General features: G+C 45.4%; 1 protein-coding gene and 2 long non-coding RNA genes across 4 annotated transcripts; all 3 read right to left on the bottom strand.

Annotated features, from left to right (window-relative positions):
- Nucleotides 1–19,135: 19,135 nt before the first annotated feature.
- Nucleotides 19,136–21,467, bottom strand: LOC144097735 (hepatocyte growth factor receptor-like). Its single transcript, XM_077630373.1, is given in 7 exon segments — nucleotides 19,136–19,877; nucleotides 19,880–19,902; nucleotides 19,997–20,133; nucleotides 20,236–20,398; nucleotides 20,479–20,588; nucleotides 21,096–21,286; nucleotides 21,443–21,467. Coding segments are annotated over 7 exon segments (825 nt in total). The 3' UTR covers nucleotides 19,136–19,701.
- Nucleotides 21,468–26,443: 4,976 nt separating this feature from the next.
- Nucleotides 26,444–34,705, bottom strand: LOC144099227 (uncharacterized). Its single transcript, XR_013307352.1, has 4 exons — nucleotides 34,418–34,705; nucleotides 33,343–33,605; nucleotides 32,165–32,320; nucleotides 26,444–29,657 (listed from the first exon to the last, which is right to left on the bottom strand). It is a non-coding gene; the product is annotated as an uncharacterized LOC144099227 (long non-coding RNA).
- A 358-nt stretch (nucleotides 34,706–35,063) lies between these two features.
- LOC144097155 (uncharacterized) lies at nucleotides 35,064–44,641 on the bottom strand. Of its 2 annotated transcripts, XR_013306923.1 has the most exons (5): nucleotides 44,525–44,641; nucleotides 43,588–43,758; nucleotides 40,530–40,689; nucleotides 37,999–38,131; nucleotides 35,064–36,168 (listed from the first exon to the last, which is right to left on the bottom strand). It is a non-coding gene; the product is annotated as an uncharacterized LOC144097155 (long non-coding RNA). The 2 variants fall into 2 exon arrangements; XR_013306924.1 differs by lacking the exons at nucleotides 35,064–36,168; nucleotides 37,999–38,131; nucleotides 40,530–40,689 and adding an exon at nucleotides 41,444–41,494.
- Nucleotides 44,642–72,089: the final 27,448 nt, after the last annotated feature.

Below are 72,089 nucleotides of genomic sequence, written 5' to 3' on the forward strand. Positions count from 1 at the left end.
CAGATATGCGAATCCTAGAACGCAGTGGATCCCCCTTGTCTGACCCTTCTTGTCCACATTCGGTAGCCGAAATCAAAGAAGCAACAGATTGGCTCTAAGCCAAAAGAAACTATTTTAGGGCAGGCAGTTGCTGCTGCCCGGATTTCTCAAACATAGGGGTGTTAACAGTTCTCCATTGGAACTGTCGGTCACTTCTCTCAGCTTCAACAGACTTATTGTACCTTATATCTCAACATAATCCAGAAATAATTATTTTACATGAAACTTGGCTTACATCTGAAAAACACTTCCATTTCAAAATTATTCTTCATTTCGACAAGATCGTCAGTCAAGAGGAGGAGGCTTACTGATACTAGTTTTTTCTAAATATTGTCACAGGGCTAAGATTACTTTTCAGTTTGGTTTCCCAGGCTGCCTGCCGAGCAGTGCAGCGCCAGATTGCACGAACCTAGAAAAAATTAGGGGAAGAAAGAACCTCGAATTCTACTGGAACTTGCATGGGTGACCTCTATGGGGCAGCGACCGAAAGAGAATTTTTCGGGATGAGGACATTCGGTGAAGTGAGCACAGTGATCTCCACACCAGCCGCATAGAAGAGGGTCTTCACGACTTCGCATGCACTGTGAACAGCGGCCATATACTCTACATGAGCCAACAGGAATCCGTATGACCTGCGCACGGAGAGACAATAGCGGTGCGTCCTGCAACGTGCACACAAAAAGGGTTAAATATTTCGTCGAAAGTGCGTCTGACGCTCTTAAGAAGTGAATCTGATTTGTCCTCAAAGGCACTTGGAACCGACACGTAACAGCTCTAGCCGGATCTTCTTCCCTGTGGAAGCCACGGTGGTGCAACCATATTTTTTACTTTTTTCGAAGAGACAGTGTATATAAATGTATACTGGAGCAAAATGTTTGTACTCTAGGAGATGTTTAAAATGAACGCTCATTGCGCAACTGTATCGCAGTATTGTCTTAACTTGTCAAAATTTTCAGCTAATTGTTCGAATTTTGATATTTTATTAGCCTTGCCAAAAAGATTCCTACAGCTTGACGTTATAACACCCTCTTTAGACAGCTAGTAGGCGGTGGTTGTTTGAAACGAACAGCCACAAAGGTGATTAACAAAAGGCCTGGCTCTGGGTGCAGCGGCATTTATTACACTACGGACCATTATCTCTGAGGAATGACAAACTATATGTGAATATAAAGAAAAAAAAGATAAAAGGCCGACAGCTATGAACAATAGAGTTTCTAAATATTACCAGGAGAAAAAGCTGGCGCCACTGTGCGTGTGAGTTTCTTAAAGAACACTTTATGCACTTCTGGAATGCCGGGAAGACAAGATTTCGTACTTTTCTTGCCTGGTGTTAGCTCTAAAACATAACTGAACTGCAGCAATTAAATTTTTCCCAAAATTCGTATTGCAAAAAAAAAAGCTTTTTTTCAATAAAAATGTCGTATGGTAAAATCTGGCTACTGCAAACTGGAATAAGTGAACATAAAAGACGATAAGTGTAAAGGAGCACCGAATTTGCGCACAGTGAGAGAGTGCTTTTTGTTCATATCGCCGAGCATAGCTAAAAGTCAAAACCATTTTTGTTGTGGTCAACAAATATTATTTCCAAAAATTGTTACCGCATAAAATCGTACACTTTAGAAGCTTATTCAGATCCGGCGTTGTGAAAAAAAGCTTCTCGCAAAAGAAACTTGTTTGCAGTCACAATGTGCCGGCTTTTACCATGTCCTTGCGGTTCGCATACGGATCTCTCAAAGAAAAACATGAACTGAGAAGGCAACCTGTGGTACCACGAATAATTAAGTGCAGTGCAAGTGCTCACAAGTACAACGTGCGGCGAGCACGTTGTACTTGTGAAGCCGTAGAAGCGGCGGCTGCGTTTTTATGGAGGAAAAACGCTAAGGCGCCCGTGTGCTGTGCGATGTCAGTGCACGTTAATGATCCCCAGGTGGTCGAAATTATTCCGAAGCCCTCCACTACGGCACCTAATTCTTCCTTTTTTCTTTCACTCCCTCTCTTATTCCTTCCCTTACGGCGTGGTTCAGGTGTCCAACGATATATTAGACAGATACTGCGCCATTTCCTTTCCCCAAAAAGCCAATTACTATTATTAAATTAAATACATTGAGAGTATACCAAAATTATACATTAAACAAATTTCACATTAAAATACAATAAAATTTACAACTACTACATTAAAAATATATTCAATTCGGCTTTAAAAAGGCGTATTTCTCGAATTCAGCGGATAATACTGATAAATGTTGTGATCATCAGAAGTAATGGCTGAACGTGGTATAAGCATCGGGAGACAGACAAACAGAAGTGGGCAACATTATGAGGTATCGACTTCATGAGGTCGACCACAACCTCAAAATGACCTCAGCCTCAAGTCGTGAGGTGAGGTGTAGGTGAGGTCGGCGACGGCTCGAAATTTTTGTGAGTGAGGTAAGCAAATTAGACCTCAACCGCACACGTGAGTTTGAGGTTGAGTGAGGTCGCGATTCAGTGAGGTCGAAATTTTGAGGTCGAGATTTTTGCAGTCGCCACGTCTAGCTAAGACGAGTGCCGCTTCCGAAGCGGAGTTGCAGCGCATCACCGCAATGACGCTTGGTGTTGGGTTTCCCCTGTTTGGATAACCGGAGGCCACAGTTCCCCATTAGCGTCCGGTGCTGAGTCGTAATGTCCGTTCGGTCTGCGCCTACAGAAAGACGCACCCCTCTGGTCTTCCCGGAAGGAGTGTTACTGTCACAGCACGGCACTCTCCCTCCCCATTGCCTCGCTGGCATAGCACCCGGCTGGCTACCGGTCGGATCTAACTCCAGGGAGGGCGCAAAGCACGTAACTCACGTTTACCCGCGGTAGCTTTGTCTGATGCGGCCAACAAACAAGTTCCGTCCAACAAGCACGCACAAGATTCGTCGCAGTGCGGATGGCCCCAAGCAAGACTGCTTCGTGTTCATGCTTGTGTCCTGCACTGACGTCATGGCTCTTGCCTTGCAGTCGAATAAAGGGGATCCTGCGGTACATTAATAGCTGACCTAACAGAAACTGGAGTAGTCGACACAGGCGAGAGAATATGATTCAGGTGGTTCCTAACAAGGAGGCCTGCTGATTTGATCAAAAAACCACGAAGCCAGAAAAACCCGTATAACAGTGTCGAAGCTTTTGATCGGTGACTTCCCCTTTCGAATCTCACACTAATTCTGTATATTCGCGTTCCATAATGAAAGCAGATGCAGATATAATTTCGGTTTTTATCCTTCCGAATAACCTCTCTTTGGTCTCCCATTCCTTGTTTTTTCTCGGAAATTCGCTTATTATGCAGAAACCCCGCACTGCATTGCGGTGTCGCAGCGGCGAAAAAATGCTAATCTATAATGAATGTATGGTGATGTGGCAGCTGATTCCTTTTCCTCATTTTTTTAATGAAGATCTGCGAACTGAACTGATTACATGCTCGCGCTGTGCTGCTGAGTCGCTGTTTCAAACCTTTCAATATGTCGTTTAATGGGCACGCTGGTGTTAGCTACTGTTTTTAGTGTGCCATTTTTGTTTGTATGCTTCTAATCATTCTCTTTTTTTACTTTCTCGCATGGGATCAGTAACGTTAGCGGACTGCCTTGCAGACGACCAGGCACTACACGTTATGTTTCCTTTAACTATTTTGCAGAGACCCATCGTTTACCTCAAACGGCTTTGCAGAATGCTCGCGCGGTCCTCGTGGGTAAAAAACGTCGAGGATGCTGGCATACCATTCATTAATTCGGTTTTGAAGGAAAACAAGTGATTGCCTCAAAGCACCTTGTCTCAAACTGGTTGACGAAATGGCACCAATAATTCTGTTGAGGCGTATGAGTAATTAGGCGGTTTTTACCCCTCCGCGGAGGGGGAAGGGCGGTGGGGGGGTGGGGGCTCGGTAAAAGATATCGCTGCGGGGAAATTTGAGCGGAGAGCCATAGTGCTCTTGGTAGAGAGAGCGGTTCACGCTGTCTACTGTAGGCAAGTTATTTAGAGCCGTGTGAATTTATTAGTCGGCAGTAGGTGTTGAGCACCCCCAGGGTTGTGAGCCGGACCGTGGAGGTGGTAACCTGGAGGTCCAGAGCTTGTATAGACTTTGCGAGTAATGACGTCCAACTGCTTTATGTTAGCTGCATTGAGGCGAAGGTACGGCGCCGAGTACAAAATTCGGCTGGTGACGCACGCTTTAGCGAGACGGAGCGCATGGCGTCCGCGCAAGCCGCTGCGCAGATTAGCCACCCTCTACACGCAATGCCTTATGACCGCGAGCGTACCATAACCTTGGAAAAACGCTAACATTATCTTAATTTATAAAAAAGGAAACGCCAAGGACCACAAAAATTACAGTTCGATCAGCTTACTGTCGGTACCATACAAGGTATTTACTGTTATCGCTAATAGAGTCACGGCAACCTTGGACACGGCAACCTTAGCGCATACCGCCGGTTCTCACAGATCATGAATGGCAGTTTACGAATAGCCCTCAAGATAGAAGTGTACAACAGCTGTATCTTGCCGGTGCTCACCTACGGAGAAGAAACGTGGAGGCTAACGAAAATGGTTCAGCTCAAGTTAAGGACTACGCAATAAGCCATGGAAAGAAAAATGACAGGTGTAACGTAAAGAGACCGGAAGCGGGCAGGGTGGGTGAGGGGAAAACGTGTTAATGACTTCCTAGTATAAAATGAAGACGAAGACATGGGCTTGGATAGGGGATGTAATGCGAAGGCAAGATAACCGCTGGTCCTTAAGGGTAACGGAGTGGATTCCAAGAGAAGGCAAGCGTAGCAGGAGGCGGCTGAAAGTTACAGGTGCGGATGAGATTAAAAGCTTACAGTTATAGTGTGGCTGCAGCTGACAAAGGACAGGGTCAATTGGAGAGACATGGGAGAGGAGAAACATTTGCCCTTCAACGGGGGTAGTCAGGCTGATGATGAATATAATGACTTACGAGTATGCAGTCGTAAGCTACCTTTTTACACGACATGCATATAAAGCCCGCTTGTATCCAAACAATACAAGCGAATTAGCGTCCCCTAGGAGAATTATTCACACTCCCAACAGCAGTATTGCAGGTACGCATCACAATTAAAATTTCTAAAATTTTTCATGAAACCGTAACCACTTGGTAAGGCTGCCTACCGGGTTGTGGGCAGCCTGCCACGACTTCTCACAAACAGACAGGCAAAGAAGCAAAAAAAAAGCAAATAAAATTGGAGGAGATTTCCAAGCTTCGCCTGAAGGATATGACGGTATAGCGTTAATTAGTTGATGCCCATATAAGAGGAATTGTACATTCTCAACTTTACATTCATAATTCCCTGGGAGGCCTCATATCACTCCTTGGGCAATGCTGCAGCGGTTAAAGAATGCGCCACTGCCTTGTGATGGCAGGTGCTGCCCCCGGTGGGTCATATCCAAGGCAAAAAGTTGCTCTTCCTAAGCAGCCTGTCGCGGTCATCTATTAATTTTACTGCTACCTGCCATGTAGGCTATTTCGCACGAAATCCGATGGGTAGGTTGTGGTGACCCCAGAAGGTAACGTTATCTATGTCGCCCACCTAGGTTGCTGCTCAGTGGGTGGCTGCCTGGGCCACCCTACGACACCCTATTTATCACTCACAACGCCGACAACGCCGAAGTCAGATTTTCTGCGTAAACGGGGCCTTTAACGCTATCGCTTTCCCCTTAGCGAAAACTAATACGTTTGGAATATACTTCGGGATATTTATATTTTTAAGCATATTTTTTATTCATGAGTGCACTAGAAATATGCCATGAGTAGCTTACTGAAATTTTATGCTTGGTATTCTAAATATATTCTTAATATATGCCAAAAATACGTCTCTTAAAGCATGCGTCGAGCACGTTTAAAATACGTGAAAGAATACGAAAGCTGTTTTAGCATATTTCCAATATATTAGATGTGTCGTTCGTAAATATGAAATTAATGCATTTAAAGTATGAGTTACTTAAAGCGTGTTTCAAACGGGTGAAAAAATATGTATGCCATTTTAGCATCATGTCAATATATTAATAGTGCACTTTCGTAAATATGAAATTAATTCATTCGAAGTATACGTAACCTAAAGCAGATTTCGAGCACCCTTCAAACACCTGAAAAATATGTATGCTGTTTTAGCATCTTGTCAATGTATTAAATGTGTAGTTTCGTAAATAAGAAATTGTTTTGTCTCAAGTATACTTCAGTTTTTCAAACGAGCAGTCCTTTTAAACACACCTGAAGCACACTTCTATCCGCCGCAAAACGATCAAGTGCTCGAAATCGCGTTCCGGGAAATTCCCTTCGCATGTTGGCAATTTATTGAAAGTGTACTTTTGCAAATATGACATTAATTCGTCCAAAGTACATTTCAATCCTCACGAATGAGCTGTTCGCGTAAACGTATTTTGCAGCACACTTCAAACTTCCGTTCAACAGTACATGCTCGAAATCGCGCTTCGGGAAATGACATGCTGGCAATGCATTTAAGGTGTACTTTCGTAAATACGAAATTAATTCGTGCGTAGTATACTTCAACTCTAACATATGGGTAGTCCGCGTCAATATATTTGCAGCACACTTCAAGCTCATGTGGAACAACCAAGTGCTCGAAATCATGTTTCCGGGAACAGTGAAAATTTTTCCTTTTCTCTCGTCCATTCGTTTATTTTAACTTCTAGCAGAAGGGCTATCACCGCTTATTTAATTTACGTGGGGACAGCGTGATAGCATTATACCGGCACTAGCGCCATGCAAGCCTCCAGGACCGAACATGCCAGCGAAAAGGACCCCGACTAGCAACGCCGACGGGCTCCCATTGACGCCCGTGCATTTGCTGGTTGACAGTTCGCCTCCTGACCTATGCCTGACGCAAGTGACGACTAAAAATTCGGTTCTGGATGGACCGCATATTCGAACGCGACCACTCCGACGCTTGTGCGGCAATTTGGGGGCCCACAGTCTGCGCAAAAAGCGCGTCACCCGGCAAGATAATGTCTCTCCTCTCGGGGGGTATATATAAGCCAAGCCAAGTATTAAGCTTGTCGGAGCAGTTCTGTGGTGGCGCGAAGCGCCGAGGGACCAGGCGAGACTACATCGAGGGGGTATCGGGAACGCCCGTTTATTTCGATGACTGTCACTTATATACAGATGAGATGAATGATGGGTAGCGCCCCCTATACATACACAACATATTCCCCCCTCATAACACAACGCAAAGTAAATAACACAACAATGAACTCAAACTATACACGCTCCAGTCTTTCGGTCTCAGGCAGACTCGTCCGCATACCGTACTGGCGGTCTTCTAGTTCATTGCGGTCGAGCGAAGTATTGCTGGTCAGGCAGCTGTGGTGCAGACTCTGTTGATGTGGCCGGTGCATTTCCGGGACGAGGAGCGCTCTTTTCTGTGTCCTCATTTTGCACCACTTTCGATTCATCCATGAAGGTAGCAGGAGGCTCTGGTTTCGCCCTGTCACCTACATGAGTCTCTAGGTCACAGGAAAATCTTCTGGCTGCACCACGTCGCTCTATAACCGTGTCAGCTAATGCTTGTGCACCTTCGTCCCCTCCTTTGGCAATTACCGTCAGCTTCGATGCATTTCATTTAGTGCCATTTGTCAACAGAATGAATGCTTGCCCACTCGCTTCTCTACTTGCAGTGGCAAGGAAAAGTTGTGCTTCGTCTTCGGTCCGCCTTGTTTTCCTTTCGCGAAATCTCCTGGTTCAATGGTGGACGTTCTGGCACCGCGTTTTTCATCTGTATACCTCTTTGTGCGATGCTCCTGCTCTCTGACCCGATGTTTCAACTTTTCTATGGCAACTAGAGGTTCGTAGAAAAATTCCTTTCCTGGAAGGCCAACTACATCCAGTCTTGTCCTCGGTCTTCCATGTAGCATGAACGCCGGTGATGCACCTGTAGCTGCATGCGGGGTGGCCCTATACACACCCAGGTACTCGCAGATTGCCTCCTTCAGCGGCCTCTGTTCAAAAGCCGCGACCTGGATATATTCCTTCAGTACGCGGTTAAGCCGCCCAATCTGCCCATTGCTTTGTGGGTAGTACAATGTTGTAACGCAGTGCTCAATCACTCTGTCCTGCAAAAACTGCTCAAAACCTGTAGACATGAACTGACGCCAACTGTCCGTCACGATGCTTTTCGGGTACCTTTCTATTGCAAACAGTTCCAGGAGTACTTTTATGACAGGCTGTGTAGTTATCCTGGACACGAATGCCACCTCTGGCCACTTGCTGTGGTAATCAATGACAGTTACCGCAAATTTGCACTCTGGAGGTACTCGTTCCATCGGTCCGCCGATGTCAATTCCAAGCTTTTCCCAGGGCTTCTCTGGCCACTTTACTGGTTGCAAAGGAGGCGTCATCGATTTTGCCGATTTATCCGATGCTTTACAATCCACACAGTTCTTAATCAAAGCTTCAACTTCATTGTCCATTCCGGGTCACCAGTACTGTTCCCTCGATCTTTGTTTTGTTCGCACAATGCCTGGATGCGATTCGTGTGCCATCATGACCAATCTGGAAGTGAGTGCCGCAGAGGGTACGACTCGTTCAGCCCGAAACAGTAGGCCATCTACCACTGACAGCTCTCCTTGAATGCGAAAATACAACCTTAGTTTTCCGGCTAAACAGTTCTTTTCCGGCCATCTAGACATAACGTACCCTGCTACCTCGTTTAGCAGCGGATCATTAGCTGTTGCTGCTTGTAGTTCACTCTTTGTTATCATGCTGGAAACTGCAGCGACCACCTCTTCCACAGGTTCGTCCTCAGCCAAACTCAGAGGCAACCGAGAAAGTGCGTCTGCGGCGACATTGGTTTGTCCTTTTGTATATTGCACTGTAAAATTGTATCGCAACAACATTGCACACCAGTGTTCAATACGCAGTATACGTCTTCCAACCCCGTTTGTTGACAGCAGTGCTACCAATGCTTGATGGTCAGTCCGTAACACGAACCTGCGGCCCCACAGATATATATGCCAATGTTCGCATGCCCATAAACATGCCAGTGCCTCTCGTTTCCTGGTAGAGTGCTTGCGTTCTTGTGGATTTAGTGCCCTGGAAGCGAATGCCACTGTGCGCACTTCTCTGTCAACTACCTGCTGCAGCACAGCTCCAAGCCCATATGTAGATGCATCAGCTGTCACCTGTACAGGCAAAGACACGTCGAACATAGCCACTACTCCACATGCTGACAGCATCTTCTTGACCTTAAAAAAACTTTGCTCTGCGTCCTGGTCCCACACGAACTCTTGGCCCTTTCGGAGAAGTCTTCGCAGCGGTTCCACCACTTCTGCATAATGTGGAAGAAAATGGTAGTAATAACCTACGAGCCCAAGGAGTGATTGCAACGCCACTAAATCTGTCGGCACTGCTGCCTTAAGTGTAGCATCCACCTTTCATTTGAGTGGGCCAAGACCACGTGCACTCACATGGTGACCTAGAAATGACAGTTCCTGGGCCGCGAATAGGCATTTATGATTCAGCTGCAGCCCAGCGCAGGTGATCCAGTCCAATACCTCGTGGAGGTTACGGTTATGCTCGTTCTTAGTCTTTCCGAATACTATGATGTCATCTATATAGAACAATACACCCTTGTAGCGTTTCAAAATTTCTTGAATCATTCGCTGAAAGGCGGCTGGTGCTGATGCGAGACCGAAATATACCCTGTAAAACCGAAATAATCCTTCATACATGATAAACGTCGTTATTTCACGACTCTATTCTGCTAATTCCACTTGGTGATAGGCTGAAGCAACGTCTAATTTCGAAAACATTGTTGCTCCACTCAACGCATGCAGCAGTTCTTCCGTGTGTGGTAAAGGAAACCCGTCAACAACCACTGCTTTGTTGGGCTCGCGCAAATCAATACATAAGTGAATACTGCCATCCTTCTTCTGTACAACTACTATAGGAGACACTCATTCTGCAGCATTCTTTTCTATAATGCCGGCTTCCAGCAATCCTGCCAGTTCAGCTGCTACTTTCTCCCGTAAGGTCAGAGCAAGCGTCGCAGTTTCGCCGCTACTGGTTTGACATCTGAGCGCAGCTTCACAGAGTGCACAAAAGTTCTTCACTAGTCCCAACTTATTCGCAAAAAGAAAAGAAAACTCATACAACTCGGGAGGGAGCGACGGGGAGCTGGCCGTGACCTGCAGGCACTCCAGTGCCGAACCATCGATATGCAACTCTAGCTGTTGCACAGCATCCAGTCCCAGCAATGTTATGCCTTGAGGAACAACATAAAAGCGCAGGTAAGTCGAGTTGTTCCCGCGCACAAATCTGGCTACAAAATATCCCACGACCGAAATTTCCTTCTGTGAAAAATATCGCAGTGTTGCAGTACTTGAAACCAAAGGAAACCTGCAGGCGAACTTGGCCCGATAAAGGTGTTCTGGCAAAATAGACACCAATACACTGTAGCGCAGCAAAAGACGAGGACACAAGAGACGAGAGACGAACACCACGAGCGCCTCTCGTCTCTTGTGTCCTCGTCTTTTGCTGTGCTACAGTGTATTGGAACTATGTACCAACAAGCCCAAAAAGCCACGCTACAGAAATAGACACAGACGACACAATATTCACCACCAGTTGCAACTGCTCGCTCTCAATGACGACATCGGCGTCCAGGGACCTTAGTTCCGCTTGTCTGACAGCCAGCACGGTCAGACCATCCTCTTCACAGGAGCCGTCGTTTTGAATTACTTGTCCATTACGCTCCGCCGACTTACTGCAGACCGCTTGAAAATGTCGGATTTTGTGGCATCTGGAACAACGTTTCACTCGCGTTCTGCAATCTTGTGAATTTGCCAGGTGTCTTGTAGAGCCGCAGCGGTAACATTTTCGCACCCGCGGCGTTCTCGAGTCGTCTTCTTGCCCTCCTCCTTTCGAAACATGATGCACCATGGCCGGTTGTAGTGGCCCTTGATCATGGACTTGAGCACCTTCCGCTGCCTGCTCGTACGTTTGCAGAATTTCCATCGCCTCGGTCAACGTAAGTCTTGACCCCTTCACGAACAGTTTCTGTCGAATCTCAGTGCTTCGCACTCCGTTAGCATCCTTGTCCCGTAGAGCAGCCTCCAAGAAATCCCCGAAGTCGCACGTCTTTGCTAACTGTCGGCGCGCACTGACGTATGCTCGTATCGGCTCATTTGGTAACTGTCTCCTTAACGTAAATCGACGTCGCTAGACTAATACGTTCACGGTACTTGAAAAATGATGTTCCAGTAAGCCAAGCCCCTTGGTATAACAATTATCTTCTCTTGCCTTTACCGTGTCCTTTTCTGTGGCTGGCGTTGGCGTCTGTGCTGGCTCCGGGCCCAAAGTGCGGAAAACACGGCGTCCTTCAATCCCAAGGCATTGTAGCAGAATGGCCTTTTTCCGCGGGGGCGGTTGCTTCTCCAGCCCCGTCGCTTGCAGAAAATTGGTGAAATCATCACGCTACTGCTCCCAGGGAATCGTCGCGTCCCCGGGCGTCTCAAGAAAAGGCGATAATGGCGGCAATCCGGCCACTTCCATTTCGTAAGTGACGCCCCTAGGACGAACTGCGGCAGCAGAAAAACCTAGTCAGGCCAAACGCTTCTTTGCTATCTTCGTCGACTGCGCCAGTATGTGTTGGCGCGAAGCGCCGAGGGACCAGGCGAGACTACATCGACGGGGTATCGGGAACGCCCCTTTATTCCGATGACTGTCGCTTATATACAGATGAGATGAATGATGGGTAGCGCCCTTTATACATACAGAACAAGTTCCTTTTTGCTGACGCCATTTTCCGTTGGCATTTCATGCGTGGCGACATCTTTCCCGTTCAGGGCTCGTCACGTGACCTCACAATTGGACAGACGGATAGACTGCTTTATGACAACGCGGTTTCTCTGGGTTTGTCTGCAGAGGTGGGCATCTGACCTCAAAATCTGTACCTCACCTCAAAAAGAATTTGCTGACCTCACTCAACCTCAACCTCATCAGTTGTGGTTCTGGTCTCCTTAGACGCATTCACCTCACTTTTCGTGACGCCACTGCTGACCTCACTCGACCTCACCTCAACCTCAAATTGTGAGGTTGACGTCGGCTGCCCGATCTCAGAAAACAAATGAAATACAAAACAAAAAGCGATTAAAAGGTTTTTCAGTTAAAAACAATTCTGAGCTTCCTGTCAGACAGGAAACCCAAAATGATGTTGCTAATTTTAATAATTAATGTGCACGCAATACGAGAAGCTTATAATCTGGGATGCACCCTACGAGAGAAAATGGCCTGCGGGGAGGGGTGTCCCATACGCGGTTGTTACCAGTACGTCGGTGAGTACTGTCAATATTTGGCAACCTGCTTGGTGTATACTTGTTCGTATTGGAAGACTCGCGCTCATTCACGCACGAACCGGCAAATGACAAACACAGCTCTTCTACACCATCAACCAGAAATTGGGAGAAGGGGGAGGTATTCACGATAACCTTTTCAGGCTTGAGAATAGTTATCGAACATAAGAAACTGGTCGTCGATGTACTTTCCAATGTGACGGTTATGCAGGCGCATATCAGTATATTTCGATTTTCTAGCTCTATCCGGCCTAGTGAGAGTTCTCTTTACAGTCCTCTGTATGTTGCCTTCGAAAACACTTAACAAGCTGCGACTGTAGTGCACACAGACCCGTTGTATTTATGTCTGTGTAGAAGCGAGCGGCTTCTTTTATTGATGCAAAATCATTACATGGTTCACTTTGAAAGTCATATCCACAACAAAGTGTCCGCGAGAAACGGCGCCAAGCGACGTCACGGTCCGACGAGTCACCCGACGAAGATGATGATATCACAGAGTTAATAAATGCTAATTAATACAACTAGGTAACGCTCAGACTAATTTGCATATTATTGATGTCATCATGCGAGTGTGACTTCATACCAGGTCACGTTACAGCGATGCATAGTGCCATCAAACCTAGTCACGTGACGAAACTGTAATATGACATCACATCTACTTACGTGACAACGATGTAATTTCTCGTCATACCAGGCCCCCATACACCCCCTTCCAACCCCATATCAAGATCCATATGGATCCCGTATTACTACACATGCGCGCATAACGCATTACAACGAGTGCCCACAACTCTGTTCACATTCATGACATTCGGATTGTCCAGGACGTAAATGCGCAAGTTCTCATGTATATCATATCGCAAAGATCATGCAACGACACTTGCCTTTGATTCTCAAGATGATGGCGATGATGATGACGCTAGCAATGCATCCTCATGAGCCCGGGGAAGTGTGATATACCGCTACCAAATTAAAGGTTTCCAGAATAATGATTAAATATTGTACATTACCCAGCAACCAAAGTCAATTATTGTGCGGGAAAATAGGAATACCTGCAGCTAATAATTAATGATGACGATGTTGATGTTCCTGGGAGGTCCAGACCCTCCCCCCTTTCCGCCACTTCGCTCCACGTGGCGATGGTATAGGTGTCGAAATCCTGGGAATTCTTGGATGTCTCAATGAACCCGCGGCATTTTGAAAGAAAGGGCTAGATTACGTCTTCGAGAACTGTGACAACTAGTAAAATCACACGGGTCTAAATAACTGGCCCTGAGTAAGCAGCGTGAACCGCTCCCTCTGTCAAGAGCACTATGGCTCTCCGCTAAAATTTCCCCGCAGCGATATCTTTTTCCACGCCCCCCCCCCCCCCCCCCCCCCCGAGGGTAAATACCCGCCTAAGCACCCATACGCTTCAACGGGATTCTGGGTATCATTTCGTCAACTAGTCTGAGACAAGCTGCTTTAAGTCAGTCACTTGTTTTCCTTCAAAATTGAATCAATCGATGGTTCGCCAGCATCCCCGACGTTTTTTACCGACGAGCAGCGCGTGAGCATTTTATGAAGCCGTTTAAGGTGAACGATGGGTCTCTGCAAAACATATACTTAAAGGAAAGGTAACGTCTAGTGCCTGGTCGTCTGCAAGGCAGGCTGCTAACCTAACTGATCCCATACGAGAAAGTAAAAAGAAGAGAATGATTAGAAACATGCAAACAAAAATCGCACACTGAAAACAGAAGCTAACAACAGCGTGCCCCATTAAACGTCATATTAGAAGGTTTGAAACAGCCACTAAGCAGCACAGCGCCAGCATGCGATCAGTTCAGTTCGCACATCTTCATTTAAAAAAAGAGGAAAAGGAATCAGCTGCCACATCACCATACATTCATTATAGTTTTCCATATTTTCGCCGCTGTGGCATCGCTACGCTGTGCGGGGTTTCGGCATAATAAGCGAATTTCCGAGAAGGAACAAGGAACGGGAGACTAAAGAGAGATTATTCGGAAGGGTAACAAAGCGAAATTATATCTGCATCTGCTTGCATTACGGAACGAGAATATACAGCATTAGAGTGAGATTCATAAGGGGAAGTTACCAATCAAAAGCTAATACAGGTTATACACCTGTATAAGCTGTTATACAGGTTGTTTTTGCTTCGTGCTTTTTTAATCAGATCAGCAGGTGTCCTTGTTAGGAACCACCTGAATCATATTCTCTCGCCTGTGCCGACTACTCCTGTTTCTGTTAAGCCAGCTGATAATGTACAGCAGGATCTACTTTATTCGACTGCAAGGCAAGAGCCATGACTTCAGTGCCGCACAGAAGCACGGACACGAAGCAGTCTTGCTTGGGGCCATCCGCACTGCGACGAACGAATTTATTGCATGCTTGTTGGACTGAACTTATATGTTTGCGGCATCGGACAAAGTTGCCGAGGGTAAACGTGAATTACGTGCTTTGCGTGCTCCCGGGAGCTTGAGTCGACCGGTAGCCAGCCGGGTGCTACGCCAGCGAGGCAAGGGGGGGGGAGAGTTCTGTGCTGTGACAGTAACACTCCTTCCGGGAAGAGCAGAGGGGTGCGTCTTCCTGTAGGCTCGGACTGAACGGATATTACGACTCAGCACCGGACGCTAATAGGGAACTGTGGCATCCGGTTGTCCAAACAGGGGAAACCCAACACCAAGCGTCATTGCGGTGATGCGCTGCAACTCCGCTTCGGAAGCGGCACTCGTCGGAGTAAGACGTGGCAACTGCAAAAATCTCGACCTCACAAAATTTCGACCTCACTCAACGTCAAACTCACGTGTGAGGTTGGGGTCTAATTTGCTTACCTCACTCAGAAAATTTCGAGCCGTCGCCGACCTCACCTCGGCCTCACCTCAAAACTTGAGATTGAGGTGATTTTGAGGTTGAGGTCGACCTCTTGAGGTTGCCTACCTCAGTTTGTTTGTCTCCCGATGCTTATGCCACGTTCAGGCATTACTTCTGATGTTCACACCATTTATCCTGTCCACATTTGCTTCGTCCTGATTTATATTCAATATAGGCCTGCCCGGCTACGGCAGAGCACACTGCGCAGATGTATTTGCGTTTGAAAATGTTTTTTCATGAAAGATCGCAGCCGCAATCGACTTAGGTCGTGTAGTTTTGCTATCCAAAGCGCTATTTTTCCCGGTTTTTCTTCAGCTGCTGCTCCTAGCCACACCGTTTCAAGTCAGTGCATATTGGCGCCTGGGAAGTTAAATATACCCGTGACCACCTAAGGTGTGCACCTCTGCCCGTGCGTTGGCGCAATCCAAATTGACCGCAGCGGTGGCCTAGTCGTTTCAGCATCTGCCTCAAATGCGCGAGGTGCTGGGTTCGATCTCCAGGGCCACCGGGTACCCACTGGTGATACAATGGGTATAATCTTCGCCCTGCCTGGTGCTCGGCTTCTTTAGGTTAAAATGCTTGAGAAATGGAACTTTCACCCCACCTTTATTAGACGAAACGAAAGAAACCTTGTTCCATGGGCCTATTTGGCCACAGATGCCCTTGCATCATAAAAATCACTCATCATTGTCATCAGAAATACAAATTTATGAGGCACAGAGATAACGCCCTCTCTTTATGAAACCACTCACGCCTGGAGTCTTGCCCGCTCGATGGGTCACGAGGCCCTTGCGGAGGCCATTTACCCTCCCCTGACCTACGTTAAAGGCACGCCGAGAGCGTTTCGGCAATTTTGCAGATCCGGTGGAGCCACCCAGGCTTGCTGTCCGGTGCACATAGTCTCGCTGCCACCTGCTGCGACGGAGCGGCCTGTATCCTGTTCTCTGCATCCATACGGTGCAACTGCGGCGAGACCAGTCAGCAGTCACCTACGGCTGCTGCTGCCCTGGGGACTGCTGCAGAATCCTGGCCTGCAGTTTTTCCACCGGCCTTCGATTCGCGGGCCTGCGGACACGGTAGTCCGCGGGCCATGTGAGTCGTCCCTGCGGAGACCTTCACGCCGCCTTCGGAACACCACGGAAGACTGTGTGGACGCTGTCGGCGTGACCTTCGCTGCAAGACGTGCCTCAATGACATGAAGACCAGGAGACTCCTCCATAGCATGTACTTTCAGGCGCGTCGGTCTATTTAAGGTTAGGGGGTTGTGGGGACTTGCTCTGCAGCCCCCTGTGTTTGCTTTCCCGCGAGGCACCGTGCAGCAGCAGTCTCACCCCGAGGATGAACGCATTCCCTTGTCAGTTACATTGACTTGCAAGAGAGGGAGCCAGCATCGCTGCGCGGGAGACTGCTGAAGCCCGCGCGCCGGAGATGGGGCGCTTCAGCTTGGATCATCGGCGCGAGCGGACGTGTCGCTCGCAGCTTCGCTCTTCGCCTGCGGGGCGAGAAAGTGACGGGGAGACCCGCTGCCGTACTTTTCCCGTCCGGCCTTTGGAGTATATGTACCTTGCCGTAGCGCGGGCGAACATTCGCTCGGAACCTTGCTGGTGAGTAGGACGACCTTGATTCATTAGCGTACCTTGTTGCTAGCTGGCGGTATTGTTTCTGTAACAATAAATGCCTGTTTGTGTCAGCCAATGTGTCGTTCCTTTGTTTCCTCAGAGCAAGGGCCGCCGTGGTTGTCGTGCGCTCGGTAGCGTACGCGATCACAAGTTGGGGTCCGGGATGCTTTGAACCGTGTCAGCCGCGATTGAGTGTGGAGAACGTATTTATCTCCCCATTCAACCCCACAAGGCCTAAACACACTCACAAGGTAAATGGTCTGCAGTGTCTTCGCAGCGGCCGATTCGTAGCTTGCACTTCAATGTAGAAAAAAAAAAATCGCTGAAGCTTCTAAATTTTTTTGACCGTAATACACCTGTCATGCGGCCAAACTGCAATTTTAATCGAGTGACACTCGCGTTCAGACTCATTCGCAGAGCGTCACACGATTAATTTTACTGAAATAGGTAGCTAAAATCATTGCATTGCAGTAAGTTCAGAGAGCTCACTCCACTCGGCTGAAACATTCTTCAGTTCGAAAGCATTGCACATCAAACATTTAAAGGTTGCTTTGCAGAAAAACTTACCTCTATGTAGAATGCTCGCGTACAAGGCTCTTGATCAGCTGCTTTTTGACAGCTTTTTTAGGCTAAGAGGTTATCGAATTGATCTTATTTGCTTTGCCTCGAACTTCGATAAAATCAGCAATGCTGGCAACAATAGACATCACATGCCATCAATGATATCCAAAGCTGCCCTCACATGCTCTTCCAATTGCTCCTCGCATATCAGCGAAGCACTCCGCTTTCAAAGCATCTGTTGCTGCAGCTTAGATCAAGCACATTCACCGATCCGCGCAAAGACATACAGTAGTTAAATAGGGTTAACATAGCGCGTCGAATAAAGAGTGTAGCGGATATGCATATTCGGCAAGGACGAGTGTGGAAGGTTCTTATGGTTTATATAAAGTTGTAAGACAGCCGAGCGTGAATTAAAACTGCTTTTAAGTGAATTTCGATGACAATGCATGGTTCTCCTCTAATTTATGGCAAGACCCAGTACAGTAACTTGCTTCATACTCACAGTTAAAAACTGGCGTGAATGCAACGGAACGGTCACAGTCGAGGAGAGGCCTAATGTTATCAAAAAAATTCTTTCGCTTCACCCGATCACTGAAGGCACACACGCTGATAAAGCTCCCCGATCAGCCGTGCTATTGAAAATCGCACACATAAGCCGCCCCTCTTCGTCAACCGATTATAAAATGAATGTAACGTAGGAATAAGGCAGTCTATATTTAAGAAATACAAAGAAACTTGCCAAAACACCCCGCCGCGTTTAACACGCAGAAATATTGATATCCCAAGGCCACACGGCCTCCTTTGTGTCGTCGACAATTTCTATATAAGTCCCATGCACCCTGACAAAGTTCCATGTAAGTCTCGAAAACAACCGGCGCAGCCCCACCGGTGAGAGCCCACGGAGGTTCAATTAGCGTGATGACCAGCTGCTCAAAGTTCCCCATGACGACCAACTCGCACTCAGTTCAGCCATCCACGATATTTGGGGGTGATCCATGGGGAGCATATTTTTCCTGAAGGCTTCACATTTGTCTTCTTCACTCAAGCCCGGAGATGCTTTTTTGCCCTCCAACCTTCTACATCGAGGCTTGTGCCTGGCGAATATAGTGTGCTTATATACTCGAGGGTTTTGTCCAGCGCAGGTACCGTAATATTAATTTGAATTTTTTACTGATATAAAGCAACATCACATGGTGGACAAATGTGAGAAATACAGAGGAGTATGACTAGAAAACTGTGGCCTTGGTTTCATTACTTAATGACATCTTTATCGCAGGTTTGCCCATTGACTTCACAACTGTTTTGCATAAAACACTGCAAAGTAAAACCTCCTGAACCATTCAAGCCACAAGCAGTTCGATATGTAAACTGGTGATTTGCCGAGCTTCCTCGCCAAAAGAACACTAAATTCGATAGCACTTGCTAGTAATCAAGATATTAAACACCATCCAAACATATAGGATCACCAACAGTGCTAAGCAATCTAAGATTGCTTACTTAAAACCACTTTATTCAGAGAGCGGATATGCATAAGTAATATATTCAGCAAGAGCCCCCAGGACAAGACAACTCAATCCGCAGTGGGCGATACAGCCTGCGCAACTAATCGCCGGTTTTGGGATTATAGACTTTGGCTGTTGCGACTGAACATGCGTGATCTATTTCGCTCAGAAGACTTGCCAAACTGCACTAACAACACGTATGTGTACCTTAGTGCTTTATTTTTTGCCCTTGTTTTGCAGCGAACAACTGATTGGAATGACGCTTTGGTACCAGTAAAAATTAAAGAACGCCAGAAGACGCGATATCTACTTTGTACTTCATCGTTCCTGTCTGTGTTTAGGCTCATGTCCCGCGAGTCACCTTTTGGTAGTCTCATAACGTATCATGACTACGACCCACGCGTGCAGTTCGCTCAGTATCACTCTAGGCAAGGGTGCGATTGGCTTTCAAATTTAACTGAAGATTGCTCATTTTCTATTTAACTCATGGTTAATGTGCAGTTTATGGCTGAAGCACGCTTATGGACTAGGTTTTCGAGTATGAGCTAGTACGCGGTTGTTCCGTAAAAACATGAAAACTCGGCGCTAATTTGGAAACTATCCACCAGGGTAATGCATGAAAACCATTGCCACATTGCGGCCAGCGGGCCTTGTTAGTAGTTCTGGGAAATTGAATACGCTTTTTTTCAGAGATCATTTCGTGAAAAACTCCTTTGACGTGCCTGAGGGTTCTCAGAGTTCGCTTCGTGAGATGCGACATTTCCTGAAACCTAAACTGGTTCAACTGATGGCTCGGGAGCGCGAGTAAGGTCCCTAGGCAGGCAATTCACGTAAGTGACGTTCGCGCTGACTCTTTTGTCTCCTTTGTACTTGGCCAGTTTGTCGATCACGTTAGCGACGTCGGTGACGAGCTTCTTGAAATGAGGCCGCATTTTTGGGTCCTTTTCCAGCACTGGAGCATGAGGTTGTACCTGCATTGAATAAGGAGTGATTAAATGCAGGAGAGAGCTTAAGCATTTAATGTCTGGCTTGAAAAGAAAGCAAAAAATGTGTACGCAAACTAACAGCTCTTTCGGGCAGAATTCTGGTTGCTCCATACGGCGCCCTTGCCTCAGGAATCTGGCGATGTCCCAGTTGTTCTCGTCTGGGTATGGGGTCACACCACGCCTCATGAACTCCCAAAGCAGCACACCGTACGACCACTGGCGGAAAGAAGAGCGCTAGTTTATCGCGAAATTTTTCAGCACGACAGAAAGAAAAAGTTAAGGAACGCACCGAAGGCCTGTATCGGCAGGAATACTCACAACATCCGTCTTATGACTGTGGATATCTTTCTCCAAGTTCTCTGGTGCCATCCATCGAACGGGAAGCTTGGTCTTCTTGTTATCTCCGCTGTAGTAGTCCTTCTCGTAAATGTCACGTGACATACCGAAGTCCGCGACGCGTACCACTAGATCTTCGTTCAGCCTGCAATCAGTCCCAGAGTGCAGGGCATCACGTGAGACATTTTATTCGGCAAAGCCGCTCACAAATGCGTCTCCACTCACATGCAGTTGCGAGCAGCGAGATCTCTGTGCACGAACTTCATGCCGGCCAAATAGTCCATGCCTTGGGCCACGTGGATACCAAATGTTATCAGAAGTTTCACTGTTGGGTTCTGGAGAAGAGCAAAGTCATTGCAGTAAGCCTAAAATTTGGTTGATTTACCAAAGGAAATTCCTGGTATCATAATTCAGTACGTGTCATAAGGATGAGAGTTTTGGAGGACTGGTCCATAGCAGCGCCGATAACATCCACTGCAGTGCATGATTGAAGTGTATTTCCATGTACATGCCCGCAGAGACATCTGTCATGAACGTGCGCGGTACTTGCTGGTCACGTTGAAAAATAATTATTTCCAAGTGCAGTAGCGTAGCGTGATATGGCTAAGAAAAACAGCTGTATCAATCTTAAGCTTCAGTAGCGGTGAGTGTGTTATAAGACAAGCGTGTGAGATTTTACCTGAAAATATTCTTGCATCAATAAAGGGTAGCCAAAACAAGCTTCGCATGCAAGATAACTCGCAAGCTACCTTGGTGTAGTAGCTTTGTTCACAGGACGGTACTTGATTGCCCCGATTCCCCAGCCCAAACAGGAAAAAAATAGGCAGGAAGGGCAGCCTTACATTATTCTCGTCCCGTATGTAGGACAGCAGGTCTCCGTGCTTCATGTATGGTGTCATCGGCATCACCATGAGGCCGTCTCTCTCGTCGATGCTCAACCCTGTGAGTGGAAGTACGTTGTCGTGGTGGAAGTCCTTCATGATGAGAGCCTCCTCTAGGAATGACAAACTGTCAATGTCGCATCCACAGGAGTCTGCAGCATCAGATCAAAGCAGACAGCGAAGGTCAAAATGAAGCCAGCCGAGATACGCTGGCTGCCTCGCTAGGAGTAGCTTAGTTTCTGTACAGTAGGCGGTAGGGAACAACTGGGAAGCCCTCCCGACGCTCTACGAAACTGCCAGCATCTAACCTGTCACTGTGAGCGCCTCGAGCATGGAGATAGAGCGAAGCCGGTTTCGAAAGATTTGTGTACTGCGTGCTGATGCAACACACTAAGCAGAGAACTCGGCTTTGGAGACATCCACTTCATAGTGCATGGAAACCCCCTGCATTAGAGTGCAGACTAAATCTCTCAGACGTAGATTTATAGGGCAGACTGAATCGCTCAGAGACAGATATGCGCGTCAAATGCCCTTCTTGATTATGCGGAAGTCCGGTACAAACGAAAGCAGATTAAAAATGTTGTGATTAGCGCAGAAATAACTGCTGTCGTGGTCAAAGTCTTTAAACATTAGAAACTGAAACGCCACAAGTCCTTTCTTTGAACTCATTTTCATCTAAAACTTAACTCGCATACCCCTAACATTTCCCACTGTGCAAGTGCAAAAACAATATATATATATATATATATATATATATATATATATATATATATATATATATATATATATATATATATATATATATATATATATATATATATATATATATATATATATATATATAGCCACCGCGGTGGCTGAGTGGTTACGGCACTCAGCTGCCGGGCCGAAAGACGCGGGTTCGATCCCGGCCGCGGCGGTCGAATTTCGATGGAGGCGAAATTCTAGAGGCCCGTGTACTGTGCGATGTCAGTGCACGTTAAAGAACCCCAGGTGGTCGAAATTTCCGGAGCCCTTCACTGCGGCGTCTCTCATAGCCTAAGTCGCTTTGGGACGTTAAACCCCCATAAACTAAACTAAACTAAACTAAACTATATATATATATATATATATATATATATATATATATATATATATATATATATATATATATATATATATATATATATATATATATATATATATATATATATATAGCGAGTTTCAGCGGCAGTTTGGAATGAGCCACAAGAGCGTTAGGTTATACTAGTTTGCTCGAAAACTAATGTTCTGCTCGGGAACGAACAATCCGTTAATTTCCTGAAGAAAAATTCCGCTTCTCATAAATTCCGTTCTTTCCTTTAAGCTATTCACAACGCTTACATTTCGTTATCACCCATGCGCATCCCCTATCACTTCGCATCAGTCATCGGAAAGCTGTTCATTCATCGCGAACATCCGCTTCAGCGCACCTGAAATCATTCTTCGCCCAGACCGCTAGAAACTGGAACAACCTGCCCGCTAAAGCTTTCATTCGTATTCGCCTGCAATCCTTCAAATCATTCATTAGTGATTCAATTAAATTATATCTTCACTCACCCCTCTTGTAATGCCCCTATTGGGCCTTTGAGGTACTAATAAATAAATAAATGTGTGGCAGAACCCAGCCATTTAATTCTTCTTCATTACCTAGAACAGTTAAGCTCTGGAATGATCTTCCTGACATCATACTCTCTTTCACGGCTCCTGGAGAGCTTTCAACACGTATGTACACATTTATTTCACCAGTTTGGTTCGAAATGTTGTGCTACGGTTTCAGTTGCTCTTAACGTTGTTTTCTAAGGTACAACTGCTTCAGTTACGTCTCGTTACCTCCTTTCCGCATATTCGTGTCTCGCTCTTTGATTTATTTTATGTTTTCGTATTTAATGCTAGCCTAACTCTGTTTTGTATAAACTAAGTGTTCCTTGCGTGTATTTGCCTTTTACCGCGTCCGTTGTACCCCTCCGTAATGCCAAACGGCCCTGGGGGTATTAACAAATGAAATGAAGTGAAATTATGGTTTAATATTTCTGCATATTGCTTTTTGATACACCCCCCTCACCCAATGCTCTTAAGGACCTGTGAGGTACAAATAAATAAACAAACAAATATTTAAATAAATAAATAAATAAATAAATAAATAAATAAATAAATAAAATGCTTAATCCTGTCCTGAAAGTAGCCGTCTCACATACTATTTCGGGGGCGAACTACGCGGGTGCGACGCCTCCACCATGAAAGGTCCCCGCTGAAAAGGAGCACCTTGGAGTAAGAGCCGAAGTGTCAAACGAGTGGCGCGAGAACTGTGGCGCGAGGATGGCGCAAACCGGCTTGGGGCGGGGATGTCAGTCGTCGCCCCTCGTAAGGTAACCTGTCTCTGAGGGTCTGATAAACCGGCATACGTTATGTGGTATGAAAGTGCGCTTGGAGGGCAAGGGTCCCGCATATGGCTAATATCGGGTGCTCGTCCTCTGTGTAGGCCTGAAAAAGAGTTCGACTCATTTGGGATAATTTCGAAAAGCCCGCGCTGTCCACACCCCTACCCTGGTCTAAGCTCCATAACCCTAACCTAATAGTACACACACTCCGTTCCCACATTCATTCCGTCCATCGTTTCCCAGCGCAGATCTGGGGATTCCATCCAGGCCCGCACCCTAGCAGGTGGGTTCGTTGTCACTCGTAGCATTTTCCCACTTTAATTTATATTTTTCGCCTTTGGGCACAAAAAGACGAGTTTTCCTTATTTGAACGGATTACTTTATGTGTTGGTTGAATTAACCTAGCGGTGTTTTGAGCTGTGCAGGTTGAGGATCTTTATTTTACAATCATTTAGAGCAGTCCCAAGCCAACAATTGTCCTCAGCTACATGGTACGGACTAAGTAATATTTTATTTATTTTTAACGCCAAACCTAACAAACCGGAAACAACTTCGCACGTAAGGTAAGGTGCCCGCGAGCTCCCTCTGTGCGAATATGAGTTGCCGGTTCGCAAGCTCGGTTCGTAAGGTTGTGCACAGACATTTATAATGTGACAGCTCTACTTAATTTCGTAAAATTAATTACAGAGTACTTGTGGCCACGACAGGTATGCATGGTAAGTATGTTTAGTGACAAGGCTATAATACCTAATCAAAGCACTGAAGTGTGTCTACATTACTCGCTTCACGCAGTGCTTAGGGGGGAATGGTTGCCCATGAATATCTCGGATGACGCTGGTGCGTAAGGCAGGTCAACATCACTCTGAAACGACCCGCATTTTTGAGCGCTCGGATATGTCCCACAACTCACTGCACTAAAAGCGTCGAGCGCTATAACGATTGCTAACAGTTGTTAACAGTTGTTAACGAACAGCTTTGTCGACGAAGCCGCACATTCTCTCTATTCCGTAATTCAACGCTCGCACAAGGCTTTGTTACCTGTACCTGCTTTTGAAAAACGTAGACCAACAGAACTAAAATGTACCGTGCTTGCGTCGAGAAACGAAACGCTAAAAGTATGCACTCTTTATTTTAACTTGGATTCCAGATATATATCAGCTTTCATTGCGACATTCATAAAGCACTAATAGTTAAGCCCCACGTCAGACTTTATCTTCAGTGTGGAGTTAATAAAACTAAAACCATGTAATATCAACGACACTCATGACGGCATGGTCAGCCGAGCGCTTGAAAAGTGTTATCGTGTTCGTCGAGGAAGGAGGCGTTCGGTAAGATGGAATGTAATATAGCTCCAGGAGCCGAAAATAAATGAAGTTAAGCTTCTTATAATGTTTTATTTTTATCCTGAGACGCAGAAAGAAATAAGCGGCCGGTGGCACCGTGAGAAAACGTTAGTCAGGAGATTTACGTTTTAAAGGCATTGTGCGCCGCGAGTAGTGGTAATTGTGCTGTAGGGATTCTTGGCAGAGACGCATTCACTAGTATATGAATAATTGTTGTTTAACGCTTCTTACTCATCGCCATCATCACATTATTTCCTCTGTAGGACTAAGACCTTTACAATCCATCTAGAAGTTACCCTTTACAGTACCAGTTGAGGTAATCTTATTACTACAAACTCTTAATAGCATCCATCCACCTGACCCTCTGACGTCCCAGGCTACACTGTCCTTCTAGAACCACTCCTTTGTCTTAAGGAACCATAGTTGCATGGCCTTCGTGTTAAATTCTCTGCCCAGGTTCATTTCCTCTACTTGGTTTAGACTGCGATATTATAAACGTGCGTATAGTTCCTGACCCATTCTGATTTGTTCCGGTCTCTTGTCCATACACCTTTCATTTTGCTTTTCATATCTCGCTGCGCTCTCCTCTATTTATGTTTAATCCTTTCCGTCGGGCTTCACTTTTCTGGTCGGTAGGTTTGTGCCAGTATGATACAACTGTTACTTCCTTTCCTAAATGGGGATATTGGTAGACTAAGCATCATCTAAGCATCATCTGCTAAGCATCATCTGAGAGTGCCTGCCAAGCGCGCACCACTCCTTTCATATTCTCCTAGTCACCTCACTCTCGTAGTCCGGGTCAGCGGCAACTACCTGCGCTAGAAAATGAATTCCCTTATACCGCTTCTTGTGCTTAACTGGCTATTGTAAACTGTTGTTCTCTTCAAATAGCTCGGATAGTTACTTTGAATATGTTTATATAAACTTTTACGCCAACAGTACCGATTTGCTTGTTTTGGTTATTGATCTTTCCTTTTTCAGTTCGGTACCTTAGATAATTAGCAAACGCAATTTTGTGAGCAAATCGGCGCTGAATAAAGTATTTCGCAATACCTTCTATCCTGAATGCAGTTCTCTGAATACCTCCTCTAAACACATGGTGAATTGTGGTGGAGATATGGTGCCTTCTTGCTTGACAGCCTTCCTGATTTCGATTTGATGTCTTTTTTTGTCAAGGATAATGGTTGATGCGCAGCAGGTTTAGATTTATTCCAGAATCTCCGCATATAATTCTGCGCATTTCTCTAAAGCCTGATTGATGGCCTCAATCCGGTATTTTATGTATGTTTACTTTGGATTAATTTATGGTTGTCTGCTAAATGAGCACCGAATATTTTCGGTGCGCTTTAAAATTCGTAGGTCACATTTGAATCTTATACGGGCAAGCCACTAGTTCTCGGTCAGATACAATCTATCAGAATGCAGCCAGCTTTTGCAGTACGTATGTGCATTTATTTCACTATGATGCCAAGCGGGTACGATCGCACGACTTTAAGGCAGGGAAAGTGAAAGGTTACGTACTGTTGCGAAGATGAGGAGCACGGACTGTTGGGCGAGTTGGTGCATTGCAAACACGCACAAGCGCACAAAAAACACAAACACACGATGAAAGAGACTGAGACACCACGAGCGCTTACTTCCAACTGAAATCTTTATTGACAGAAACACACATTAAATTGACCTTGCTGCATGACGTCATCTGACCGCGCTATCGACCTCAATTGGCCACATTCAGAAAATTAATTTCTTTGGCTGTCAGTGCAACAGATGGTGCGCTGCCCCATGACACACCCATTTTCCTAATCAGATCTGCATGTATTATTTCTCTTACATCCTGGCATTTATGCTTGGCTACTATCTTGCACGCGCTGAAGAACGGTTTACGTGGCTTTTTGTTCTTTTCAGCGCAGTCATAGAAATGTACAGACAGATTTCCGTCCCTGTAATTGCCTACTTTCCTCCTGTGTTCAAGCAGTCTTTCATTTATGCATCGGCCAGTTTGACCTGTGTAACTAGAGCCACACGAAAGGGGAATTTCGTAGACCATCCCAGAAGCACATGCCACAAAAGGTTCACGGTGTTTGATAGGGCATGGCTCTTTAGGCTTTTGGAAAGGATTAGTCATTTTTACCAGCTTTTCCAGCTTTTCAGGAGCAGAGAGCACCACTCTGACATCACTGCGTTTCGCAATCTTGTTTAGGCGATGCGAAGTGTTATGCAAGTATGGAATCACCACTGGGCCTTTCTGTCACTAGGGTTCTTATCCCTTTTCTTTGCTTCTTTCAGCATCCCCTCGGACACAGATACAATAAGGCTGATCGGAAACCCGGTTGACTCGAGGCGCGTCGCCGGCCTTTGGAAACTACGGCACACTGAATGAGAACAGGATTTTTTCAAGGCATTATTCAGGCATTGCTTAGCAATTGCTCTCTCAACAAGTTTAGAATTGGATGAGTGAAAAAGTAGGAGAGGTTTGTTAATCCTTGGATAGTACTCCCAACACATCGACTTTTCTTTGAGAGTTAGCCCTAAATCTAAAAACTGTACAGTCACAGGTAAAGCTCACGTACTAAGTGAAGCGGATACTCTGCGAGTGGTGCACACCTATACTATGAGTAGAGTACTGTGTTCTACCCCATACCTCAAACTCAATGCAACCGAAACCTGAACAATAAACTGTATAATCAGAAAAGCTACTAAGGCAGCGTTCTGCCTGCCCAAAACTGCTAACAACGAACACCTGGCAGAAGTTAGGTGTGCATAATACCGTACAAGAATTAACCGAAGCGCATTTGAAGCCCAATATCTGCGCCTAGCCAGTACCTTTACCGGCAGGCATATACTCTCTGAACTCCAAATTCGCATCTCCGCTAATCACAACTCCGTAAAAGCTCTCCCCAAATAAATTCGTCAAAGGCTACGCATTCGGCCACACCCTCGTAACATGCACCCCGACAGAAACCGCGAGCGCCGGGAGCCAGGGCAGCGGCCCTTCATGAACGATATGGGGGTGAGCAGAACGCCATATGGGAAGATGCTGCATGCGACCAGCACGGAGCCGCAGCAGTTGTATACACTCCGCATACCCCTCCAATTATAAAAGAATTACCCCAGGGAACTAACCCAGAGGAACCAGCAGAAACAACTATAGCGCTTGCGCTCGGCAACTCCAGTGCTACCTAGATACTCAGTGATTCAAAAACTGCAATGCTAAATTATGCTAGGGGCAGAGTCCACCCTGCCACCTACCAAATACTGACCCAGAACCCACCCACCTCCTGCAGCACCTAGCTCGTCTGGGTGCCCGCGAACTCCGGAAACCCTAGCACTGAGGCCGCCGATTCTTTAGCACGAGGGTCTAGAAACTGGGCACAGGCGGACCTCATGGTGGTCTGTCAAAGGAGCGTGCGTTGTACCTTCTCATTGAACTCATTGCCAATGCTCGTGCCGAAAGGCAAATATACCCACCCCCCGACTGTTTACTCTCTACCAGGGAGGAACGCCTTTGGCGCCGTCTGCAAACGCGTACCCTACCTACCCCCTCTCTCCTCTCTCACTACCGACCCACCCCTCTTCCTTCCCTCTGTGCAATGCACCGAAGGCAAAACCTGACCCATATCCTCCTGGCCTGTCCGGCTTCGCCTTCACACGGTGGGCCGGTGCCACACCGAACATGTGAGGCCTGGAGGCCTCACTACGCTCCATGGCTCAGGCCTGAGAAAAGATCGCCGCCAGCCACGCTTCCAGCGTCATGGACCTGTTAGGCATGAATGTTTGAGTGTGTGGGGGATTTTGCGTTGACCCAGGGGCCTGGGAGGCCCAAATTCTTCTGCACAATAAAGTGTTCCTCTCTCTCTCTCTCAGTTACCGCGTGCCGTCTTTCACGAAAATCAAGAACCATGTATGAACTCTCATCTGCTTGCTTCATTAATACTTTTACGAGCGTTAACAGGCTAAAGCGCATTTTTTATCGAACCGCCGATTTAATATGCCCCGACAACAAAGCTAATCTCAGATGCATAATATCCTAATATGTGTGGCGTAAATTCTGTTCTCCAGCACCACTGCTACTCTTGCGCATGTATGTTGGTACGTGCCTGCGTAAATGTAGTGTGTGTATGTGTGTGCATACAGATGAGAGCGCGCGCGCTTATCTATGCATGCATGCAATGTCATGAGCACAAGTGGTGCATAGCTCATAACATTCAGCTGGACTGCGCAGCCGCGCCAGTAACCAGCCCCGCCTGTTGTCGTGTACAGCGTCGCACTGATCGCCTTTACCTAAAGGCATGTCCGTTTGCTCATTTCGATCAGTGACGCTCCTGGTTCGGAAAAAAAGGAGCAGAGAATTAGAAATTAGAAAAGGCACCTCGCCGGGAAACCATAATTGGTACACACCTTATCTCTGAATTTACGTACAGCTGAAAAAGGTCTTCGAACAAGTCGCGTCTTGACTGCTAACTTTTCGGGCTATGTACATCTAGCCCGCCGACAGAGTCAGTGGAGGACGTAAGGCTAATCAAAGACCCATAAGGGATCTCAGTGTTGTCCCCGCTGCGTCTGGTGCTGAGTGTGAGGTGGCGGTTGTCGAAAGTGACGACGGGAATGGACTGCGAAGTCATTTTTGTCCGACGGCGTCTTCGGAAAAGAGAGAACACCCTTACTCCGATTGCAGCCACCAAGAAGAAAACGACCACTGCGACAATACCCGCATATAAGTAGGAACTATCGGACAGCAGGATCACATCGCCAATGGGGTGGCTTCTTCCGTCGTATTTCACCTGAAGAGGAGGACAAAGGAAAGAACCTGATCATAACAGCTTTATTAGCAGCAAAAGTGCCATATAAATCAAATTTATAAAGATGTAAATCCGGAACTTGTCATGACTTCTTGAACAGGTCATTACTACAGGCAATGTTAGGAGTGTTCTGTGATAAACGTATGGAAAATTTACTAAGAATTAATAGCTTTTAAGCATAAGGTCCTGAAAAAAAAAGGAAAGAAAATAATGATGATGAATATTTATGGCGCAAGGGCACCTTTGGCCAAAGAGCGACATGGCACAAGGTAGTTTTCGTTGCTCAAGGTGAGGTCAAAGACCTATTTTCCGAGCAATTCAGGCTAAAGAAGCCGTGCACCAGACAGGGGAAAACTTGTACCCATTGTGTCACCGGTGGGTACCCGGCGGCACTGGGGATCGAACCCCGCACCTCCCGCATGCGAGGCGGATGCTCAAACCAGAAAGGAAAGAAATGCCAGTTTAACCTTTGGTGTTACAACTGGAGAGGATATATACAAATGACGAATAAGCACAATGCATACACTGCAATAGTGGGGAACCTAAAGTATGCACAAAAAGCATGCAACCTAAATGAGTTACAGAATTATGTTTTTTCCCAAATCACTCGTTGCATAATAAAATACTCAGTATTGTTAAGAAGTACTTCATCGATTAGAGTGTTATATGAGAAAAAACTAATCGCGGATAAGTAATAATGCCTTGAATGATCTTACGACCCATTTGGGTCAACATCCGTGAGCTCAGTAATACGTCAGGACCGAGCCTTTGCATCTATAAATTGGCATTTACAAATATAATGTCTGCCTGCAAACACTGGCGTCTACAAATGAAGGATGAAGTGGCACGAGGACAGAAGAAACACGCACCCAAACACCACTGGACTCCAATCTCGAACTTATGCTTGACAAACGCGCAATAGAATCCTTTAAACAACCTCATACACCGATTCCGAGGCAGCGAGTGGCCGCTCCACATTTTATTGTCGTGAACATTGTTGAGAACAGTTGTTTGGGGGATTGGCTGTTATAGAACACCGGGATAAATACACAAGGTAAATAATGTAGGCGGCAGAAACTGCAAGATAAGGAGCCACATGTTCCAATGTACAGTCGGTTCCCCAACTAATTAAAATAGCGTAAAGGGATTACCTTAAAGCAAGGAGGTGGCTTTGACATAATATGCTATGCAAAAATGTTGCTTTTTTATGCGAAGGTAGCGCAATGTTTTATATCTGTATTGCTTGTTGTCCAGGGGGCGATTGGTGGAACAGGGTTCGAACATGTGTATCGCGTGCCTTGGGAACGACGTTTAACTGTATTTACAAAGCTGAGCTTGGGTGCTTGCATACCAGCACCATTTGTTGTGCTATTCCTAACTGCTTAACAGTGGACTGCCTAACAGGGCGTGAAGAAAAATCTACATATATTCTTTACCTTCCTGCTAGTTTTCTATTTATTTTCAAGAAATATGCAGAAAGTTATCACTGTCAAACACAAATTCTGCGCAACACTTAGGATTGAAAATCGAAACAGCCACCAAAATGCCGGAATGTCGAAGTGCTCTTCACAACGTTTCTTTGTTGCTTCAGTATGACGATAGTGCGGAACAAGAAAATTGCACTAAATTTCTATAAATATCAAGCGTTGGGAAATTAGGCAAAGGGAGTAAATCAAGGCGCTCCTTTTTGAAGAATACAGCTGTGTATAAAAGTGCAAGCGTTGATGACTGATGCCATGACTAGCTGACAAGAACAGAGCTAAAATATGAGCTACAATCTGTTCTGTGAGCCAACCTTTATAACGTTTAGATATGAGAGTGGTTTTGCAGGTGGTATTTCGTTGCATTGCAGGGAGCTTAGTCGAACTGCAGCCTCCTTCTGATGCAAAAACTAGCATCGCTACACACGCACTTAGATGATATTCATGATGTGATTGTTGAAGTCACGATTTTTGTGATGATGTCACGATTTTTTGGTTTATAAATTGTTCTGTATGTAAAGAAGGCTTAAATAAACGAACACGTTCTGGAGCTCTGCCATCCCAGTTTCGGTCATTGTTGCGCATCAAATAAGCACGTATTACTGTGCCAAGACATGCAATACAGAGACTGAGCATTCTTAAATGACCGTTTCAACATTGCGCACATTAATCCAATATTAGTTAAGGTGTCACATGCCGAGGCTTGGGCTGTCACATGAACGAAATAGTCTTGTGCTTCATGACATCTCCCGCGTATCATCGTTTCAAGGTAATTTTTTTCTTTCTGCTCACCTCCATAGGTGAAACAGGGCTATCTATGCACGAGTACACAAGTTCCCATTTTTAGTGAGTACTATTTCAGACTATTTATCGCGAATGCATGACTGCCATTCATAACACAGTCTTATATAGCTGCAATTTTAGCTAGCAACATAATTATTCATACGTTATAAAGCAAAACAGGCCTTCACCTTTAGAGTAGTGTGCTTACTTGAGGGTGGTGCTTACCTCAAAAACATAAGTTGACCGATCGGAAAGGATGTCACTCCCAAGCCGGCAGACCATATAGTGACTACCAATACTGGTGAGATTACAAGAGCGATTCACGCCACTGACGCGTACGGAAAGCGGCTCATTGCTGTTGAGAACTGCAAAGTGTTTTCCCTGAAAAAGAGCCATTACGACAGTGTAGCAACGCACGCCTTAGTAGCGCAAACATAAAAATAAGAAAAGGGTACTCTACGTGACCAACATGACAGAGCTTTAGTAGACAGCACAATCAAACACTAAGAAAGGACTCATTGACAGAACGAAATTTTTAGATAACGGGCGCATAATTTTCACGGAAAAGTCAACTTTGGCAAGCCGTGAATTGTTGCCATAGTGCAATACTAGTAGCGACTAAACAGTCTTACTCACACGCATTGACCGGAATATATTGTCCGACGTTGCTCACTTTCTTTCTAATGGCGCTAGTCCATCAGTATCATCGGCGACACGATGAAGATGGAAAAATAAAGCATCGCCCCAAAACGCGGACGTGCGCCTCATCAGAGACGATAGAGAGGGGAGACCCATCAAAAGAAAACCAGGTTTCGCATTCTGTCGACTGATTCTGAAGGGAACCGTCGGCTCCACGGAGGGAAAATTCGCAACTTGCTGGAGAACACTGAATGCCGTACATATTTCACGCGAGTTATGTCATCCATGGAAAACCACGCCTGACTCGAAATCTAGCCTTGCAACGCGCTGGCTTGGCCGGAAAGGCAAAAACCGTTCGGTCACTCCTCACACTTTCAATATGGTTGTTCTCTTCCTTGCCCGACGGCCTCTCCCCGAATGACAAACTCAAACGCCTGCTACGCCATGGCCTTCAGCGCACATTGTTGTGTGCTCCGTCACTGCTCAGGTTAGAAAAATACGAGGTAAACCTGATTTACCACCACTAAAGTTTGATACCCTCTGTTTTTTTTTCTCGCTGCTGAGTCACCAACGAAGACCATTCTTATAAGAAAGCTAAAAAATCCCCTCTTTGAAAGCCAAAAAATGAAAGCGAATAGGACAGCTCTGGTGGAGTGGTCGGCAGTGCACATAGTTTTAGCTTATATCAGTTTTGGACGCAGTACTGGTGTCACGTTCGTAAACGAAAAGATGGTAGAGACATATCAGATAACCTGAGTTCGTACCGGGATTTTCACTGAAGGGTCGCGGGGTCAAAGCTCAGCACTCCGGGGAAGGAGTAGAACACAGGCGGGGGATGATAGACGAGCTTGAAGTGTCCTCCGTCGCCGTTCTGATCTAAAGGCAGGTGCAGCCCATCCATATGGAAGCTGATCTGAGCCTCAATGTCGGAATCACCTGCCTCCAACCCTCTATTGCGAGCCACGAACTCCACCAGTGGTGTAGCAGGGCACATCATCTTCTGGCCATTTTCCATCGGTTGGCATACCTGGGGCAAAAGCGGCGCGCGTAACATTGTAATGGAGGGCTAGGGCACATAAACATCTTGAGTAACAGTAAATGATTCGAGAAAGCCCATTGGTAACCGTAGGTCATGTTCAAGATCTACATTCTGTTCGGGGAATTAGGACGGTATACGCGGTGGCTATGCTACTTCCTCGCTCTTGGCGACGTCATAAATTGAGTATCGTCACTGACGCAGGGTACGAATGCGTCTTTAAACGTTAACTACTGTCACTCTTTACGACTTCATTACAACTGCTTCTAATGAGATGGCGACATCATAACGCACACAAAAAAACATATGGAGATAGAACTGTCCTTTTAAAAAAATCTCAGTGGCTTAGCTTGGCCATGCCAGGATATACGCAGCGAAAGCACGTAGCATACGAATATACGTAGCGTATACGTACCGGCACGTAGCATATACGTAGTATAGCTTGGTTAGCCTTGGTTAATATTGATCGCAAGTCCAGGTTAGTCTGGTGTTCTGGCTAGTTGTTGTCACGTGGTTGGGCACGCGGTTCGGTGCCACCACGGTGTGAATGTGAGTCCATGGCCAATGGTGCTTTCGCACTAAAACAATAAACACTGACACTGCTTGATTACTTTTTTCTTGCGGGTCATCTCGCAGCTTCATCTACACGTACACTATTACGAACTCCTTGTGGCCAAACCGAACATGTGTGGAGGTCTGCAACACAAACTTACAACAGAGTTCACGGAAATAACCCTTACAATAACGTAATTTATTCTTAACTTTTTTAGGTGTACTTGCGGCTTGGAGTAATTGACATTCACCTTCGTTAGGTATTCGTTCTCCTGGCCTGGGAAAGTCCCTCGGGTCACAATAATTGGCTTGGCGACTCTGTCCAGGTGGGCGCCCTTCACAGCAACAGTGAAGTTTCGGCTGCAAGTCCAGGAACGTCTCAGCACGCAGTAAAGGCAATTGCGTGTTAGTTTTTAAGCAGTACCCACCGGAAAGCGCCACCTCACACGCCACTCAAGCATCGGTTTCTCGAAAGTGCGCCAAAAGCAAGCTTTGTGCTATCAGCTTAGCACAAATACTTCCCTCAGAATGAAATTGGAGCTCGGACAATGGCCCCAGCACACGTCACTGACCTGCTGAGTTCTCGTCCTTTCGTTTTACGGTTCTGTTTTCAACACAATCAAGAAAATGATTTATTTTCTTCAGTTATTTCTGCGAGGACAGAGAATAGCGTTGCTATTTACACAGTTTGTTCGTTTTGTCCTTTTGCAGCAGCATTGCCTCGTTGCCGCTAGACCGTCGATTCTACAATAAAGTAACGACATATTATTATATATATTGCACACGCTTTACTGTTTCTGTTTCTTCAGCCCCAAAAAGGAAAAATAGTAAAACCCAGGGTCGGTGACAGGCGCTGACTATTGGTTTAAAGTTTGCTACAAAATATCAAATTTCCTCGCTAGAAAATTCAAAGGTAGCAAAAAGTAAAGGTAGAAAGGCGAGAGCTAGCAAATGCCGTGATGACGCTAGTGAGCAGGCAGGTGCGCACTTAGGTGGGTTGACTGCGTTAAAGGTATGTTACTAACTCGCGTTTATTATATCCGCTTTACTTCAATCGTTGTGTTCCATATGCTGGTAATACTTTGGCCCACAAAAGAAACATTCATCAACGCCCCCTCTATAACGGCGCAAGATGTTCAGAATGTTACGATAACCAAATTTTCATATCATTAATTACATGGCGAGAGCACCGTTTAAATCCAGTCATTGGGTGATGCGAGATGGCGTAATGAAGAACACACAATTATTTTTCCCCTTGTCGTGTTCATTCACTGAAATTCGAGATCACACGGGTGTTTGTGCCTTTCAGCGCCCAAGAAATATTCTTCCGCGGTTCCATTTGATCTCACGACATCGTTTCCTGCAGCAGGACGAATGAACCAATTCAGCGACGCTGCCGAATCGTATTTATTTACCTGTTCTACCGTTCGATGGTAGTGGCATACTACCATGAGAAACGAGCAGCGGTGTGGTGATGGGTCTCGTTCAGGATACAAAAAGTGACGCGCATCTGGCGCGGCGCGACCGTGATGCATGATACAGATATATTATGTGGGCTTGTTATTACCCGTTAGAGGAAGAGAATGGCAAACGCTCTTTGCAGAGGCGAGCGTCTCCATGCGAGACGTGTGTCACAAGCTCTGTATTTAAAGAAAAAAGTTAAATGGAAAGGGCTCACAAGCATCAGCGTGATCGATTACAGGCCTGTCTCTTTCCAGGGTAATGCTTGCTTTCGCACATCTCGGAAGCAAGTGTTCCAATATTTATTGTTTTTACTTGATTGAGCACAGCTAGACCTAGTGCCACTTGCCTGAACATTGACCTCTTGGGTACAATGTCGGTGACGACGGGATATGGCTTGAAGGTGAACCTGTGTCTGAGATTGTTTTGTGAGTGGAAAGGAACCCTGACGCCATCTGTCCTCAGAATGACTTCCTTCTCCTGGTCCACTAGATCTCGAGCCACAGCGTCCCGTGAACGCTCCAGATGTGTGGAGTTCTTCCTGTCATAAGGATGCCAATCATTGTTCACGGTAATGTTCACTGCGAACAGCACTCTGAGTCACAATCAATTTCAAGCTTAAGGAGCCCTTCAGACTTAAGGCATTATTCATAGTTGGGCACGCCACTTGGCGCAATGCACAAGCTCTTTACCTCGAGAAAAGATAAAATTATGCCTCCAAGCTTCAATTTCAGTTTTAATATCAGCTGGTTTACGCTCCGCATAGCTTTAGCAGTAATCCACTAGCAGCATCGGGTGTTCTTCGTCGGCCATTTCGCCGTACAGCCTAGCTGGGAACCAGTGTCTTATGGGAAATAGAGCCATGCTGTCCCAAAGAAATGAGCGCTTCTGGAAAAACTATGCATGCCCAGAAAAAGGCGTTTGCTGCAGACACTAATCCATATCTTACAATTACGAAGGCTATCTTTCTACACGACACTGGCCATATTGGTTCTGAGCAGTCGTTGTCAGAACTATACACACCAAATAGTTTGTTGGCGGGTCAGAATGTACTGCCCTCGAAGCACCGCTGAAATATGTAAGAGCGTTGGCGATGCTCAAACACCCGCTATTACAACACTCCCATTTTGCTCGGAATAAATGCACTCTTCGTAAGAGTTCCATAAGGGTCGTCCGTTAGAGATGATCAAGTTTTACATTCTTTTACTTGGGTTAACGGCTAGGCTTACGAACGCCTCAGGCTTCACCTTGGCATTATTGCGATGCAAACTTCAAAACATCTTAGTGACATTCCATCCTTGAAGGCTCTAGCTGGACCTTCGACAATTGTCGTTATCTGCCGAAAGCTTCTCGTTCATGATTGGACTGCGCGAAAGAACGGGGACAGACAGGAGACACGTACCCACACAGAGCGCTCTGTGTGTGTACGTCTTTCTTATCTCGGTCCCCGTTCTTTCGCGCAGTTTAATCATGAACGAGAAGCACCAACTAACCCGCCAGAAAACGTTTCTTGTCTAAAATTTTTCGGATACCTTTGGAACTGTCCCTTTATGCCTGTGTTGTTTCCAGGTTATATTATGTATGTATTTACTTCCTTTCGCATTTGCTTATGACTTTTACCACTGCGGTCAGTTTCTTTGAAGTCGTTCGGGCTGTGCACGTCTGTTACTGGCATTTTATTTTGTTCTTGCATGCAGTGAAACAAAAAAACTATTCTCTTTCATTTTTTTTTCGCTTTGCTCCTGCTGTAGGCCTAACGTGGCAGCGGTGAGCCTTCGTCGACCTGCGCTTTTCGTCCTCTCTATCACCTCGATGAAATAAAATGTCTTCGTATTCTTGTTTTTTTTCTTAAAATTTTCTGTTTGTATAATAGTAACGTTATTACACCTGATAATTTTGGAGTAATACTTAATATGCACTGGCAACAGCACATTTGCACAATATTATCTGCATGTGCACTATGAGGAGCAGTTGAAGGGGCACACGTTTCTCCTGGCAGCAGTCAGCCAAGGTCACTTGGTTGCCATTCTTTACTGAATACCTTGTGCAGTCTGCAGCCGATAGCTCTATTGATAGCCGGCGGCTGGAGACTACACTTGCGGAGATGAAAGAAAAAAATTCTGACTTTCACCTCCACAGGGGTGGCCTACAGCCGCCGCCCAATAGCAGAGCTACCGGCTTCGGTGGAGGAACACGTGTCCAGAGACTTTTGTCCCCGAGTGTACATACTTTGAACACGGCATTCCATAAAAACAGTCTATGATGATTTATTTACAATTTCGGAAGAATAAAGCTGTGCTGGAACAAAAATACTGTTAGTTACCTTTGTATGTGACATAAGAAAGCTGTACTGGAACCAAAATACAGTTACCTTTGTATGTGGCATAAAGCATCACCGATTTCCACAGCCGGCTGGTGCCCCACGTCTAGGTTATGGCCTCTAATAGTGATGTTGGTATTCCCAGACACTGGGCCATAGTTGGGGGTCACACCACTGTACCTAACTACGTAAGGAAAAAAGGAAAAGGTTGCATATATTCTGGAGTCTGGACCGTAGTCAGCACAAGGTGAATCGTCCGGAAGGCTAAAATTGCTTTAAAAAAATCTTTCCCTACAGTTCTCCATCCTGCATTATAGTCGACCATGACCACCTGCACATTGCTGCGACAATCCCGTGAAAGCCACATAGCGGTGAACTTTCTTCTTTTCTGAGGCGTTGTGTTTCTTCTTCTATACGCTTATGCTTCACTACCTCCCGGCCTATGGGCCGAAGCTCTTAGCTTTAGCTGCACTAGGGACGACAGTCACTAACGGGAACATGCTCGTTATTTGCATTTTAAAGACAACTCGGGTGGGCAACTTTCTTCGAATTGAAGAGGGCAGGAAGCGCCAATAGGCACATGTTGCCCCAATCACCTCCGCAAAGACGAAAGCAGCGCAGTAAAAACTTCACCGCTCAGAAAATAATATATAAAGAATCATAATGCACGAGACATGAATTATAGGGAACCTTGAAAATAGTAATACTATATATTCTGCGCCTGTAGACAGCCGTCCAGGCAAAAATCTTGAATCTCAAGCATACTTTGCCGGCGGACTGTATTGGAAAAATCACACGAAATATTATCTTGCATAAATTCGCATCGCAGTGGAATTTTAAAAAAAGATCAATAACAAGCAAATTCTTGTATGGAAACACGCCGCTAATGCTTCACAACATTGCCGTGAGAACAAAACCGGTAATCGCAAGTTTGTTTAAAATCGAAGCTAAAAATAAAACGCCATGCAGACGTAGAAAAGAATAGGATTGAAATTTCATGAGTCCTCTCTGGTGGGGCCCATTAATGGCAGCCAGCCGAGCCTGCATATGCGTCCTGGTGTTCGGCGTATCGTTGTTAAGGGGTTAATTCCTGGTTTCTTTTTTTTAATCTACTGGGAGTCAACCACAGTGAATGGGTGTTGTTGCGAAGATTAAGCATTGCTTATTATTTAATTGGTTGTGCACAATTTGGCCTGACCTTCCGAGCATAGAGTTGCATCAAGGACAATAACAACAACAAAAAAAACCCGCCACCATCTGGAAGACCTTGAAGGAACGAGCGTTAGCTGTTTGGTTTACTGGATGAAGAAAGCGAAGAAGAACGCGCCGCTCGTCTCGAGAAACGGAATGTAATACCCTTTGAAAAGGGTGGATTGCCACCATGCTCGGCTACGCGCCCACGCCCGCCGCCTAGCGGAATGATCGCCGCCTAGAGCCATCTATCAGAGAAATTACGATGCACTTCTACCTATTGTTGAGTTGCACCCCCTCAAGATACGTCCCAAACGGAATTTGCTTCGCTTAGGGGGTCAAGGCGGGCCCAGAATTCGGCTTACTGTGCGATATGATAACGCTTCAATTGGTAATTGCATGTATACAATGTTCACCTATTATTAATAATAATTGCTTTTGGGGGAAAGGAAATGGTGCAGTATCTGTCTAATATATCGTTGGACACCTGAACCACGCCGTAAGGGAAGGGATAAAGGAGGGAGTGAAAGAAGAAAGGAAGAAGAGGTGCCGTAGTGGAAAGCTCCGGGATAATTTCGGCCACCTGGTGATCTTTAACGTGCACTGACATCGCACAGCACACGGGCGCCTGAGCGTTATTCCTTCATAAAAACGCAGCCGCCGCGGTCGGGTTCGAACCCGGGAACTCCGGATCAGTAGTCGAGCGCCCTAACCACTGAGCCACCGCGGCGGGGCATTTACCCATTATTTAATTTCGGTTTTATTTTAATAACACAACCCATAGGGTTTTATTTGCTCACCAAATTAGGTATACATCTGTCCCAGAATGGGTGCCCATTGTTGTCGCAGTATATATAGCGGAACAAATGTGTACATGTATAGCGGTCCCGTAACGGGACAGTTTTCCTACCCGTTTTATGATAGAATCAATATTAATCGCCGCTATCTTGATTTCGAGAAACCGAAATTATGCCGCCATTTCGTCCCCTGACGTCACACTCACATAGTTACACCTGTATCCACCATATCAGACCGTGACGTCAATCACTGGCACGCGGCAGGTGGTTGTTTCTACAATGCTATTGTAGATGGCGCTACAAGTCTCAATGCGAGATGGACTGTTTTCTAGTTGCAGCCACAAATGGCGCTTAGATCTCAGGGTCGTAGCAGACACCACGAAATCTCGGAACATGTTGAGTAAGAGCTAACGCTCTTAAAAATGGAATTTTACTTTGGACAAAATATAACAAGCTGTTCTACTTTCAGAATATAGACCCACCATAGGGCTATAACTTTTTCATCGTACGTTACTTGAATGTCAACGGGTGTTACATAATAGAACAGTCATAGCAATTGCAGAAATGCAAACTTGTGTTTTTGCCTCCGCTTACCATGTATTCGAAGCCCGAAGTGATGACGTGACGGTCCTGAACGTCGTACTTCTTCGAATCACTCCTGTGAGTGTTGTTTACCGTTATAACTATGTCGACTTTGAACTTGTTCAGCCCACCAGAGCTTATTGTCACCCAATCAGGTGTTTTGCACACAACACTGAAAAAGGAATACAATTCTCTTTTCCAGCTTTTTCTTGCAATAAAAAAAAATACGGAGCGCACTTGCGACCATATTTATGGGTTTTCAATGCTAAAGCGGTTTTTTTATTTTAGTTCCTTTTATTTTGAATATTTTGTAATTTTTCATCTTTCTTTCTAATAACACACCTACTACCTACTAGCGACACCCCGTGGACATATGCCACGTGAAAATTAGCGCCTCGGCCACTCTGCAGTGCTTCTCGCACTGCTGTGAGCGTTAATTGTCACGTGGTACATCGCCACGAAGAGTCGCTGTTAAATGGAAGTCGCTTTGCGCTCCCCGCAGGCAAGTGGTTTTCGAATGGCGCTAGGCTTTGTCCAAATTTATTGATCCACAGCGGTGGTGTTAATCGTGTTTCCGGAATTCTAAAAACTGATATGGCTATTACAAACGCCCGGCTAGAAATCTATTCTTGCTGTCAGAAACCTGTCGATAATAAAAAGTTACCTATTTAAACTTAGTCAATCACCTTCCTAGTCAACATAATTCGCCTTTTTTTTGCATACGTCAAAACTAGAATTACTGTGCTGCAAAAATATCCTCTTTAACTCATAAGCGCGATATTTATAAAGTAGTGGATGGCTTCCCCGAGGCACCTCGCATACACTTGCTTTTTGGAACTCCGCTGTATGACGTCACAAATGCTTTCGCCAACAAGGATCTTAATGCTGCTGTAAGGCTCCTGGTCTGGTACTCCTAGGATGTTGCACTGTGTTGTTATAGGAGTGCCGCCGTATATAGAGCCGTTCCTTGGATGCACCTGGAACGGTCACATTCAGTACTGGGACTAGGCCTCTTCCTTGAAATCTTAAATTTAGCGTGCGGTTCTAGGGTGTTGAAAACATGTTTGCAGTACAGCGCAAGATACCTCGTGTGTCTCCTGTGCCCGGTTAGAAAAAAGGAGCTCCGGCAATTGCTTTTAAAATTTTGATGTTGAACGAGGGTTTTTTTTTAAATACTGTTACGCACCAGTCTTATATGTTAAAGTTTTTCCAAAGCACACTTCGACACTTGTTTTCGTCTTCGTTTCAGTTCTTCCGCGATAGTTGCTTCAGTGTTTCATACGAGCTATTCATCTTCACGTACGCGCCTTATTGCCACTGTAAAACTTACTTTCCCATGCTGCATTCGTTGATGAGAAGACAATAGGTCTCGCGGAAATAAGGCGAATTTATTTGCGATTATAACTCTCTGCTCAGCCCAAGAAACTGCATAACAACGCGGCAGGTTCCGCATAACGCAAGAGGCGTTACAAATGTTTAGCCCTGAAAGCAAATACATCTGGTTTTCTTAGAGAAGCCTCCAAGAAGAGTCTGGCATACCTACGGCAGAACTACACTAAAGTCTTAGTTGTATAATGTTTTAAGCCTCTTATAGGCCTGGGTCTAGATGCTGGGTTTTCAAAGCTTCTGGCTGAAAGGATTGAATAATGAACAGGCGCAAGAAATGATACGCAGGCAGGTATACGTGGAGAAGTCCGTTTAGCTGCCTGATACGTAAATCGCAGAAATATCGACCTAGACTCAGGTTGTCACTACGCGCTTTAAGTGTCAAAATCCTACCCAAAAAAAACCTTTCATTCCAAGAGAGATCTACTGAGCGGCTTTATTCGCGACAACCTCGGAGCAGTATGGCCATTAGGCCCTCTGTGCTGATAGAAAACAAGGATCCTTGTGTGAACGCGATATAGTTCGGGAAGAATGCGCAAGGCAAGCCGTGTAGATGAGATACGAAAGTTTAGTGTTAGCGTTCTTTCATGTCCTTAGGAAATGCACATAAGTGCAGAATTTTCGACGCTTCCGTTTATTTTGAGACGCCTTGCGGTCTTCTCTGATTACAATCGCTAAAACAGTTGCGGCCTGTGGAATATAAGGCGCATTCTACTACTAGTCACCAACTAGCCCGCCTTTCTCTATTATGCTAGGGTCTAATCATGTTTTTGCGCATTTACCTCACAAAACAAAAGGAAAACAAATATTGTTACAAAGTTACAAAACTACTATTTACTTTGCCTTTCTGAACATCTTGGAGAGAATTGACAAGCTGTTCTTTTGCGTTTTCGCGACAATGAATGCTGACATGTTGACTGCTGCTCTTTGCTGATTATGACTACTTGTTGTTGGCATCTGGTGGAGCGGTTGCGTAACGTTTATAATTTGTGTTTTTTAGACATCACAACCTAATATAGGTCCCTTACAACTGCACCCTGCTTCCAAGCATCGTAACTGCTGTCACGTAAACATATGCATACAGCCTTACAATAATCATGGCGCAAAAATTTTGTGACAGTGTCAATCATGGAAGAGTGACTGGCGCGGGGATCATTTCTCTGAAGCACACGGACTGCTGGCAAACAATGGGGGTCGATTACTGAAAAATCGTAGTACAAATTTCCGGCCAAAGAGGTCCAACATCATCACCCACCTTGAGATATTTTAACTCTCTACTGATATGATCTAAAATAGTTTAGGTATCTGAACGTCACTCTGATATCATCTGATCATCTCTATGGATTTTTTTTTGCAAATAAACTTTTTTTGCGTATTGAATCCATGGCCTGAGCATACTGCCATTGTTAGCTCTGTGAGCAAGCACAGTTCCTGTAATGCCCTAACAAAAACTAACGAAACACACACGTTAGCTACGGCTAACTCAAAAATGGCACTTTGCAGAATAAATTCAAATCTCATCAGTATTGTATTGACACAGACTGCAAGCGGATATGCTCCTGTGACCTGCAGAAAAAGGGAAATGAAAATATTCTAAACGTGCAAGATTTGTCCAGAAAAATGGTATGCACGAATTATTCAAAGCGAGTGCAAGGGAAACGATGCGAAGGTAAAGGACACTCACATGGTAAACGGGTTTGGGGCAGCGATGAAGAGAAAAATTTTTGTTAATCGGACATTCGTCGAAACGGGAGCACTGATCTCCGCACCAACCGCAGTCGAGCGGGTCCTCTTGACCTTGCCGACATTCCGGGCACCGTTCAATGCTGCAAGAGCCAACCGTATCCTGTACAACCTGCGCAGAAAGAAAAGATGCAGTAATGTCTACTCTTCTCATTATGATTAATGCTAAAGCCTCAATTTCTCCCTTCGCATAGTCATGCAGATTTCTTCCTCCTCTCGATGCCGCTAGCATCTTTGTAGCTAAGGAACGTGTTTTGTGCAGCATGTGCAACGCTCTTGATGCTCGGCTATATAAATCTTCACAGTTTCTTTTCCGCGAAGCATTGTTGCAGGCATCCCCATGGTTTCTAGAAACTTGATTGTTGAATCTAGAACACTTTTAGGCACCCCGTGAACACGGCATCGTGACGGTGTTTTATTGAGAATAATTGAAAATGCTGCATACGTTGTTCCTTGCCTTTAAATTGCATTCACTAAAACAATAAATGAAACTGCTCGTGGCCACTACGTTTTAAAATGTCAAGAAGCGTCTGCCACTCATATATGCAAGGCTTAGACAAATTGCTCGTGCGAACGGTGTGCAGAACAATTTAATTTGCACTTGCCTCCCAGGATTGAAAAATAAAAAAATATCGACTCTTCATCTTTCTTTCAATGGTGCGTAATGTATTAAGTTGGCGGTCGAACAGTGAGATACCCCAGAGCCATGCTGTCCGATATGAAGTGAAATTTTACTGCAGAATATTATGATTCCGGGTGAAGTCCATCAGACTGGCGGGGAGGGGGGGGTAATTAAAACAAAAATGGAATGAACAAAAAATGGAGCAAGTCCTTATAGTGGGTTCATGAGTAGCAGTATATGCAACCTGAATACGTACCTTGCCGGCTGTCAAGGGTCCCTTCTCAACAATATGGCTCTGCTCTGCCGCACTGCTGTGCTCCCGAGTACAGAAAAGTCCGCTGATGTGAGCAGATGGGCAGAGTTATCTCGTAACGCAACCTGAAAAAGATGAATGGGAAGGCACCCATTCATGTCACGTACCCCAAGGAACAAAATGGCTACCCGCGACATTAATGAAAATTACTGTGCGTATTACTTCCGTTGACAGCGTTTTAGTATTGAGCAAGGAAAAAACTAGCATGCTTTCGCTTAAGTGGTCGGCCTTGTAATGCATAAGAGTTCTTGAAAATCGACTCCAGAAAAGCAACCATTTTGCTTCTGTTCCCACAATTGTAAACCATGGCAAGCCTTGTCAAAAATTTGGAAAATCTCAGTGCCAGCATAGTGCCTTGATTTTCCGCCAACATTGCTGATGTGAACGAAATGCCCGCAATAAATTAAGAACAACAAACATATTGATGCTCAGGCAGAGGGCAAGAACAAATTTTTTTCGAAGTACGGGGGCTACGCTTGCGGCTTGGTTTCTGTCAGTCCTCTCCAGCGATTCAGGACCTTTAATTTTCATTGCTGCTCCTTATTCTGTCATTGACCAATTAGCCCTAAGCGGAGATCTTTCTAACTGACCAAAAAGAGTTAAATGCTTAAATGCAACACCAAGCAAAAGAAGAGTGTCAAAAGTTATATGCAACCAGAGCACAAATATGACGTATTTTGCGGATGATTCTAAGTTGCTTTGTTCATTGGAGCGTTTAGTAAGCTTTAACCAAAAACCAAAACAGACCGAAAAGAGATATGCAGAGGTGGGCATCCTCACGAAGGCGAGCCCTCATGAGGGCGCCCTACCCATTACTCCCCATTTTACTCGGTGAGGTAAGGGTGAGGGAGGGCAAGCTGCACTGTCTGAGGGCGAGGGTGTTGGCTGTATCCGTATTCCAGGCTAAAGTTGTCTGCGTAGCCCGTTATCAATCACCGTTTTAAAGGGCTACTCATTGGGTGAAGGTTCCCGGGGAAGACGTAGTTTCTGCAGTCTGGAGGTCCACGAGGCGAACACGGAAGGCGAGGAACCGACCGCCTTCTGCGTCGCTGCAATTTACTACACGGCTGACGATGCTATGCCGAAAAAAGCGCTCTTCTAACTCAAGAATCCTATTTTTAAAAACTGTCTAAAATCTTAGGGGAAACATCCTGTATAAAGTGCCAACAAGGGGACACGGGCTGTGCCGTGTGAGTGGCCGCCGGTCGAACTGGAACTGTGGTACCACAGTCGACATTTTTATTTAGCAGCGCCGAGTCTCCCTGATGATCAGAGTCTAGAGTAAACATGAAGAAATTATATCTAGTAAGGCTGCTGAAGTTCTAAGCCTTGTTTCTCGGAACGAAGTCCGATTTCAGCGCAGCGAGGCTTCAAAGAACTCGTTGCAACGCAAAAAAAAATGTGTGTATGAAATTCCACTGTCAAATCAAAGCCTGTTGGAGGTGTTGGTGTGGATTTTTTTTTCATGCATACTGTCAGTGGTTAAGTACAATCGTATCTTCTATTATCTATTTACGCTGGAACTGTGTGATAGAAAAGAGGGGGCGCAATTGTGTGGGCAAATCCAACCACTGTACTCTTACCATGGAAATACAACCTCTGTCCGTAAAGTTATGAGACTAAGTCCATTAAAAAATTGCGTTTGACATTGAAATCATTTGTGCAGCACCCCTTCGAAATAGTCTCCATTGCAGTCTGTACACAGCTTCCAACGCTTCTTGAGGACTTGGAAACAGTTGGAAAACGCTTTTTTTTGGCAGCGCTGTCAGCCCGCTTGTCGCGGCGTCTTGAAAGGCCTGCACGCTCTCCATCCAGCGATCTTTTAGGGCTCTCTTCACACGAGGAAACAGGAAAAAATCGCGTGGGGAGAGGTCAGGCAAGTATGGCGGATGCGGAAGTACAGTAATGCTGTGCTTGGCAAGAAATTTTGTCACGCTGAGAGCAGTGTGCAGCCTTGCGTTATCGTGGAGACAGCTTCATTGTCCAGAAGCACTTAAGTCAGGGCGACGGTGTCGCAGTGCATCACGCATGTGTTGGAGCACGCGGATATAAAACTCCTGATTCACCATCTTCCCTTGTGGGACGAACTCGTGGTGTATGACACCTATGGCATCGAAAAAAAAAACTATCAGCATCGTCTCTGTTTTGGTCTTCTGTCGACGCACCATTCTCGATGCCGGAGAGCTTGTGCACCGCCATTCGGTGCTCCGCCTCTTTGTTTGAGGATTGTATTAAAAACACCATTTTTCGTCTTCTGCAGTGATGCTGTTGATGAATGCAGCATCGTTCTCTGCCTCGGAGAGCAAATCGGCGCTCACTGATGCCCGCCTGTCTTTTTGGTCCTGTGTGAAGGAATGCGACACGAGTCTGGCATTCAGCTTTCGTTTCCCCAACTTCTCACGCAAAATTTGGTGGCATGTTGTTTTACTAATGTCGAGACCATCTGATAGCATGCGGACGGTAATGGTGCGGTATTGCTTTACGATTTCTCTTAACCGAGCCACGTGGTTTTCATTCCGTGAGGTTGGAAGGCTTCCTGCCTTGTGTCGTCTTCCACCAACGTTCTCCCCGAAACGAACCTCTTGTGCCGCTCGAAACTCGCAGCCGCAATAACGTATCGTTAGCGTAATCGGCACGAAGGAGCTCATAAGTGTGTGTGGCAGTCTTGCCAAGCTTCACACAGAATTTGATGTTTACACGCTGTTCGAGGTGAATGTCCATCTCTCCACATTCAATCATGTAGAATGCGCAGACGAATAATGACAACGTATTTTTCTACATGCAGTGCCATCTAGCGGTTGCCACAGCAATTAACATAAAAAGCTCAGGATAGCCCGAAAAGAAGCCGCTACACATAAGAGCCAACATTTAATTTGGGAAATCATTTCTACAGAAGAAAATAAGTTTCGAAACTTTACGGACAAAGGTTGTAAAGCAGCTGCTTAACCACTTTGGTTTTAACCATCGCTCGCTCCGCCTTGAATTGTGCATGTGCTAAAAAAGAAAAATTTGTGCTGTTCTCCAAATTATTAGAACACATAATTGGAAGAAGACCGAAGCGGCGGAAGATTGACTTTGCTGCTCGGTTCTGCTCTGGCTGCTCTGCTCTGCTGGGAACGATCGGCTAAGTTTCGGCTGGCTTCTCGTTTTTTGGGCTTTAAGCACACGGAAAGGCAGTAATCTCGGGCTATGTCTACCCAGTCTCCCATCCAGGAAAGCTCCCCCTGGTCGGCTTCTCTATACCCTGATCTCCTGCCTTTTGAAGCTTTTTTTGCGCAGCGGCGTCGGCAGTATCCCTGTTGCGCTGGTGCCTCACGATGGTGGTGCAATCACGATGACCGATCCTGGAGCTGTTCGGGCTGCTCTGCAGTGAGCCACTTCTCATTATGAGTCAATCTCAGAGGTACGCCATTTTGGACGTGGCGGGATTCTGTGTAGACTGTGTCAGAGATTTACGAAAGGCCTCATATTTTGCCTCGCTTCGGGTAAGTTAATTTATCCTTTCACATCTGCCTTGTACGAAAGGTATCGTTCAAGGCGTGGACTCTTCCCTGTCTCCAGCAGAGACTCTGGAGCTTCTGTCTGCTGCAGGTGTTGTTGCTGTGCACCGCTGTAGCCGGGATGTAAACAACATGCGGGTGCCTACCGAATCTGTGATTGCCACCTTTGTCGGAATCCTGCCCCTCTGAAATCAAGGCGTGGCCTCTAATTTTTCGGGTAGACCTTTTGTCATCTAGGCCTCTGCAGTGTAACAACCGCTGGCGCTATGGCCATAGCGCCGGCGGTTGCAAATCCAACTTGCGGTGTTGCAACTCTTTGGATGGTCATGCAACGAGCACCTGCACTGAGCAGAACGAGAAGTGTTTCCTTTGCGGTGGGGCCCACTCTGGAAACTACTCAAGTTGTCCCTCCAGAGCGCAGGAAATCCAAATTCTAGAGATAATTGACAAGAAACGCTGTTCGCGCCGTGACGCTAATACACATTTGAAAGAACGTGCCCCCGGTTATGTAGGTGTGACTGCTCTTCAAAAAGTCACGTTAGACTCTACGCTGTCCCATAAAATTGCGGCTGCTGTGGAGGCTTCAATGTCTACAAAGGTAGAAAGGATTCTCGCAAGTGTATCGGAATGCCTTACAAATGTTCTAGCCACTCAGTTTACACATGCCGTGCAGGCCGATTTGGCCCCTCTCTCGACAGCAATTCCTTCTACTCTTACCAGGTCAACAATTCCTGAAGCATCTCAACCCCAGGAACGTACTACAGCCCCTTCCGTGGTACTTACCTCAGGTACTTCGAGTGATGGTGGTATCATCTAAGATTCTGAGATGATGAAGCCTGATGCGCGGGTTCTCAAGCGCAGTGGGTCCCCCATGTCTCATTCGTCGTCTTCTCCACGTACCCAACCCAAATCAAAGAAGCAACACCATGGCACCAAACCCAAGGATAGCTTTTTGGGGCAGGCAGTTGCTGCTGCTAGGCTTTAGCAACCACAGCTTCGTTGCGAGTTCTACAGTGGAACTGTCTCTCTATTCTTTCAGCTTCCACAGATTTACTCTGCATTTCTACCCAGCTTAATCCGGATGTCATAATTCTGCAAGAAACCTGGCTTTCAACCGACAAACATTTTCATTTTAAAAATTACCGTTCATTTCGCCTAGATTGCCAGTCAAGAGGAGGTGGTGTACTAACTTTAGTCTTCAAAATTTTGCCACAGGGCTAAGGTATCTTTTCAACAAATGTCTCCTGACTGTGAGATTTTGGCATTACACTTTGTACTTCCAGGGTGCTCTCCATTTTCCACAGCAAATTGCTATTTCCCCTCTGGAGTACAGGGTATTCGACCTCTGGACTTGTTACTCGCTAACTGTAAAAACCGAGTTCTCGTGGCTGGCGACTTCAATTCTCACCATGAGTCGTGGGGTTTCAGGACTAATCTATGCGGCAAGCGCCTTTGGGACTGGGTTTCTGATCACAACCTCATGCGCTTAAATTCAGGATCGTCCACTTAACTTCGCGCACAGACTCAATCTGTTTTAGATCTCACGTTCATTAGTCTTGGAATTGGCGTAACGGATTGGTCGACTGTTGATTGCGGCACCTCAAGTGACCATATACCTATTCATTTTGATATCGTATGTCGTGGAACTCCCGCGTATTCTGAGTTGCAGCCACATATCAATTATGACAGATTTCAGAAGGCGTAGCGCTCTGCCCATGCATCAGTGTCAAACATCGCCGAGGCCCACCAGTAAAGAAGCATATGTCTGGCTGTAGAAGGATGCCGTAAAAAGTCGGAGTTTCTGGTGCGACCAACAAAAGGGAATTATTCTACTTGGTGGAATGCAGACTGTACAAGAGATTGCAGGCGGAGGAAGGCAGCATGGAAAAAGCTTCTTCATGACCAATTCCAAAATAATTGGAGTGATTATAAATTTATTGCAGCCACCTTGAAACGCACAGTTTTTTGTGCGAAGGAAAAATATGACTCAGAACCCTTCGTTTATCTTTCGAAGTCGGGCAACCGACGTGCACTATTCGGCTTTCTACGGTCTAGAAAACTGCTCACGTCCTCTAGTAATTTACAGTCGTTAGTTATGTCACCTCAAGAAGCTATCCAGGCGGTTGAATCAATTGCCACGGGCATGCAAAATCGGATTTCATCTCTACTGTCTTTGCGACCAATGTTGTTTGCGGCAATGGTGCCAACTAATAATGCCCCAGAAGTTAATCTATCGCAGCTTTGCCAAGTTGTACATAGATTACCAGCGGTTGCTCCTGGCCGTGATCGTGTCACTACAAAGATGCTCAAGATTCTCTCTGAGGAGTCTCCGGACTCCTTATTGCACCTCATAAACTACTCCATAAAACACGCTTGGATACCTCCTGAGCCGAAGCTGGCGAAAGTGATTCCTTTACTGAAAAATCAGGGCGGAGGCTATGAATTGGATAATATTAGGCCAATTTCTTTAACATCAAACGTGGTAAAATGAATATGAACGGATGTTACTAATTCGGGTTTCAGCCTTCGTAGACAGAAAAAATATACTGAGCCCGTGTGAACTCGATTTCAGCCACGCTGTTCTATATGGAATGCACGTGCTGATCTTGGAAGCAGAATTCTCCTTGCTCGTCGTCAACGCCAGGTCGTGGCTTTGGTTACGCTAGACGTCGGCAAAGCTTACGACAGTGTAGAACACTCCATCCTTATACATAGGCTACAGTCTCTTCAGTTTTCAGATTATATAGTTGCTTGGATATCTGCATTTCTTTATAATACGGAATTATTTTGCGTTCATAATGGTGTTCATTCAGAAGGTACAAAGAAACGAGTATTGTACCGCAAGGAGCTGTTCTTTCTCCTGTGCTCTTTAATATTCTGTTGAGCTCAATCCCTCTCCATCGGCATGTACGCACTTACGTCTGTGTGGACGACACTGCGTTTTTTGCGGCTGCGTCGGATATACATTCCCTGCATGATATGCTGAAGTCCTATCTGAGTACACTTGAGCACTGGCTGAGCAGCTTACAGCTGAAATTAAATGTTAGCAAGTGCGCAATCCTTGTTTTCTCTCTACAGAATCCTGTAGTGGTCTCTCTCACTTGCCACTTACAACCAATACCGCAGGTTCAATCTCTAAAATACCTAGGGCTCATTTAAGACGAGAAACTCACCTTGCTACCCCACACTGGCCATGCAGCGGTAAAGGGGGCTCATGCCGTGGGCATGTTGCTTATATTGTGCAGTCACCGGCACGGCATGCGAAGAGATACGCTAATAATGATTTACAATATGTATGTCAGGACACTTTTGGAATTTTAATCTGTGTTGTTTTCAGGCTCGGCTACATACAAACTTCGTCCTCTCGTTCTTTTGGAGAGGGAAGCATTTCGGATGTGGCTCGGCCTCCCAATATTTGTGGCTATCATTGTGCTGTACCTTGAAGCCCGCATTCCCACTCTCTTATCTCGACTTCAGTTTTTAACTGTTGAGACTTACCTAAGAATCTACAAATCTCATTTCCACCGTTCACAAAGCATTTCCTGTTGCCAGCCGACCTACTTTTTTAGTGCCCTCTGGTCTCGTTCTCATACCCCACAGGTAGTGCTTGTGCAACGATTGCTTGAGCCTTTAGATGTGAAAATTTATGACATCCGTCCTGCGCTATGCAGAGGGCCCGCTGTCCACATTGTTTGCGACGATATTTACCCCCAAAATGCAAAATTTTTGCCACCCTGTATTCTGAATGGTCTACTAGACGATCATCTCAGGACGTTAGCTACAAATATTGTAATAGCAACCAACGCATCGCGGTGCAATGAAAAGGCAGGTGTGAGAATATTCTGTTCACATTTAGACTGGTCATTTTCACTGCTGCTTCCAGATTTCACCATTATTTTTCAATCAGAGTTTCTGGCAGTAGTACTTGCCCTGCGCAAGCTACATCCCTCTATTACCGCAGTGACAGTAATTACCGATTCTTTATCTCTGTGTTCGTCCCTCGCCGCGCATGTTGACGGTACCATTTTCAATACATTCTTGTCCCTGCTTCGTGTCCCTCTGCTTCTTGTCCCTGAGTCTTGTTCATTTAGTATGGGTTCCTCATCACAGCAGTGTGACAATTAATGAGATTTCTGATACGCTCGCAAAGGCTTCCCTAAGTGGCCCCGCGTTGCCTATCATCCAGGCTACAGCCTATATTACAGCGTCTAGGTTTCGTCGACGTGCGCTTAAAAACACGCAAGACACAACACTTGTAACATCGGCGGACTATCAGCACCTCAGATATTCTTGGAACAGGCAGATTTGTTCATTTCGGCAGCTTGAAGTATCTCTGACTAGGCTGCGGTGCGTATGCCTTCTCTAAATTTCTATTTACACAGGTCGGGTTTGGCGCTCTCTCCCCTTTCTGCATTTTGCCGTGAGCCTGAATCTATAGAGCATTTTTTTCTATATTGTCGCCGATACCCCTCTTGGAGAAGAAAGTTGCTGGAGGAGCCCTTGCGGCAACTTGGCCTTAATTTAAGCAGCCCGCTCTTGCCATCATTTGGTGCCACCACATTCGGGTTCAGCCACAGATCTATTTGTACCGCTGTTCTAAATTTGCTGCTAGAATTTCACCGACTGTCATGCTAAGAGTTGCAAAATTTTCTTTCCTCTCAATTATTACATTTTGGTTTAATAATTCTGTTCCATGCAGTTCCTCTCTTTATTATTATTATAATTACTACTAATTTTGAAGTCAAAACTTTCATGCTTTTTTTGTTCATGCGGAAGAATCCTCCGGTGTTGCTTTCCCGCGATTTTCATTTTAATAACCTGAATACAGGTGAATAGTCAACAGATTTTTGGCCGATCCCCCAGTGTGGGTATGTGTCATATTTTGATAGGCTAACAACAACAACAACAACAACAACAACAACAACAACAACAACAACAACAACAACAACAACAACACATATTTTGGTTTATTTCTTCCCCTGCCGAGACATGTTACCATGTAATTGCGGGCCTGATTTTATGTACTAAATTTCTTGCAGTCATGGTAGTGAATTGACACTCATCGTTCGGGTAGTCCGTAGAGGAGCAAGCAAAAAATTGCGGGCTGTGTAGCTTTGGGTTAACCACGAATTATCGCGCGCTAGCACCATTAGCACCGGTTTTGCGTGGTTTTATCCTCACTTTCTCTGTTTTTGCGTGACCTGAACGGGCTTGCTTTGGTTGATATATCAGATGTAAGTTTGTGTGATATTGCGTCATTTTAGACGTGTACTCCGGTAGAATTGGTCGTTCTCTACATTCGCACATTCCTGGGAGTCCTGATTCCGTTTCTGACGCAAAGGTGCAGCGGGTAAGGTACGCACCAGTGTCCAGCAATGGTAGCTGCTGTCATCGGCGGGGCTTTTGAGACCTACCTTTCTCATGACGAATATCTCGCGACTAATCATTAACTGAACTGACACGGTGGTGAGTTCGCTCACAATCCAATGGGCAGCTTGTGATGACGTTACAACGTCATGTAACCAAGGTGGCCCATGATCTAGAAGCAGGCTTAGGACAGACAGACAACCACTTTTCAGTAGAGTGGAAGCGCTAGGGCACTAAAATAGAAACCCAGGAATCGTTCACTACAGACTCGAGGAATTAGTGACTAGCATTATTCAGCCCAAATGCTGCATTTAACGACCAGTTCGATTTTAAAGTGGCTTGAATGTTTTTTTTGTATTAAGTGACAGCATAAGAGCCTCACTGCAGCGAAAAGCCGGCATCGCACTGGGGGAAGACAGTAAAGAAAACAAGAACTTCATAACTGAGGAGCGGGATCCGAACCCGTGGTTTCGCAAAAGAATCAGTTACACTGGCAGCTGCTTCAGACCACTACGTCATCGCCCACAGCTTTTGCTTAAGCACAATAGTGCTTATATTGAAAATATATCCTATTTACATTAACTAAATTACTTACGAAGCCTTTAGGAAACGCCACGAAAAACATTGCAAAAAGACTGAGCAACAGAACACTAGACGCGTGGTAAGGTTTGCCATCGAGCATTGTATGTATTGCATCTAACGAAGCATTTTGCCACGCACTGCAATAATTGCTTTATACCTGTAAATGAAGTCTGTACTCCCCTGCTGTAATGCCCTGCGGGGCGATGCAGGTAACTAATAAATAAAGGCTGAGCACGGAACCAAGAGGGAGGCCGCTCTGTATCATAGTCAGTCTGGTCATAGACTACCCTCCGATTAACAGTCAGTTCGGAGATATCTTAACATCCTGCCTGTACGAGCTGCCAAGCTCTCGAGCTGTGCTTGCAATGTCGTCGCCTTCGTCACGTGACCGCGTTCACTCGTGCTAAACTGCCAGTATCTCACGCTGTAGTTTGAAACCGTGGTCTTCATCATCTTCCATCCGTGGGTATGGAAGCGTCATCATACGAGCATGCACCAAACTGCACGAAGTGACGGAAGATTAGAAGTAGTGAAATTCATAACCCGCAGTTCTATCCTATTCCTTGTCCTGAGTCTATTCTGTGCTTAGCACTTATTGTAACTGTCGTGGGAAATGCAGCTTGACTGTTTTCTAAGCATTCTTGGCGTACATAAGTTTTAGTACACAGACAAAACAACACGCTGACTCATTTTAGCTGTGCATGTAGATAACAGTGAAATGTTATAAGTGCAGGGCACATGTTTGCATGCAGTGATATTATGGCGCTCAACTCGTAACTGTCTCTGTTTTGTCTCACGTATTGTGCTCAAACAACACATAGGCACACGTACACGCACACACACAGCAATATAAGCAACTAGCCTTTCGTCTAATGATGCTTTGAGGGCTTGTCTTATGTGTCTATTCCTCAGTAATATCGCCAGAAGTTGCCGACTAGAAAAAAGAACTCCAGTTTTAAAACGACTGTTATTGAGTGTGAGTGAGGGCTGACTGTGAGGGCGAGGAAGGGCCAGCAAATTTTTCGAAATGAGGGTGAGGGAGGGCTGGATAACTTTTCAAAATGAGGGCGAGGGTGAAGGGGCGCCATGGCTTCGAATGTGAGGGTGAGAAATAAAATTAAAAATGAGGGCATTTGCCCACCTGGGGCCCAACACACTGTCATCTTTGCAAGCAGCCCTGGTAGACAAATCGTTCGGCGATAGCATATAGAGAGCGTTTTTTCCACCCACGACGACAACAGCACCATCGGAAGGAGTATTAAGGTAGATGATATTTTGTACGGCCATTCTGTAGGTTCGAATGTTTTGATCTTAAAGCCAGCTTGAAAAAGTACGGCCGTTAAAACCGCCAGGACTTCCATCAGTGTTGTTTGCAGATGCATCGTTGTGAGGTGGCACTGATGCTGGTGGCTTCAATTGCTTTTCATTTACACAGCAAGTCATAATACCCTGACCGCGGCCAAAGAAGTCATGGCAGATCCTACGGGAATGGACATGAAAAATAAATCTTTAGTGATATCTAAAGAATGGCGCTGCACAGCGTTTTCTTTAGTTCCATCCTCATTATAAGCATGTGCAACTGCTTAACGTCGCCTTAGCAGTAGGAGTCCGTGAGCGTGAGCTTATCATACTCGAATTATTGACGTTGCTTCCATTACAATTTTACAGTCGTCCACACACTTGTCTAGAGAGCTCGAGCGGCGTGCTCTGTTTTTTTTCGTTTGTTGCATTCGCCGCTGCTGAGCCGACTCTGGTAGAGCTTTTAAATATAATAGATATTAGACACGAGCCACGGGAATTTTCACGCATTATAAGGCTATGTTTTGAGCCCCAGGCCAGTCGTAAAAAACACAAATGTGATCTCCGATACGCCATTCGAGCGTTCAAGATAGGTATGTGGACGACTGTACAGCCGCCCACAGAAGTTTCTGCACCATAGCTGTGAACTAATAACAAGTAGCCAGTAATTATTGGATATGCAATTCTAATAAACTCTGCAGTCCATGCTATTATTTCCCATTAAACAAAAGATTTCGACGGGCGGCTGTGTGCAAGTGTGGCTCGATTTATAAATTCTGTACACTAAGCCTTTGACCCATATTGCAGCGTGTAGTAAAACTCGGAGCACCCACAACCCTGAAATTATAGTAAAAAGTGTCCGAGGGAAGGTGCCCACAGACCGCATACCCTTGGGAGCACTGGCCTCAAGTAAATAGCTCCTGCCACCTCTCGCATCCATGCAGTCATCTGAACTTGACATGAGTGCCTTACAAATCACCCTTGTACAAGCCTGCAGAACCATTGTCTTACAGTAAAACGCTTATGATTCTGATTTTTGAATCATAAAGCTTCGAATACGACGCTGACGACCAAAGAACGCAATTCCTCATTGTTAGAAAGCTACGGCAACATTCGCGCAAGCGCGTATGCGCTTGTTTGCTGGTATGCTGGCATGTCATTAGGTGACAAAATACCCAAACTGAGAAGACTGTGGAGCTAAGTATATGATTAAATTATCATCATGGCCAATAAGCAAGTTCCGCGTGAACATGATGGGAGGGACATAACCTCACGTTTTTTATCCTCTACCGAGTTATAATTGACAATGCAGTATAGCTATGCGTCCATTACTTCACGACATGTGCCTCTCGAAATTACCTTTTGAACACGGCATTCCTATTGAGCTGGTAAACTAGTTTACAGCCATACTTTGTTTCCGGTTGATTATCCGCTATGCAAGCGATGTTTACAAGTAGTGATTGTAGCTTCCTTCTTACAACGTTGTTCCGTCGGCATGTTCAGCAGGCACAGTTCGGTGTATCCAGCGCTGAGCGGCGGATTTTTAGTTTCTTTAGGGCACCGTCTCGACAGAGTGACACATACAGGTTGCTGTATCTGAAGAGGGTGCCTACGCAGAGAGAGAGAAGATAAAACCCACGCTTTGCAAAATTGGCAAATAAGCGATAAGGTGCGCGTCCTTTCGCAGAAGGGTTGTGCGTATATATACTAGCAGCCTTTCTAGTACTGCGTTCTGAAAACTGGAAAGGCTTACTTTTTAGGGCTGTGTTGAGTAGAATGACGCTTGTAATGGGTTTACAGGAATTAAAGTGCAAGTTTTCTGGCGAGTTGGTTTAGCATTATCAGAAAAGCGCGAAGAACAAGAAATGAAAAGAGGACACAGACAAAGCGGGCTTCACCAGTGCCCTGTCTTTGTCGTCTCTTCACGTCCAAGTCTTTGGGGTGCTCGGTAGTACGGGAACTATAAGTGGGACTGCGTATTTTGTGACGATGCAGTTGAGACTCGAAACAGCGCCGAATTTTTATCAGTCTAGAATATTAAAAACGATATCCGTGGCAAAAACAGTATGTTTCACAGATGGCGTCGCACGGAGCGCAATGTATGAATGAAGGGGCCGCGGGGATGTCCAGTGTGTGAATCTTCTCTTGCTGAAAATGTTCATTGATATCGTGAAGGAATAAAGTTGTTCTTTGTTCCCAGCCACTTGATATCGCTTCACTCATTACATTCCGTCTTTCCAGCTAATTTTCGGTAAGCATTTTGATTGAGTCGTTTTGTTTGAAAAGTGATATTACCGTCTTAAGTATGCGCTTGAAGAACCGTATGTGCTCAGGTATAGTCCACTGAAGACTGCACCACAAATATGGCACGATCTCGATATGGTTTCTCTACTCAGAGGACAGCGTCATTCCGCTTTTCACCGGTTTACTCAACGAACCTGCATGTCTTTCATTTCTCGCATCTCCCCACATTGAGTCTAGCATAGATAGACGCGAAGCTTCCAGCTTAGGTCGGAAACCGCGCACAAAAAAAATGAGGCCAGGAAGAAAGTGGCACGGACTGGCACCTTCTTCCTATCCTCGTTTTTTTGTGCGCTGTTTTTCACCGAAGTCATGAACCGACTAGCTCTACAACAAGCTTTGTTACAAAAGCGTCAATCGTTGCTGAGCCTAGACTTTAATCCGCGCCAGACGTCAGTACTTTAATCATCCCGGTGCGTAATGATTCGTACAGTCACAGATTGTAATCTTGGCTATGACGAGTCAGTTTATAGATATGCGCCAATTCTTTGACCATATATTAAAGCAAAAAAGTAGCCAGTACTAGCCGTGCGGTGTGTCTCGAGGATTGCCGTTGCCAGTCGCAGAAGCGAGCCGCAAAAGCAAAAGTAAAAAAGAAGATCACGACGACAGACCTTTGATGACTCGTAGTGCGAATGACATTGTTTTGGCGGGAACATTTGAAGAAGAGCAGTGACATCAGTTCCGGTTTTATATATGTGCTTCCAGAATGCAATGGTGCTACACTTTGAGCTTAAGTATCGCGTGTAATTTTGGTAAGCGCTCGTTTTGTGAGCATAATTAGGCCATTGGTGCCTTGGGTCCGAGTCATAAACATCAGAAACTCAAAAATTGGGGTTGTTTTTGATATTGACGGCGTTCGCTTCCACAACATAATCTTGAGCCTAAAGCGAGCCCTGAAAAACAATTAGTGGCAGTTAATTACTTATGATTATATTGCGGTACTTCGTTAACATCAATTGCAGAGTGATGTAAATCAAATGCAAAGATTTAAAAATTACACATGTGGGGAGTAAAAATAAGCATGCTGCATGGCATTTTCAGAGATGACGCTCTTCTGCATGCTCTGCACTGGTCTCTGCACGTTGTTGTGGAGGTATAATGGTGGACGTTTTTATCTCATTTATCTTTTAGCCCTAAGACGGCGCCATCAGAGTTTTTGCTTTGAATCAAGGTGAGGGACCCTTCAAGGGTCCCGCTTTGCGTCTCGCGAATATGTCAACAATACACAGAAGAGTTGCTTTTCTTAGCAACTGCTCTCATTTTTCAACAACCACGTGCAGTGGTTTCAGCATCAGCACCGCTGCCGTGTAACACCAAGCAGATCTCCTTCAGGATGAGGAGCACATCCCCTAAAACGCGCTCGACACGGCATCAGCTGTGACAGCTGTTCTACTTCTAGGATACATCAGCGGAAAGTTTATAGAGTGCTCGTTCGCATCACGGGAATAGCAGCGAAGGAGCCAGTAGGTTCCATAGACTTTCACCAGTTCACTAGTAGATCCGAAACAGCAAACAGACGGACCGCAAGCGTTCACTTGCAGAATGCTAGTAATTCACTGTGGAGCCTATTCAACGACTAATCAGCGTTACATCACCAGGTCATTTTCTTTTTTAGCTGTGTTGCTAGACTAACAGCGTGGAGGGCAAGTTCTTGGAAAACATCCACCTGCTGTCCAAAAATGCGGTCGATAAGCAACGGAACCATCAACTGAGGAGTGCGCTGTAAATAGCGTTGCTCACTCTTATAGATTAGAGAATAGTTCCACATGCAGCACTCCTCAAATTTTATTTCAATAGCCGGCGGCTGATAGCGACCCTTTATAAGGGCCCTTTATATGGCTTCAGCTAACTCTTAATATGTTTCGAAACGATATTCGCAGTGACTTTACGCGATTTAATGTATATGCCTTAGTATTAAAATCACTGGGATAGTAACATCTAGCGTTAGAATAGCGGAAACAAACGATATAATAGAGAACCTTCTTCAATAAGGATAGGGAAATAAGGATCCGTTTATTTCTTAAGTTGTAATTGTCGACATAAAAACGAAATGATGATTCAGATATTGCGCATGATTCGGTGTTTAAAATGGAAGAGTATATTATGCACTTTGTAGCGTCAGTTCTTATCCACATATATACAATACAAATACTCCCGTCCACGGCACTATTAAGCACAGACTGCCGTGATGGTGCGGTGTGGTTTCTTTAACGTCGCCACGGAGCACGTGTGCTATAAAACACGCCATGATCAGAAGAAAGACGCTCGGGATTAATTTCGACTACCTGGGTTTTTTGCACGGAAGCTTGCACCGGACGGCACAAAGGAACGTAGCGATTCCATGGAAATGCCAAATTTTCATTTATTCTCTTGAAAGTTCACGCACAAAAACCGATCAGTTCAGCATATAGAAAATAGGAACAGACGGGGAGAATTGAGTGTGAGGCTATACCACATTAGGCGTCTCTCTGCGCCACTATACTGTACCGCAGGCAGAAAATGATGAGGATGATTTGCGAACTCTTTTGAGAGGGACATCAAGGGCCATTGATAGCGTGTTTACGTGAAAGTGTCTGTAGTCTGCAAGGCAAGCTGATGCAAAACAATAAGAAAAGAAAGAAGGTTGATGTGTCATGTCCGTTTCCAAAAGTCACCAACGAATGGAAGCTCAACAACACGATTCTTTCGCGAGCTGCTTTGCCGATGCAATTATTGAATGAGTTGTTCAGCTTCCGTGTCGGTAGAGTGGAGAACTGAATTTATACATTTTAACTTATGCACGCTCTCTGCATTTGACTGCTTTACAGTGAGGCCCAGTGTGAGACTACTATAGGTTCTTTCCGGTTTCACATCTGCAAAAGGACTGCCTAAGAACGATTATCTATAAACTATATTGGAGCCTTTCGCTGCCATTTACGAGAGAAAATATGCCTACACCATCCGTGTTCAAAATTAACAGCTATGCCGCCAAAGCCTGATTGGCACGGGCTGCAGCGAATCCCGTTTCGCCGTGACAGATTGGTTTGGTTTATGAGGGTTTAACGTCCCAAAGCGGCTCTGAGGGACGCCGTAGTGAAGGGCTCCGGAAATTTCGACCACCTGGGGTTCTTTAACGTGCACTGACACCGCACAGTACACGTGCCTCTAGAATTTCGCCTCCATCGAAATTCGACCGCCGCGGCCGGGATCGAGCCCGCGTCTTTCGGGCCAGCAGCCGAGCGCCATAACCACTTAGTCACCGCGCGGCTCCGTGACAGATTGGATACCACGCTTATGCACTGTGCGGAACACCGTGCGAGGCACAGTCGAAACTCGTCAGAAATTTTGCGACTCGAGTAGAAAAACAACGGGAAATGAAGGCTGCAGCGTGTTTTCAGCAATTGTCGCCCTTCTTTAAAATGTGTAAAGTGTTTCAAGTGATTTGTTTGTATTGTTATTTTCAAGGCCATATCGCTAATAGGTACTGAATACATGTTACAATTTCCTATATTTTTATTAACTCTGGCTGCTTAAGGCGTAGCTTTCTTCTAGTCCTGCAAACGGTACTGATTCTCCTTTTAATGCCAATTTTTGGCTGTGTATGCAGTGTTTTACATTTTTATGGTCTGGAATTGATTTAAACAATTGTGTGCAGTTGAAAGCATAAATTCCGTACTTCTGATGACATGCGGTTGCAAATAATGGTCCAGTTTTCTTTTTCTTTGTTTTTCGTAAATGTGTACAATCACCGTGCTGTGTAAGATCTGCTGTTCTGCTGGTGCTGGAAATTACTGCTAGGGCTGGGGGCCTAATAAAGGGATCATTGTTGTCGCATTTTGTCTCTCCTCTATGGAACTACTTATGTAATGTCAAAAGCATACTAAGGAAACAATTCCGCTTCATGCTTTTTACTTCACTTTCCATGGGATTTCAGTGGAGATATTGCTAGGCAGGCGAGCAAGTTGGAGGGAAATATCGGATAAGGTCCATTATTGTCAAGCAAGTGATAAGAATGTGATCGCTCATTGGCAGCCACCCGCACGCAGCCTACGGCTACAACAAGTAATTTGATGAAAACTGTTCCCACGTCGATTTACTGATCGATTCCTCCTAGCCCTACGTTATGCTAGATGTCTCGGTTAGCTCAGTTTTTAGAGTGATTGCTCCGGTGAAGCGGGGGTCTCAGGTTAGAACATCGGATCAGGACGAATTTTTCTTAAAAAACTACGAAGTTTCTGAAGGAGCTCTATAACTTTCCTTAGTAGTCGTATGGCTGAGCTTAGGTGCCGTGAGTAATTACTCGCTTATTACACATTCTACTTTACCTTGGGGGATTCCTCTCCACCAATTGCCCAACAAGCAAGAACTATCCTTAGAATGCGCAAAAAAAAGTAATTTAACATTTTTGTAATATCTTTTTCTGCAGATGTGACTACAGGACCCAGAAATGAAGGAGTCTGAATACGAGTCAAGATTTCTCAGGAAACATTTTGAAATTGAAAAATTATAAGACGCTGTCATGGAAACATTGAAGGTAATTGTTTATTGTTTTGATTTGTACCTAAAGCTTTCCTTTAAGGTGTTTCCAGCGATCGCATCGAACAGTGAAGACTGCCATAGAAAACCATGCAATCGGGAACGCTTTTGACGATAGCAAAAACGTGAATAGAAACAAAATACAAGACTGCCGCCGGGTGATCTGCGGATACATTGATTGTAGTAGTGAAATCTTACATTATATGAAAAAATTTCGTTCATAAATGGTTTCTCGCTCGAACTCAAAAAATGGTTTTGTCTAGAATTGCTGGGTATAAAGTGACAAAAATTGGAGATCTGTGTAATGGTGTTACTCATTATAAAATATGAGGTCGATGGGATGGCAACATTTGGATAAAGTATAGATTTGAGAAAGTACAAGGAACTGTCGTTACGACACAGGACCTGAACGAATTATCGAAACGGGGGAAAAACTAGAAGTTTCGAACCTCACCCGAGAACGTGTACTCCGCTTTTCCCATAGCGGAAGGCAGCGTGGCGACCTTGCGATCGCAGTGCAAGAAAGTGAAGGAGGGAGGGCAGAATGAGAGCACACTGGTAAATATTTCCAAGGAAGAAAGGACCTCTTAACAAAGAGAGTGCGTGTAACATCTTGACAAGCTATAGCTGACTGGAATAACCTTAGTAACGAAGCAGTCACGCAGAAGTCATTAGGATCATTTGAGCAGCACCTAAAATAATTTTCCGACATTGTTCTTCCTTTGTATACGTGTGTGCATTTATGTATATGTACGAACCCTGCTAAGGTCTTGAACAAAGACCGCAGTATGTATAAATAAGAGGTTCAGTTTTCGTGAAAAATTTGGGCTATGGATCTGCTATGGCAGCGCCATTAGCTTTTGTAAACGTTCAGGTGTGGATGCTGTGAATGTTGTGCTCGGTTCTCGCTCCTTGTCTACCAAAGAACAAATGAGCCGCTCAGAGGCTGCGTTGCTATCTATCGATACCTTAGCGACAGGTTTGTTTGCCACCTGTAAACAGAGAGTGCCCCCTCCCCCCTGCACCCTCGTCCTCTCCGTGATACGTTCCTCAGTATCGACACCTGCAACCGACGTGCAACACTGCTGCATCACCATCCCTGCCACAGTTTACTGAGTCCCTGGTTTAGTAGGATTAGGTGGAGTCAATTTGAACGGTAGCCCCAGAAGTGATATCTAGTTGCAGCGAAACTATAAATCCATGGATTAGTTCGCATACCTGATTTCAACACTTCTCAACAGCCTTGTTTTTTCGCAAGCCAGCTGTTTGAAATAGAAATCGTTGGCTGCAAAAGAAGTTTACATTTGACCTTAAAAATGTCGGCCTAAACTCAGCCTAAAAAAATGGCTGTGGTTTAGCTCTGGTTAACCCTAGCAAAATTGCGAAAGCTTCGTTTCCTCGGCACGCCGTCTGCGCAGCGTCTCACTGCGACGCTCTGGAGAACTCAAACCGGTCACTTCCACATTTGAAGAGTCACTCCGGGATGTGGCACGACTTCTTCTAGCCGCATCTTCATTACGACGCTTCTCAAGTCGTGCGGCGCGTTCTTCTGGCGTCTCTTGAGCGCGTTATCTCTTCCCTGCTTCGTTCCGTCGGTTTTGCGTCTCTTCGGCGCTCTCTATAACGACTACAATACACTCAGGCGAAGAGCATGCGTATATATACCCCGCTGCGAGGCGACACCTCCTCTCCCTTTACCCCAGCGGAGCACATCTGGTGGAGCGAGTGGCGACGGCAACGGCGTCGACGGCGGCCCCATCTGTTGGAGTGCGGCTGCGGCGTTGCTAGGCAACGGCAGCTCAAGGCCATTCGCGGGCCCGCGGCATATGACATACGGCATAGGGCGCGACAAGCCGAAATGGCTCGCTGGCTCGAGTAGTAATGCTTTAAAAGTTCGCGTACCTTACTCAACCTCAACCTCATTAGTTGAGGTTGTTGAGGTTGAGGTCTCCTGTGACGCCCACACTTCACTTCTGCGGCCACTGCTGATCTTACTCAACCTCATCTCAACCTCAAATTGTGAGGTTGACGTCGGCTGCTCGACCTCAGGAAAAAAACAAAAGTACAACAAAAAATCAAGAAGTTTTATGTTAAAAACAATTCTGGGGATCCTCGGCGGCTGCGTTTTTATGGAGGAAAAACGCTAAGGCGCCCGTGTGCTGTGCGATGTCAGTGCACGTTAAAGATCCCCAGGTGGTCGAAATTATTCCGGAGCCCTCCACTACGGCACCTCTCCCTTTCTTCTTTCACTCCCTCCTTTATCCCTTCCCTTGCGGCGCGGTTCAGGTGTCCAACGATATATGAGACAGATACTGCGCCATTTCCTTTCCCTAAAAACCAATTATTACTATTATTATTATCCTAAAAGAGAGGATAGCCAAATTTATGATGGCATTATTTAATAAGGTGTGTACAGACACGATTGATGTGCACGCAATATGAGAAGCTTATAATCTGCTATGAACCCTCGGAAAAATTATGGCCTGCGGGAGAAGTGTGCCTTACGCGGTTACCACCAGTACGTCGTTGAGTACTTTATATGTGTCAATATTTGGCAACCTTCTTCGCGTATACTTGTTCGTATTGGAAGCCTCTCACTCATTCACGCACGAACCGGCAATTAACAAACACCGACCTTCTGCACCATCTACCAGAAATTGGGGGGGGGGGGGGTTAAGGGATATTCAAGATACTTTGTTTAGACTTCAGAACAGTTAGCGAATGTAAAGAAACTTGTCGTCGATGTATTTTCCAATGCGACGGCTGTGCAGACGCATATCAGTATACTTCGATTTTCTAGCTCTATCCGACATAGCGAGAGGACTCAGCGTAGATGAAAACTTTTCCCTTCAAGCAAACCCTCTTTTCAGTCCTCTGTATACTGCCTTCGAAAACACATAATAAGCGGCGACTGTAGTACACCGACAGTGGCACGTGGTATTTGTCTGTTTAAAGCGAGCGGCTTCTATTATTAATGCGAAGGCATTAGATGGCTCAGTTTACAGGTCATTTCCGCAAAAAAGTGTCCGCAAGAAAAGGCACCATGCGTCGTCACGAGCCGACGAGTAATGCGACGAATATGAGACCTCATATAATCAATGCCAATAAATTTAATTAGATAACGCTAAGACAAATAGGTATAATTAGCGATGGCGTCATATGAGTGTGAGGTCATACCACGTCACGAGACAACGATGTAATGTAACGTCACACCTGGCTCCCGCCCACTCCCCTTTGCAGTACGCAATACAAAGGGTGCCCACACCGGTTCACATTAATGACATTCGGATTGTCCAGCAGGTGAACGCGCCAGTTCTCATGTATGACATACTGTAGCGATCATGCAACGACACATGCCATTGACCATCGAGATGATGGCTACGTTGATGATGCTGATAGTGTATCTTTATGAGCCCGGGGAAGTATGATATGACGCTACTAAATTAAATGTTTCCAGAATATTCATTAGCTATTTCACATTACATGGCAGCCGAAGACCGTTATTGTACGGGAAAACAGCAAAACCAGCAGCTAAGAATTAAGGATGATGATGTTTATGTTCGTGGGAGGTCAAGACCCTCCCCCGTTTCTGCCACTTCCCTCCAGGTGGCGATGGTAATAGTTTCAAAATCCTGGGAATTCTCCGATGACTCGGTGATCCCACGGCATTTTGCAAGAAAGGGCTAGATTACGTCTTCGAACACTGTGCCGACTATTAAAATCACACGGGTCAAACCAACTGGTCTAGAGTGGGCAGCATGAACCTGTTTCTTTGTCAAGAGCACCACGGCTCTCCGCTCAAATTTCGCCGCAGGGAAATCTTCTCCTCCCTCCCCAAGAAACAAAAAAACACAGCCTAAATACTCATATGCCTGGACAAACTTTGGGTACCGTTTTGTGAACCAGTCTGAGACAAAGCTGCTTTAACCTCAACCTCAACCTCAAGGCAATCACTTGTTTTCCTTCAAAAGTGAACTAATCAATGGTACGCTGGCATCATCGACGTTTTTTTACCCGCGAGCACGGCGCGAGCATTCCGCTAAGCCGTTTAAGGTGGACGATGGGTCCCTGCAAAGTAGTTAAAGGAAAGATAACGTGTAGTGCCTGGTCGTCTGCAAGGCAGGCCGCCAACCGAACTGAGCCCATACGAGAAAAGAAAAAAAACAGAATGATCACAAACATACAAACAAAAATCGCACACTAAAACAACAGTGCGCCCCATTAAACGTCATATTAGAAAGTTTGAAACAGCGACCAGCAGCACCGTGCCAGCACGTAATCAGTTCTATCACACATCTTGATTAAAAAGGAGAAAAAAGAATCAGCTACCACATCACCATACATTCATTATAGTTTTGCATTTTTTCACCGCTGTAACACCGCTATGCTGGTAAGTTCGCCCCCGTGCGGTGGTGTTCAGGCATAATATGTGAATTACCGAGAAGGGGCAAGGAGCTGGAGACCAAAGAGAGGTTATTCGGAAAGATATAAAAGTGAATTTTATTTGCACATGCTTGCATTACGGAAAGGGGATATACAGAAGTAGTGTGAGATTCTAAATGGGAAGATACCGATCAAAAGCTTCAACGGTGTTATACAGGTATTTCTGGCTTCGTGCTTTTTTAATCAAGTCAGCAGGTGTCCTTGCTACGAACCGCCTGAATCACATTGTCTCGCCTGTGCCGACTGCTGCAGTTTCTGTTATGCCAGCTTGTAATGTATTGCAGAATCCGCTTTATTCGACTGCAAGGCAAGAGCCTTGACGTAAACTCCGGTAACGAGCGTGAACACGAAATAGTCTTGCTTGGTACCATACACGCTGCGACCATCTTGTTGCGTGCTAGTTGGACAGAACTTATTTGTTTGCGGCATCAAACAAACCTACTGCGGGTCAACGTGAGTTATATGCTTTGCGCGCTCTCGGGAGTTTGAGGCGACCGGCAGGCAGCTCCGGGGCGTGCCGTGACAGCAGCACTCCTTCCAGGATGACCAGAGGGGTGCGTCTTCCTGTAGGCTGGGGTGAACGGACATTACGGTGCAGCACCTAAAGCTAAAAATAATTTAAACAGTTTATGTTACTGAATAATTAGTTAGATTATTCTATTCGGTATTGTTCTGGAGAAATTGGAATACTTACAGCAGTCAATTCGTGCGTTAATGGTGTTACCTTTGTAGTCTCTTTACAGGCGGTTCAGGCACTTTGACGACGGCGATTTTTGCATGCCAGAAATATATGTCTCACGCGCCAAGTACGAAATGCTGCAGACTGACACTAGATTGGAGAATAAAACAAGAGAACCTATTTCCCCTTTGGCCGAACATGCTTCTTGCTTCTTTATCGAAGCTGCGACTGTACCGATCGCCATCGTCATAATGATCATCCTTTTCAAGATGATTATTCATTAATATTTATAATAAAAAATAACATTACCATATCAAAATATTCGTACACTTCCATAAGCACCGCCACCACATCAGCAGTGACGGTTTTTCAAAATGGCACCATTGAACATCTAGCGTGAATTATGTTCCGCTTTTAAGGAGACGCGGCGGCTGAGTGGTTATGGCGCTGCTGCTGGCCCGAAAGACACGGGTTCGACCCCGGCCGCGGCGGTTGAATTTCAATGTCGGCGCAATTATATATGCCCGTGTGCTGTGCGATGTCAGTGCACGTTAAAAAACCCCAGGTGGTCGAAATTCCCGGAGCCCATCACTACGGTGTCTCTCATAGCCTGAGTCACTTTGGGACGTTAAACCCCTATAAACTAAGCTATTATGTTATGATTTAGTTTTTGACAAAATCACCGACATCCGGCATTTGTTTTTCGTTTGATTGATTCCTAAGATGGTAATAGGCATGATATATACAGACAAAACGAATAACCCATAAAATTCTTTTAGTTCCTATTAGACCCAAATTAAGGCCAATATCGTCAGCAAAGCGTGGAGAGCATGAAGGCGAGCACGTCCGAAAACTTGAGAATTTTTGTCGGAATGGAACCCTGAAGAACAATACCTTTTAAAATTTTTAGCCATGAGCGGCATTTTAACCAACTTCAGCGCCGACATAGTCGCTTCGCTTCTCGGCGTCTTAAACCACTCTGCATATTGCGCCTCTTTTAAGGCGAAGGCCTGTGATTGCTCATACTCGCAGCCACAAGCCTGGCCGTCCGATGTCACGCTTTTCAGCGACTCGATAAGAAAAAAATCTTTGTGCAATAGGATTCGAACCCCCATCCCTTAGTTCCGCAGTGGAGCGTGCTAACGACTGCGCTACTTACTGCCAACGCATGCGCAGTTCTCCTTGTTTAGGGCGTTGGAGAGTGTTAGCGGAAAGTCGTCGAATCAGACGGATTCCACCAGAACGCCCTCCACTGTGTACAGCATTTAATATTCACAAAGAATTGTGTACTTAACCAACATCTTAACCACACATCAGTGACACAAGCAGCAGCACCGCACTAAAGGCTTCCGCCTCACTGCACCTTATGTCAACGAAGTGCCTCCTGAACGTTTTGTATCTTTATTAGCTGGAAGAAAAAGAACCCTCTCACGTGGCGTGTGTAGTAAATCGTCATCTTGCTCATCTTTCATCCGTTCGTGCCGCGCTTCAACAAGCTTGGAGCCAGTAGTGTTCCAGTCGTGGCTGTGCAATTGTGCCAGGTTGAGTCTAGAGATAGCAGTGCTGGCCGCTGTCAGAAATGACAGCTTTAGTCCCATCACTCATAGATCAGAGGGCGCTCGAGGCAGCCAAACGCGTTGGTGGGCCCATTGGTGAGGGGTTGGTGATTCACGTTGAGCAGCGAAAGCATCGAGCGATGCCGAGCCCGATGGCCACCACGAGAAGCAGAAGCGGCTGAGTGTGGCAGCACATACAAATACGCAAATGCGTTGAAGGAAGCTAAGCGCACTGTGCAGGTAAGAAAAAAATTATTGAATCGTACATTTTTCGTTATGAGATGACAGTGCGCTAGTATTATCGCACCTTTGTTTCTGCATGCTTTCTTTTGGTATCGCTTTGCATCGGGTATGCCTGGTAGAAAGTCCATGATATATGCCTCCTCAAAGCACTTTAACTGCTACAGCACAAACTTCTAGCGCAACCATTTGCGACGCTCTCCGCACATCTTGCAGACGCAAACTGAAGGATGCGCCATGGTTTTGTGAATGTCTCCGTGCGCAGCTGCACAAAATAGTGCTTCCGGTGTAAGCACAGCGCGAGAACCTGGAAGTTTAGCACGTAAGATGAAACGCTGCTGCGATGGCCGACTGGCACAAAGCAACGGCCAGAGAAGCTGATCTGTCCGCACCGGCGCAGGTTTTAATCCCGCTCGCGGCTGGTGGTTGGGCTTTATTTATTTATTTAAACAGGTTCACAACACTATTCACCCATCCACACACATGACGGACACCAGACTTTCTTCAAGTTGGGGATTCTAAAGCTAGCGCCTAAAATGACAATGTAGAAGCTGCTCTAATCCCAAAACCAGTCTATGAGAATATTGGCGCTGACTGGATCGCTGACGAGACGCCGGAAAAGGCGGAGGCACATTCAGCAGAAAAAGTCCTGGCATGTACGTACCAGAGTGCCGGTGCCACCATCTTTAAGGCGTTTTATAATGCGCTATGCTTTTCCTGCGTGCCATGGCATTACATGTTCACACCTACTTTCAGCAAAGAGATAGACAATTTGCTTTTTCCGCTTTTATCTTTATTCACTACATGAACTTTTTGACTACCGCCAGTGTCTTCGTTTTGTTTCAAAGACATTTAAATCACTTTGAAATGACGTACAAAGCCATTCAGTTCGACTATGACTGCGAGATGATCAATAATAATAGAACTTTATAACACAAAACAACGCTCAAAAAAAAAAAAACTCTTCATCGCAATGCTGCTCCCAACTACGCTTTCCCAGAGGCGATGCCTTACATGTGCCGACCTCCGGTTTGTCAGTTGTATTTCCTGGAGTGAAACAGCTGTCGCGATTTACATTTTGCGATAACAGAAACACGTTTTCTAGTCTACAAAGCAGTTGTTCGACCTGTCTTGGAATGTACTGTAATCATGTGGGATAGATAAACACAGTCTAAAATAATTGGAAAATAGTGGTGGGACATATCTGTAGTTCCTGAATCAGGGATTTAAAAAAAAAAAACACGAGGAAACTGCAGGTGTGTGAAACAAACGGCACGCAATTTACCGTCATAAGACGCTCTTCGGAATATTTTTTTCAGTTCAGTGTGTTGAATTAATAAAGATCAGTTATTATACCAAAAACATTCAGGGTTCAGTTTTATGTCAAGACCATTTAGATTATTAAAATAGGGGTGACGTGACAACCCATCCATTTTTTGCGACCTGCGAATCTCCTACGTGCTCCTTTTTTCCAGCATTTGAAGGAAGCCAACGAAGTATGAAAAATAGCCACGTGATTGCGCTCTTGCGATACCGTATTGTATCCCTGCCAAATGGTTTGGTTTATGGTTTATGGGGTTTAACGTCCCGAAGCGGCACTAGCTATGAGGGACGCCGTAATGAAGGGCCCCGAAAATTTCGACCACCTGGGGCTCTTTAACGTACACTGACGTCACACAGTACACAGGCCTCTGGAATTTCACCGCCATCAAAATTCGACCACCGCGGCCGGGATCGAACCTGCGTCTTTCGGGCCAGCAGCCGAAAGCCATAGCCACTGGGCCAAATATTATGCAATACTACTGTATTTCACAGCAAGCTATCGCATCTGAGGTAATGATGCTCCGAGCGGAACTTTGCACGTGGTACGCATTTCCTGCTCTATATTATTTTCCATGTATTAGTCAAGGGAACGCGAAATGTATTGGGAGTGTTTGTCTTGAAGAACTGCCACAGTTTCTATTTAGCCTTCAGTACTGCATACAGCCGCCCAAACAATAACATGAGTGCACTATAACTTAATATCGTTTCGTTTTCTCATGGAGCCCTCTCTCCATGGTTAGTTGAATGCAATTATTAGATGAAGTCACTTTTATTTATGCCAAAGCTGTCAATGTTTTATACCTCCTAGCTAATTATGATAGAAGGGTGTCGCCGAGTTAGAGTTAAATGGCTGAGCGTCTGTAGAGTGTCGTAACAAGCAGAAAAAGAAAATAGTTTTCTCGTGGACATTTAGCTCTTCTGTCGGTTTTTAAAAATCACGAAATTTAAATTTATAACCAGTAAGAACCAAAATCGGATATCTTAATTAGTCAAGCACCGCCTCGAAATGAACTTAGCTCGGCCTATTAAAACATGGAAGCCTGTGGCAGAGACAGCGTAAAACACCAGCAATGGCCTATTCACAGATCGCGAAAATTTCCCGACAGAACTGAATGCCATGTTATATCATTGGCGTCAACAAAATTGTACACTACATTTGCGTTTCACTTCTTGCACTTTTTCTAAGGGCTGTCGTACTTTTTAATAGGCAGCGACGCCTGATTAAGACGTTTGATTAAGGTGTAAAGTCTTCGGTGGGACTACGGCAGCGCAGTGTACTTATAAGTTTAGTCTCCTTTCTACACCTTGTCGTTCGAGCTCGTAGTTTAAGTATAACTTTACTGTTTGGTGCGAAAAATGAGAAACGCAACTTAATTCGCCAAATGAGCTCTGGTTAAAGATTCCAGACGAAGTACTTTGCCCTCTCCATACCTTCTTATTAACATTCCAGTTGAGTGTATATGGTACTTTGGTGGACGTATGCCCTAGACAGCAATCCGGGAATCGCAAACCGAATTGCTCATTAGCAACGCCCTGCGTAGGTTAGGATATTTGCGCCGGAATTTCAGCTAATCGTAGGCTTCTTTATAAAACACTTCTCCTTTCCGAACTGGAGTATGCCGCCCCCATTCCGGATCCGCACGAGATCCCTCTTCCTGTTGCAGCGGAGGTGGTTCCCAATAATGCAGTACATATTACTA

The sequence above is a fragment of the Amblyomma americanum genome, chromosome 7 (assembly GCF_052857255.1).
Source record: "Amblyomma americanum isolate KBUSLIRL-KWMA chromosome 7, ASM5285725v1, whole genome shotgun sequence".
NCBI classification, from domain to species: Eukaryota; Metazoa; Arthropoda; class Arachnida; order Ixodida; family Ixodidae; genus Amblyomma; species Amblyomma americanum.